Raw genomic sequence first — 71,624 nt, 5'->3', positions numbered from 1 at the left:
GTACATCCACTTGCCACTTGCCAGGCAGATTTCTGACTTTGAGGCCAGCCTGGTCTACAAACTGAGTTCCAAGACAGCCAGGGCTATACAGAGAAACCCTGTCTCAAAAAACAAAAACAAAAACAAAACAAAACAAAATTCCTGCCCAATGGTAATATCACCTCCCTACTTCAGTCTCTGTTCTTATGGATGGATTCCCACAAGAAGTCTTAATGCTGAAGCCTCCTGCTGAACCAGAAAGCCCTTCCTGTACTCTAGAGTTGGGAAGGGAAAGGTATGCTACTTAAGTGTTCTCCTCACTCTGACAGATGTGTGATCACTCTCTAGCCTGGTACATGACTTAGTTGACAGCTTAGGTCTTCCTGGAGGGAAAGAAAATGACTTAAAATTCCTGGGAATACAGAAAAGGTAAAACTGAATCCCAAAGTCCAAGAAAGTACAAACACACTTTCTTGAAATCACACAGGATGTTGACCATACTTGAGCACTAGTGCCCATATCTTCAGCATGGTGCAGAGAACACAGTTGGCACTAAAGGGAAAAGGTGGGCTGCAGAGTGAGAGCTACTAACTTTCAGGGCCTTGCACGGCTGAAATCCCAGGATACACATCACCACTGACTCTCTCAATTCCTGAGTACTGTTTTACATAGATGCATCCATTTATTCTCCACAAATGCAGCAAGGCCTGTCATTAAGAATGATCCATTTCTCTGTCCTCCCTCCCTCCCACCCAGTCTTCTTCCCTCTCCTTTCTTCTCTCCCTCTGTTCCTCCCTTCAATTATTTGTTCCTTTCAGTATATAGCCCTGTCTGTCCCAGAATTCTCTGTGTAAACCAGGGTGGTGTGGAACTCACAGGGATCTACCTGACTGAGTAAACATGCCTGCCTCAGATACCTTTCCTACTGAGAGGACAGCATTTCTGAAAGACTAATGGGTGAACTAAGGCTTATAAATGTGAAGCTCTTCCAAGCCTGGAAGCACATAAAAGACACACTCTCAAGGCCAGGTGGCTTGGTATGCTGTGTCAGGGCCACCACTCTCATGACCTTAATCAGTTTGATTTCTGCAACTGAATTCATTTGTGATGTAGAAATTTGCTCTAAAAGTGGCAATAAAATAGAAAGAGTCTCCTGTGCAGAAGTGGTGGCACAGGCCTCTAATCCTCATACAAGAGAGGCAAGGTAAAGTGAATATGAGTTCAGGGTTAGCCTATCCTAAACAGAAGGAAGAAGGTGTAAAATGGAAGTTGCAGGTGTCCCCTAGATTAATTTGGGGGGAAGCATCTGGGTAGATCAGTCATCATCCATGGTGATTCAGCAGAAGGGTTTCCCAAAGTGTTCAGGGTTGCTCTCTGTGTGCTGGTTATCTTATGGCCTAGCACGCAGGAGAACTAGGATTTCAAAGGTCCCCTGAGGACTTCCTTTAAAACTAACCACCAGTTAGTCCTGTAATGAACAGGAGGAAACAATAGATTATCACCATCTGTGTCCACTCCAACCTTTATCTTTTCCCTTGGGCCACTTTAAGAAGAACACAAATTTTCAGCTTTTTAACAATTTTATTAAGAAAGCTGTAAACAAACAAACAAACAAACAAACAAACACAAACCAGATGGCTGCGAAGACACAACTGCCTTTGTGTGCCTATGCTGTAACAGCAGGAGCTGACAGAAAATTCCCTAATTGTAAGTCTTAGCAGGCATCTGGGCTCCAAACAGTTCTGGGTGGCTTTCTCACTTCTTCTGGCGAAAAGCTCTTTGAAGCCATGCCCAGCAGCCTAGGTGCCTGGCACTGTAAGATGCAGGATCCTTGTCAGGGCAGTCTCCACCATCACAGGTCTCAACTTCCAGCCCTTTCTCCCTGAGCAAGCTTGGTGAGGGTTGGTCTGGCTCCTCTGTATCTTTGTCTTTGTTGTTTTCCACATCTCCTGGGGACACTTGTGACTCCCTCTGACACTCACTCTGGAAGACTTCTGTGCTCTTCTTCATGGTACAATTAAATTTGTGGTAGGAATCCAGGTAGTCCACACTCTCAAACACACAAATTTCCCATTCTAAAACCCAGCCATCCTCAGAGCAGTGGCTTTGCTCTTTGCTTAAACAAAATGTCTCAGACTTGGAGCACCTTGTACTCTGGGCTGCCAAGGCATGTGCACTGGGCAGTGCATGTTCTTCAGTATCTGATGTATCCTTGACAAAACCGGGGAAGGACAGCATCATCTTCTTGGCTTTTTCCATGGATCACTGAGGGTAAGTCCTCAACCTTCTGATTCAGAGAAGAATCCAGTTAATTAATTGTACTCTATACTCCTTGACCCCACCCAACCATGACACTGTAGGAAGCTACATTTTAAACCCACAATCCTAGCATCTATTTGCATTGCCTAAAGAGGCAAGATTCTGCCCAATCAGGTCCCAAAAATCCTGGAAGGGGATTTATTAGAATTACTTACAGAGTGTAGTTGAGCTTATTCCACAACAGCTGGATGGGAAGCAAAGTCCAAGAATTCAGAAGTTCTCAGTTCCTGAGGATGGATGTCTCTACTTGGTCTTCAGTAGAAGATGGAATTACACACAAGGAAGCTGTAGTGCCAGGGAAGTAATAGACTTGCTAGCTAGGAGAGAACAGGCAGGCAAAGTGAAAACTTTCTTCCTGTGTGTTCTTATATAGGCCTCCAGCTGAAGGTGTGGCCTGAATTAAAGGTGTGTGTTATCTGCAATGTCTGGATTAAAGCTCAGTGTCTCGTGCTAGGTGTGGTGGTTTACACCTTTAATCCAAGCACTATGGAATTGAATCAAGGAAGTGGATCCCTGTGAGTAGTCTGGTCTACAAAGTGAGTTCCAGGACAGCCAGGGGTACTACAGACAAACCCTATCTTATAACAACATTCACATTAAGAAAGATATGTGTCTTTCTTGCTACAGATCCTGATTATAGGCCTGTGTCTTTCAAGCTCAAAAAGATTTCCACATAAAGCAAGACTTCCTATCTCAAATATGTGGATTACTTTCTACAAATTTAGCAAAAGTTCCTTACAGATGAATTCTCCAATTTTGGATTTTGCTTAATTGGAGTTATCATCAATTTAATATTAACAAATAAAGCCACCACAGAGAGTGTTTCTCTATGTAACCCTGAGACATTTGAAAGTCTCTAAGTAGACCTAGCTGGCTACCAAGTCAAAGATCTCCCTGCCTCTGCCTCCCTTGTGCTGAGATTAAAGGCATAGGTCACCAGGTCCTGCTTGGAAATGCTGTTAATAGCCCTTTGGTCAGCTGGAGCCCTGAGCAGATGCTAATCCTGTATTTCCACCAGAGAATTGGTTAGGGGAAACAGCTAAGTGTAGAGATAAGCTTCAGGACAGGGAATCTCCTCTCCACCTGCCCACTCCCACAGCCCCCTTTTCTATGCATGCATGTGAAATGAAAGCAAGTAACATTTCCACCCTCTACTCTTTGTGTCTGGGCAGAAGGCAGGCAGGGATCTGCTGGCATAGCTGGGCTCCAGGCTGCCCTGAACTGGAATCATATTTTCAGGGAACCAGGCAGCAAGACTGGAAAGCATTTTCTTAAGGGATTTTCAAAATAATTTGGTATCAAAGTTGAATGGGGGTTATCTTGAAAGTCATAGTTCAGCATTCTCTCAAAACCTGCCTTAATTTGTTCCTGGGCATTGTAATATTTTGAAAAGTGTAAATTAAAAAAAGTAGAAGCCTCTTCAGTTCAGTTCCCCTGGACCTGGCCTAGATAATAAGCAAATATGGACTATTTTTCCTTGTGTTCACTCATCTCCCTATGTATTTTATATCTTGGACTACCTGAGATAGCCCTGCAGATTGAATCATAACATAAGAAAGGGGAATTAAATGAGAGACCTTCTAAGTTGTTGATATCAAGTGCAGAAAGCCATGGCTCAAGATCTGCTCCTGGCAGTGATGGAGGAGGCCAAGAGCCACTGGTGCAGAATCCCAAGACAGCTTCTTCACACACAAGACCAAAAAGCCAGCTCTACTCCTCTAGGCCCAGGCACCCAAGAACATCAGCAGTGTGTTTACTGAGATGGATCACATGAGCTTTCTGCAGTCACACTGTGGGTGGTATTTTCTCTGCTCTCAGCCTCCTTCTTTCCTCAAAGCTTCTTTAATCTCTGCTTGAATGGAGGACATTGCCATTAGAGTTCAAATTCTCCATGTGAGATCATTCATGAACCTTAGGATCTGTTATTGCATAGGTGGTCTTCACTCTCACTTGCTGACCCTCCCATACCTCTCTCTTCTTGAGTGAGGTCAGAACAACTTTGTCCCGACATTATTATACTCAGGAACACTTTAGATCTTGGGACATCCCAATGCTACAGGAAACTATCCAGCTTTGATTTGCTTTAAGACACATGTTCTCCTGCACAGCTCATGTGGGTGACAGGAGTCTTGGGGTTGACCCACTGAATAAATCAACACATTGAAAATTTCTTTTAAAAAATTAACAGAATAAATTAAATTAAACAATAAAGGAGATCCTAAGTATTTTTGACTTTGTAAAAATTTACAAATAGTTTTTGGGGACCCATGAAACAAGTTTCACAAAACCTAGACATATTGTAAGCACAACAAAAAGAAGTTAACCATCTCTCAAGAGAAGTAATGTAGGAAAATGTGAGATATTTGGATACTTCATGGAAAGTTGCCTTTCTTTATAAAAACTCTTGATTTATGATAGATTGTTACATGATGTTATAAATGTTATTTCCTTTTTCAATGTTATATCCTCAAAATCATTGTCCTTACAAAATATACCTTGAATATATTAAAGTCATTTCATTACATGATATACTATCCTAAATGTATACTATATTTTTTTTTAAATCAAGGATATTCTATGTTTCAAAGAGACCCTTTTGTTCTTATCATATATGTATGAGTGTTTTTACTGTGTGCATGTGGGTTCATAATGTGTGTGCATGGTGCCCACAGAGTCCACAAGAGTGCTTCAGATACCATGAAATGCAGTGAGTCACCACATATATGATGGGACCTAAACCTGGGTCCTCTGCAAAAGGTATTTGTACTCTTAACTACTGACAGCCTCTCTCTCTACCCCCAGCAAGAGTATTTTAATTTGACTTATTTGTTTATTTAATGCATACTGCTGTGTTCCATGCAGGTTAATCTGTTAATTAAATGAGTGTCTGGTACCTGCAGATCCCTAAAGAGAGTCTGATCCCCTGGAACTCATCAAAGAGTATTCTCAACACACAGTTAATATAAGAGTTTTAAAAATCAAGGCTATGCAATGCAGGATATAAAAAGGGATGTTTATCAAATATCTATATATTAATATTCCTTTCATTGTGCAAATGTCAAAATTCCAGCACATGATAACATTCAGATTCTAGAGGATGTTCAGTTTGTAATTTTAGAGTCCTTTGAAAGACTAACTTCGGACCTTCTTAGGTTGACTGTATGCAAGGAACACAATGCTACTATCTGCTTCTTTCAGAAGTATGCTGTCAATAATTTCTCTAAAGGGAAAAAACGAAGCAGACATTAGAATAATGAATAGGGAGATCCTTAATAAAAAGGAGAAATAAAGAAAGAAATAAGAAAAGAAAGTAGAAAAGGAAGCTCTCTCTCTCTCTCTCTCTCTCTCTCTCTCTCTCTGTTTATAAAAATGATTTTGGAGAAGAAGGATTAAAAGTACTTTAAGGCTTTTCAGCCAAGATGGCGCCGAAAGCGAAGAAGGAAGCTCCTGTCCCCCTCCCAAAGCCGAAGCCAAAGCGAAGGCCTTGAAAGCTAAGAAGGCGGTGCTGAAAGGCGTCCACAGCCACAAAAAGAAGAAGATCCGAACGTCACCCACCTTCCGGCAGCCCAAGACCCTGCGGCTCCGGAGGCAGCCAAAATATCCTCGGAAGAGTGCGCCCAGGAGAAACAAGCTTGACCACTATGCTATCATCAAATTCCCACTGACCACTGAGTCAGCCATGAAGAAAATAGAGGACAACAACACTCTTGTGTTCATTGTGGATGTCAAGGCCAATAAGCATCAGATCAAACAGGCTGTCAAGAAACTCTATGACATCGATGTGGCCAAAGTCAATACCCTGATAAGGCCGGACGGAGAGAAGAAGGCGTATGTTCGCTTGGCTCCTGATTATGATGCCCTAGATGTTGCCAACAAGATTGGGATCATCTAAACTGAGTCCAGATGGCTAATTCTAAATATATACTTTTTTCACCATAAAAAAAAAAAGGTACTTTAAGATGAAAATCAAATCCTTACAGTGGAAATTTCATCCTAAAGGGGAGGATTTTTCCAAAAGGCAAACAAAGTAAAGAACAGCACAGTGCTTGTAACTATGTTCAGAAATGTATACAGAACTTAGGACTTGAGAGTAGGCTGTGGGTAGGTTACAAAGAACATACCAGAGGCTATGATATCCAGAGAAGACTTTACAATCTCTAGTGCACTGCAGGCTCCATGATCTTCTCCAACCTAGTTTGTCATCTACAAATGTGACTTCAGGAAACCTCCATTGTTCAGGTGCACAGTTCCATTCTCAAGTGATTCTGGTCCTTGATCCAGGATGCAGTATCTTGCTTCAAGACACTTGCTTTCACCTTTTGATGGTGTCTCTTGGGACACTATGCTGATCTAGAAAATGGAGACAACCAAGGTCTGAAGAAAAATTGTGTCCTTTGGGTTTTTATGTGCTAGTGTGTAAAGTTAAACAGATAATCCAAGGGAAGCCAGTTTAACAATATATTGAATCAATAATGTAAATTCACCCCATACTTCTCTTGCCTTCATGATCTAAATGAGAAACTGGTTCTTCTCATAAAGGCTAAAATTTTCATAAAAATCGGCTTTTCAAATTTAAAGGCTGTAAATAAATGTTGATTCTGTAAGAACCAATCAGTCATGCTCATGATTCGTCAGTCTCATTAATGGAGTCTGAAATAGCTCAGATCTCACCCACCACCCTATTCTGACTCAATTTTGTTTGCCCAGACATTTCTCAGTCCTCTACCCCAACCTCCAATGTGCACACATTTGAGATTCCTTGGCCCTTATCACGGTCCAGATGTAGGCAGTCACCAAAAGAAATAACATAACTTAAATTAATAAGAAAGATAAAGGTAAAACAAACTGAGAAAATTATGCCAATGAATGTTTGAAGTTTTCCCTGATTATTATCTAAATTTGATGCTAATTTGTGGTTCTGCCTTTAAAAACTTTGTACCTCTGAGCTTGGTTTTCATCAACTTTTCAGAGTGACAAAACTGTTCTCTATTTTACCATCAATAAAAAGGACTTAAAACTTTTAGCTGGCTTCACTAACATGGTTGTCAATCACTAATTTCTGGAGTTATCTTTAAGTTCATTCTTAAATAAATGTTGAACTTGTACAAAAATATTCATCAATTGAATAAATGACTAATCTATCTAATGTAGAGTCAACCCTTCATGTAAAAAAAAAACCCGAAACTTTAAACAAAACCTGATTTGTTCAATAAAAAGTGAGTTTTTGAATGAAGAGTCAATCATTTATGAAACAAAAGAACAAAAAAATTCCACCACTTTATTAAAGTAGTTTTTTATAATATAAATTCACTTTTTTCTATACCACTGAAGTCTCAGCGATGTGACTGCCAACATGGAGACTGGAGAGGAGAACACCAATAGACACAAAGACTGGAAGTGAGGGAGCCAATGAGGCCTGAGCCTTAGACAAAACAAAACAAAACAAAAAACCCCAATCAACCAACCAACAACAACAACAACAACAAAATAGGCAAGACTGGAAGTCTGAGGGTAACTGTGCTGTGGTGGTACATAACTTCAATCCCAGCACTAGGGAGGCAGAGGTATACTTTCTCTTTTCCTCTCTCCCCCTCTTCCCCTGTCTTACCCCTTCTGTCTCTGTCTCCCAGACTTCCACACAGGATTTCTCTATGTATCCCTGACTATCCTAGAACTCACTTGGTAGAGCAGGGTAGCCTACTACTCAAAACTCAGCTGCCTCTGCCTCCTGAGTGCTGGGACCAAAGACTTGCACCACATTCCCAGGTGCAGGGTGATCTCTTGAGTTTGAGGTCAGCTTGGTTTACACAGTGAGTTCAGAACATGGAGGACTACACACAGAAACTGTGTCTTGAATGACATAAGCAACACCAACCACAAACACACAAACAAACCTATCAGATAATCAACTAACCAACAAACAAAAAAAGCACAAGTAATCTGAGAGCAAGAGAAACCCTCTTTCCCAGGGAAGAGCTCCCAAATTGGTTACCCAATAAGAAGTACTTAGCCTTGAAATCATGTACACACTAGGGACATTGTGCAGACTAATCAGATTGTATTTGTATGTGTGTAGGAATACACACATAAACACACATATACACACACATACACAGAAAATAACACATACATGCTGCAAATACAGAAAGAGAGGCTGTGACCACAGGGACACATAGAAGGGGATGCAGGAAGGGGGAAGTAAGACAGGATAATAGCTATTTAAATTTTAATTTCAAAAGTTCCAAACTTTTAAGGAAATCAAACTTTTGAGGCAGGCTTGGTGGTACACACTTTTAATTCAAGGGCCCCACAGGCAGCAGACGAAACTCATTGAGTGGAAGGCCAGCCTGGATACATAGCTGCTACCAGCACAGCCAGGGCTATGGAGAGAGAGCATATCTCAAATAAAAATAAAAACACATTCTTTTTAATTCAGACTCAGTCTTCTAACTAAAGCCAGTTTCATAAATCAATTCTTGGTTGTCTTCAAAGGCAGCGTTGTTTGTGGAGAGTCAATGCTTTGAATGAATGTTCATCCTCTGCATTAAACACTGTCCTCTTCCTAGTGAGTGTGTCTGCCTCTTAAGACAGACTCACTAGCCATGATCACAAAGCATATGTATTTTCTTTTATAAGGGAGCTTCAAAATCATGTTTAGATGAAAACTGACACTTTTTGTTGAAATTTGTACTAAGGTATGGTACTGTCACAAAGAAGAACAAACTTAAGGATTCAATTGAAAGTTTAACTATAGGACAAGGAAGTTCTTAAAGTTTAAAATTTAAACATGGGGTGAGTCTTCCAACACTTACCCAGGACCAGTGTTCAATGTCTACACCAAGAGAATTACTTAGTTCCTTCTGAGGTTCAGGATCCTGAATCAGAAGCTGGGTCTTGGCAGAGATGAGATTGATTCTGCGGCTGCACACACCCAGTCACTTTGCAGCTCCTGTTGGGAAATTCAGTCCCATTTTCTTGACTAGTTCAAGAGCCCTGCTGGGTGTTCAGTTGCCATACTTCGTGAACAAGGATTGTCCTTCATAACCTGGCCCTCGCCAGAGGGGTACCACATGCTTCTAGGTCCGGATACTTCCTGGAGTGTGATTACCCAGTCAGGAGAAATCCTGAGTAAAGCAAACAAATACAAGGTATTTACTGTGTGGATTGCTGTTGATCTTACTGACATCCCTTTCTGTATCCCCCATCCACCCATCCACCCATCCACCCATCCACCCATCCACCCATCCACCCATCCACCCATCCACCCATCCACCCACCACATATCCTCCCCGCCCCCAAGGATCTGGAATTAACATTCATCCAGGATGGAGATCAAATTCTCCCAGCTCCCAGGGTCTCAGATGGAAGCCAGTGGGTACTAGGTGGGGTAGATTTCGGTCAGTAAATGGCCACCAATTCCTCTTGGGCTGGGCCTCCAAGTTTCTGCAAGTTTTCTGAGCCTACCGAGTGCACTTCCACTTTGCTGGATGCAAGAGGTTTTCAGGAGCCAGGGTGACTCAGGTGAGCACAGCTAGAAAGGAGGCAGCTCAGTGGTGTCAAGACTTGGCTGTGTGTTTTCAGTCAATCCCTGACAGTGGTGGGCAGGCTGCAGAGGAACCCAGTCCCCCTAAATCCAGGTCAAACAGGGACCAGTCCAAAGTCGTCCTCAGGGAGCTGTGTCCCAGGTGCTCTGCATCCAGACCAGTACCTTCCTCAGTAATCCACCACAGCTCACTATGCTGTCCCTGCATTTTCTGGGTTCTTCTACATCTGCTCAGCCATGGTCTGCATTAGTTTCTTTTTCTTGGCTGCTGACAGGATCTCCATTTCCTCTTCTGCACCCAGGTTTGCTTTCAGTTTTTAGCAATGATACAACTTAAACTGTTCCCCACCCCACCCCCAGCATGCCTGCGGTTTTTTGTGTTGGGTGGAGGGTTGGCCACCAAGAATTGGCTGTGTTTAGCTAGCTGGTAGACTTTTAAAATGCAGAGCCAGCTGGCTGCAGGAGGCCTTGCCCTTGCACACCAAGCTGCTAAGCAAGCACAGCTGTCCTGAACTTTGTAATACAGAAAAACTTAACAGAAACTGCAGAAGATGGAGATACAGGAGATCTTAGCAATTTACCTCCTCCTGCTGAATATTGTGTCTGTGCTGTGGACCCCAGTTACCTGTCTGTGAGGTTGATAGAGCAGGGAGAGCCACAGAGGCTCAGCCTGTTTGTGTCCCACCTGGGAAAACCTTCAGCCATGGCCTGTGCCTTGCTACCCAGGTGTTAGGAGATTTATAATTGGATGACAGCTGCATTGTGGGCAACTGATTCTTGCACAGTCCACAGCAATCCTGGCAGCTTGGCTCCTCCTTTTTGTCCTGGAAGCAGGCAGTGGAGTTTTCTGTGATAGAGATACTGTCATATTCAAGTAATGACTTTAAAATGTTGTTACTGTAATGAACGAGGTCACAACACATGTGGAGATAAGCCACACAGAAGGGCATGGCAGAACCTCTTTACACAAGATACATTGAGCAGAAAAACCCCAGCTCTTTCTGTTACAAGAGTCAGTGTGTGTGAACAGAAACAGGATATGAGAGCTGCAGTGAGAAAAGTGGAAGCAGGACTAAAATAGACATAAGGACCTTAGGGCTGGAGGCATAGACTCAGGACCACCATTGCAGGGTTGGCTGTAGCCTGAGAGCTGAGTCAGGGAAGGGAGGAGAGGAGTTTATACTCTGCACAAAGGCCATGGCTGGAGAGACAGTGGGAGAGACCACAGCAACTCACACCAGCTACACACACACACACACACACACACACACACACACACACACACACACTTCGGTGGACCTTTGGATGATAAGTCACTTCCTATATCATTGGGAAAATGCTCTATTCTTTCAGAAACGCTGCATTCTATTACCATGCCAGGCATTAGTCAGGAGGCTGGCAGTGGTCCTTCTGCCCTGCACTCCACATTCTGGTCATGGAAGGAGATGTTGGCAAACTGCATCAGAAATGGAATGGGAGGTCTTCAGTGTCTCCACCTTGGGACAGAAACAAATACAGTCATCTCAAATACATTCTTCTCTCTTCAGCCTTCATAGTAATTCTCTTAAGTTGGCAGTTAATTGGAGGGGACGGGCATAGGTTAAAACTATCCTGGATATATATTTAAGTTTCACATATATAAGGCATTTTATATCAATATGCAAAAGAATACTACATTGGGGTTTCATTGCTGTGAAGGAAGAGACACCATGACCATGGCAACTCAGAATTTAAATTTGATTTTATTATTATTCTGTTTTATTTATACACTTTACATCCCACTCACTGATTCCCCCACCATGGTCACACCATCCCACAATTCTTCTCCCCTCCCCTTCTCCTCAGGCAGATGAGGGACCCTAGTTATTCCAACCCCCACCCCTACCCCCCGGCACTTCAAGTCTCTGAGAGGCTAGGTGCTCCCTCTCCCTCTCAGACCAGACAAGGCAGCCAAGCTAGTAGAACATATCCTAATTATAAGCAAAAATTTTTGGTTAAGCCCCCACTACTCAGATGTCCAGGACCAACACACATCTGCTGCACATCTGCTACCTATGAGCAGGGAGGCCTAGCTCCAACCAGTATATGTTCTTTGGTTGGTGGTTCAGACTCTGAAAGCCCTAAGGGTCCAGGTTAGGTGACTCTGTTGGTCTTCCTGTGGAGTTCCTATCTCCTTCAGGACCTACAATTCTTTCTATTCTTCCATAAAAATCCCCAAGCTCCATTCACTATTTCGCTCTGGCTGTCTGAGTCAGCTGCTGGGTGGAACCTCTCAGAGGACAACATGCTCCTGTCTGCAAGCATAACAGAGGATCAATAGTAGTGCTAAGGATTGGTGCTTGCCCCTAGGATGGGTCTCTAGTTGGGTTGGTTATTGGTTGGCCATTCCCTCAGTCCATGCCTGCATTACTTATAGACAAGATAAATTTTGGTTTGAAAGTTTGGTGTCTCTATTGCTCCCTTAGGTTTCTTGTCTGCATACAGGAAGTGTGCCAATGCATTCAAGGATATTTCCCACTTTCTCTCCTATGAGATTTAGTGCATAAGGTTTTATATTGAGGTCCTTGGTCCACTTGTACCTTAGTTTTGCACAGGGTGATAAGTATGGATCTATTTTCATTCTTCTACATTTAAACATCCAGTTAGTTCAGCAGAGAAGTTTTCATTTATCCATTTTATGGTTTGGGCTTCTTTATCAAATATCAAATGTTCATAGATGTACTGGTTTATTTCTGGGTCTTTGATTCAATTGCATTGATCAATGTGTGTTTCTGTACCAATACCATGCAGTTTTTTTTATCATTATTAATCTTTTTTTTATTGTTCAGGACTATTTTGGCTATCCTGGTTTTTTTGTTTTTCTATATTAAGTTGAGAATTGATCTTTCAAGGTCTGTAAAAAATTGTCTTTGAATTTCAATTGGGATTACATTGAATCTGTAGATTGCTTTTGGTAAGATGGACAGTTTCAGTATGTTAATCCTATCTATCTATGAGCAGGGGAAATCTTCCATTTTCTCATATCTTCTTCAACTTCTTACTTGAGGGACTTGAAGTTCTTGTCATACAGATCTTTTACTTGCTTAGTTAAGAGTTACAACAATATATTTCTTTCTAGGCTCATTTATTAGGAGGGCTACTGACATCTTTGAGTAAATTTTATATCCAGACACTTTGCTGAAGGCATTATCAGCTGTAGGAGTTCTCTGGTCAAACTTTTGGGATTGCTTCTGGATTCTATTAAATCCTCGACAAGTAGCAATACTTTGATTCCTTCCTACCCAATTTGTATCCTTTTGATCTTTTTTTCTTGTCTTATTGCTCTGGCAAGAACTTCAAGTACTACATTGACTAGATAGGGACTGAGTAGGCAGTCTTGTGTTATCGCTGATTTTAGTGGAAATGCTTACATTTCTCTCCAGTTAGTTTGCTCTGGGTTATTGGCTTGCTGTATATTGCATTGATTGTGCTATGCATGTGCCCTGTATCCCTGATTTCTCTAATATTTGATAAATGAAGTGATAGCACATATTATCAAAGGTTTTTACAGTGTCTACTGAGATAATCATGTTATTTTTAAATTTCAGTTTGTTTATATGGTAGATTACTTTGATGGATTTTCTTTTTTTTTTTTTCCATTTTTTATTAGGTATTTAGCTCATTTACATTTCCAATGCTATACCAAAAGTCCCCCTTACCCACCCACCCCCACTCCCCTACCCACCCACTCCCCCCCTTTGGCCCTGGCGTTCCCCTGTACCGGGGCACACAAAGTCTGCGTGTCCAATGGGCCTCTCTTTCCAGTGATGGCCGACTAGGCCATCTTTTGATACATATGCAGCTAGAGTCAAGAGCTCAGGGGTACTGGTTAGTTCATAATGTTGTTCCACCTATAGGGTTGAAGATCCCTTTAGCTCCTTGGGTACTTTCTCTAGCTCCTCCATTGGGAGCCCTGTGATCCATCCATTAGCTGACTGTGAGCATCCACTTCTGTGTTTGCTAGGCCCCGGCATAGTCTCACAAGAGACAGCTACATCTGGGTCCTTTCAGTAAAATCTTGCTAGTGTATGCAATGGTGTCAGCATTTGGAAGCTGAGTATGGGGTGGATCCCTGGATATGGCAGTCTCTACATGGTCCATCCTTTCATCTCAGCTCCATACTTTGTTTCTGTAACTCCTTCTATGGGTGTTTTGTTCCCACTTCTAAGGAGGGGCATAGTGTCCACACTTCAGTCTTCATTTTTCTTGAGTTTCATGTGTTTAGGAAATTGTATCTTATATCGTGGGTATCCTAGGTTTTGGGCTAGTATCCACTTATCAGTGAGTACATATTGTGTGAGTTCCTTTGTGATTGTGTTACCTCACTCAGGATGATGCTCTCCAGGTCCATCCATTTGGCTAGGAATTTCATAAATTCATTCTTTTTAATAGCTGAGTAGTACTCCATTGTGTAGATGTACCACATTTTCTGTATCCATTCCTCTGTTGAGGGGCATCTGGGTTCTTTCCAGTTTCTGGCTATTATAAATAAGGCTGCTATGAACATAGTGGAGCATGTGTCCTTCTTACCAGTTGGGGCTTCTTCTGGATATATGCCCAGGAGAGGTATTGCTGGATCCTCCGGTAGTACTATGTCCAATTTTCTGAGGAACCGCCAGACTGATTTCCAGAGTGGTTGTACAAGCCTGCAATCCCACCAACAATGGAGGAGTGTTCCTCTTTCTCCACATCCTCGCCAGCATCTGCTGTCACCTGAATTTTTGATCTTAGCCATTCTCACTGGTGTGAGGTGGAATCTCAGGGTTGTTTTGATTTGCATTTCCCTGATGATTAAGGATGTTGAACATTTTTTCAGGTGCTTCTCTGCCATTCGGTATTCCTCAGGTGAGAATTCTTTGTTCAGTTCTGAGCCCCATTTTTTAAGGGGGTTATTTGATTTTCTGAGGTCCACCTTCTTGAGTTCTTTATATATGTTGGATATTAGTCCCCTATCTGATTTAGGATAGGTAAAGATCCTTTCCCAGTCTGTTGGTGGTCTTTTTGTCTTATAGACAGTGTCTTTTGCCTTGCAGAAACTTTGGAGTTTCATTAGGTCCCATTTGTCAATTCTCGATCTTACAGCACAAGCCATTGCTGTTCTGTTCAGGAATTTTTCCCCTGTGCCCATATCTTCAAGGCTTTTCCCCACTTTCTCCTCTATAAGTTTCAGTGTCTCTGGTTTTATGTGAAGTTCCTTGATCCACTTAGATTTGACCTTAGTACAAGGAGATAAGTATGGATCGATTCGCATTCTTCTACATGATAACAACCAGTTGTGCCAGCACCAATTGTTGAAAATGCTGTCTTTCTTCCACTGGATGGTTTTGGCTCCCTTGTCGAAGATCAAGTGACCATAGGTGTGTGGGTTCATTTCTGGGTCTTCAATTCTATTCCATTGGTCCACTTGTCTGTCTCTATACCAGTACCATGCAGTTTTTATCACAATTGCTCTGTAGTAAAGCTTTAGGTCAGGCATGGTGATTCCACCAGAGGTTCTTTTATCCTTGAGAAGAGTTTTTGCTATCCTCGGTTTTTTGTTATTCCAGATGAATTTGCAAATTGCTCCTTCTAATTCGTTGAAGAATTGAGTTGGAATTTTAATGGGGATTGCATTGAATCTGTAGATTGCTTTTGGCAAGATAGCCATTTTTACAATGTTGGTCCTGCCAATCCATGAGCATGGGAGATCTTTCCATCTTCTGAGATCTTCTTTAATTTCTTTCTTCAGGGACTTGAAGTTTTTATCATACAGATCTTTCACTTCCTTCGTTAGAGTCACGCCGAGATATTTTATATTATTTGTGGCTATTGAGAAGGGTGTTGTTTCCCTAATTTCTTTCTCAGCCTGTTTATTCTTTGTGTAGAGAAAGGCCATTGACTTGTTTGAGTTAATTTTATATCCAGCTACTTCACCGAAGCTGTTTATCAGGTTTAGGAGTTCTCTGTTGGAATTTTTAGGGTCACTTATATATACTATCATATCATCTGCAAAAAGTGATATTTTGACTTCCTCTTTTCCAATTTGTATCCCCTTGATCTCCTTTTGTTGTCGAATTGCTCTGGCTAATACTTCAAGTACTATGTTGAAAAGGTAGGGAGAAAGTGGGCAGCCTTGTCTAGTCCCTGATTTTAGTGGGATTGCTTCCAGCTTCTCTCCATTTACTTTGATGTTGGCTACTGGTTTGCTGTAGATTGCTTTTATCATGTTTAGGTATTGGCCTTGAATTCCTGATCTTTCCAGAACTTTTATCATGAATGGGTGTTGGATCTTGTCAAATGCTTTTTCTGCATCTAACGAGATGATCATGTGGTTTTTGTCTTTGAGTTTGTTTATATAATGGATTACATTGATGGATTTTCGTATATTAAACCATCCCTGCATCCCTGGAATAAAACCTACTTGGTCAGGATGGATGATTGCTTTAATGTGTTCTTGGATTCGGTTAGCGAGAATTTTATTAAGAATTTTTGCATCGATGTTCATAAGAGAAATTGGTCTGAAGTTCTCTATCTTTGTTGGATCTTTCTGTGGTTTAGGTATCAGAGTAATAGTGGCTTCATAAAATGAGTTGGGTAGAATACCTTCTACTTCTATCTTGTGAAAAAGTTTGTGCAGAACTGGAGTTAGATCTTCTTTGAAGGTCTGATAGAACTCTGCACTAAACCCGTCTGGTCCTGGGCTTTTTTTGGCTGGGAGACTATTAATAACTGCTTCTATTTCTTTAGGGGATATGGGACTGTTTAGAAGGTCAACTTGATCCTGATTCAACTTTGGTACCTGGTATCTGTCCAGAAATTTGTCCATTTCGTCCAGGTTTTCCAGTTTTGTTGAGTATAGCCTTTTGTAGAAGGATCTGATGGTGTTTTGGATTTCTTCAGGATCTGTTGTTATGTCTCCCTTTTCATTTCTGATTTTGTTAATTAGGATTTTGTCCCTGTGCCCTTTAGTGAGTCTAGCTAAGGGTTTATCTATCTTGTTGATTTTCTCAAAGAACCAACTCCTCGTTTGGTTAATTCTTTGAATAGTTCTTCTTGTTTCCACTTGGTTGATTTCACCCCTGAGTTTGATTATTTCCTGCCGTCTACTCCTCTTGGGTGAATTTGCTTCCTTTTTTTCTAGAGCTTTTAGATGTGTTGTCAAGCTGCTAGTATGTGCTCTCTCCCGTTTTTTCTTGAAGGCACTCATAGCTATGAGTTTCCCTCTTAGAAATGCTTTCATTGTGTCCCAAAGGTTTGGGTACGTTGTGGCTTCATTTTCATTAAACTCTAAAAAGTCTTTAATTTCTTTCTTTATTCCTTCCTTGACCAAGGTATCATTGAGAAGAGTGTTGTTCAGTTTCCATGTGAATGTTGGCTTTCTGTTATTTATTTTGTTATTGAAGATCAGCCTTAGTGCATGGTGATCTGATAGGATACATGGGACAATTTCAATATTTTTGAATCTGTTGAGGCCTGATTTGTGACCTATTATGTGGTCAATTTTGGAGAAGGTACCATGAGGTGCTGAGAAGAAGGTATATCCTTTTGTTTTAGGATAAAATGTTCTGTAGATATCTGTCAGATCCATTTGTTTCATCACTTCTGTTAGTTTCAGTGTGTCCCTGTTTAGTTTCTGTTTCCATGATCTGTCCATTGGTGAAAGTGGTGTGTTGAAGTCTCCCACTATTATTGTGTGAGGTGCAATGTGTGCTTTGAGCTTTACTAAAGTTTCTTTAGTGAATGTGGCTGCTCTTGTATTTGGAGCATAGATATTCAGAATTGAGAGTTCCTCTTGGAGGATTTTACCTTTGATGAGAATGAAGTGTCCCTCCTTGTCTTTTTTGATGACTTTGGGTTGGAAGTCAATCTTATCAGATATTAGGATGGCTACTCCTGCTTGTTTCTTCATACCATTTGCTTGGAAAATTGTTTTCCAGCCTTTCATTCTGAGGTAGTGTCTATCTTTTTCTCTGAGATGAGTTTCCTGTAAGCAGCAAAATGTTGGGTCTTGTTTGTGTAGCCAGTTTGTTAGTCTATGTCTTTTTATTGGCGAGTTGAGACCATTGATGTTAAGAGATATTAAGGAAAAGTAATTGTTGCTTCCTGTTATTTTAGTTGTTAAAGGTGGCATTCTGTTCTTGTGGCTGTCTTCTTTTAGGTTTGTTGAGGGATTACCTTCTTGTTTTTTCTAGGGCGTTGTTCCCGTTCTTGTATTGGTTTTTTTCTGTTATTATCCTTTGAAGGGCTGAATTCGTGGAGAGATAATGCGTGAATTTGGTTTTGTCGTGGAATACTTTGGTTTCTCCCTCTATGATAATTGAGAGTTTGGCTGGGTATAGTAGCCTGGGCTGCAGTTTGTGTTCTCTTAGTGTCTGTATAACATCTGTCCAGGCTCTTCTGGCTTTCATAGTCTCTGGTGAAAAATCTGGTGTAATTCTGATAGGCTTGCCTTTATATGTTACTTGACCTTTTTCCCTTACTGCTTTTAGTATTCTATCTTTATTTAGTGCATTTGATGTTCTGATTATTATGTGTCGGGAGGAATTTCTTTTCTGGTCCAGTCTATTTGGAGTTCTGTAGGCTTCTTGTATGTTCATATGCATCTCATTCTTTAGATTTGGGAAGTTTTCTTCAATAATTTTGTTGAAGATGTTTGCTGGACCTTTGAGTTGAAAATCTTCATTCTCATCCACTCCTATTATCCGTACGTTTGGTCTTCTTATTGTGTCCTGGATTTCCTGGATATTTTGAGTTAGGATCTTTTTGCATTTTCCATTTTCTTTGATTGTTGTGCCAATGTTCTCTATGGAATCTTCTGCACCTGAGATTCTCTCTTCCATCTCTTGTATTCTGTTGCTGATGCTCAAATCTATGGTTCCAGATTTCTTTCCTAGGGTTTCTATCTCTAGTGTTGCCTCGCTTTGAGTTTTCTTTATTGTGTCTACTTCCCTTTTTAGGTCTAGTATGGTTTTGTTCATTTCCATCACCTGTTTGTATGTTTTTTCCTCTTTTTCTGTAAGGACTTCTACCTGTTTGATTGTGTTTTCCTGTTTTTCTTTAAGGACTTGTAACTCTTTAGCAGTGTTCTCCTGTATTTCTTTAAGTGATTTATTAAAGTCCTTCTTGATGTCCTCTACCATCATCATGAGATATGCTTTTAAATCTAGGTCTAGGTTCTCAGGTGTGTTGGGGTTCCCTGGACTGGGCGAAGTGGGTGTGCTGGGTTCTGGTGATGGTGAGTGGTCTTGGTTCCTGTTAGTAAGATTCCTCCGTTTACCTTTCGCCATCTGGTAATCTCTGGAGTTAGTAGTTATAGTTGACTCTGTTTAGAGATTGTTCTTCTGGTGATTCTGTTACCGTCTATCAGCAGACCTGGGAGACAGATTCTCTCCTCTGAGTTTCAGTGCTCAGAGCACTCTCTGCTGGCAAGCTCTCTTACAGGGAAGGTGCGCAGATATCTTGTATTTGGACCTCCTCCTGGCCGAAGAAGAAGGCCCAAAACAGGACCTTTCTCAGACACTGTGTTGCTTTGGCAGTTCCCAGGTGGTACAGACTCTCACCTAAGCAGACTAAATTCCTAAGTTCCTTGGAGTCCCGGGACCAAGATGGCGACCGCTGCTGCTGTGGCTTAGGCCGCCTCCCCAGCGGGGCGGGCACCTGTCCTCTGGTCCGGAAGGTGGCCGGCTGTCCCCGGCCCACAGAGGGTGCTGCCTCAGCGCCTCTGTGCTTCTGCCTGTTCCAGAAGCTGTCAGGTTCTCTGGCGCACTCTCTCACCTGTTCAGACTAATTTCCTAAGTTCGGCGGGTCTCGGACCAAGATGGCGACCGCTGCTGCTGTGGCTTAGGCCGCCTCCCCAGCCGGGCGGGCACCTGTCCTCCGGTCCGGACCGTGGCCGGCTGTCCCCGGCCCACAAAGGGTGCTGCCTCAGCGCCTCTGTGCTTCCGCCTGTTCCAGAAGCTGTCAGGTTCTCTGGCGCACCCTCTCACCTGTTCAGACTAATTTCCTAAGTTCGGCGGGTCCCGGACCAAGATGGCGACCGCTGCTGCTGTGGCTTAGGCCGCCTCCCCAGCCGGGCGGGCACCTGTCCTCCGGTCCGGATGGTGGCCGGCTGTCCCCGGCCCACAAAGGGTGCTGCCTCAGCGCCTCTGTGCTTCCGCCTGTTCCAGAAGCTGTCAGGTTCTCTGGCGCACCCTCTCACCTGTTCAGACTAATTTCCTAAGTTCGGCGGGTCGCCTCAGCCTTTCGATGGATTTTCTTATACTCAATCATCCCTACATCCCTGAAATAAAGCTTACTGGATCTTGATGGATGATTTCTTTGATGTGTTCCTCCATTCAGTTTGTAAGACTTTTATTGAGTATTTTTGAATCAATATTTATTAAAGATATTGGACATTTCTTACCTTTTTGAGACTTTGTGTTGTTTAGGTATCTAGGTTAATGTGACTTAATTATTGACATTTTCTTACCTTTTTGAGACTTGTGTTGTTTAGGTATCTAGTTTAATGTGACTTAATAGAATGCGTTTGGCAGTGTTCCTTCTGTTTTTATTTTTTGGAATAGTTTGAAGAGTACTGGAATTAGCTCTTCTTGGAAAGTCTGGAAGAATTCAGCATCAAAGCCATCTGGCCCTGGGTTTTTGTTTTTGTTTTTTTCTTTTTTGGCTTTTAATGAATGCTTCTATTTCTATCAGTCATCATCCATGTTGATTCAGCAGAAGGGTTTCCCAAAGTGCTCAAGGTTGCTCCCTGTGTGCTGGTTATCTTAGGGCACAGCACATAAGAGAACCAGGATGCCTAACATCCCCTGAGGACTTGCTTTGAAATGAACCACCAGTTAGTCCTGTAACCAACAGTAGGACACTAGAGTATCCTCATCTGTGTCCACTCCACCCTTTATCTTTTCCCTTGGGCCGCTTTAAAAAGAACACAAATTTTCAGCTTTTTAACAATTTTATTAAGAAAGCTAAGTAAACAAACACACACAAAAACCAGATGGCTGCAAAGATACAACTGCCTTTGTGTGCCTTTGCTGTAACAGCAGGAGCTGACAGAAGATTCCCTAATTGCAAGTCTTAGGAAGTATCAGGACTCCTGGGATCCAAGCAGAGTTCTGGGTGGGTCTTTCACTTGTTCTGGCCAAATGACCTTTGAAGCCATGCCCAGCAGCCTAAGTGCCTGGCACCATCAGAAGCAGGATCCTCATCAGGGCAGTCTTCACCATCACAGGTCTCAACTTCCAGCCCTTTCTCCCTGAGCAAGCTTCGTGAGGGTTGGTCTGGCTCCTCTGCATCTTTCTCTTTCTTATTGTCCACATCTCCTGGGGACACTTGTGGCTCTCTCTGACTCTCACTCTGGAAGATCTCTTCTTGGCAGAATTCAGTCTTCGGTAGGATCTCAGGTAGTCCACACTCTCAAATACACAAGAGGAGTATAGATCCCAGGTAGTCCACACTCTCAAATACACAAAAGGAGTATAGATCCCAATCGGCAATCCAGCCATCCTCAGAGTAGTGGCTTTGCTCTGTGCCTAAACAAAGTGTCTCAGACTTGGTGCACCTTGTACTCTGGGCTGGCATGACATGTGTACAGGACAGTGTATGTTCTTCAGTATCTGATGTATCCTTGACAAAACAGGAAAAGGATTGCATCATCTTCTTGGCTTTATCCATCGATCACTGAAGGTGAGTTCTCGACCTTCTGATTCAGAGGATAATCAAATTAATTAATTGTACTCTATACTTCTTGACCCCTCCCAACCATGACACTGTGGGAAGCTGCGTTTTAAACCCACAATCCCAGCATCTATTTGCATTGCCTAAGGAGGCAAGATTCTGCCCAGTCTGGTGGCAAAATCTTTTTATCCCAAATTTAAGGGCAAGAAGCAGATCAGATAAGAAGCAGAGACAGGTAGATCTCTGATCTCAAGGCCAGCCTGGTTGTCAGACCTAGTTTCAGATCAGCTAGTGCTACACAGGAAAACCTAGCCTCAAAAATCAAACAAGCAAACAAAAAAAGGAGTGAAGCTTCTAAAAGTAAGATGTTATCACTCTGGATGCAAATGTCTACAGTTAAACATCATAGGAGGCTAACTAGACAGGCAAAGGGGAAAGTGCTAATGGACCATCAAATCTGCTTGGGGAACCTGGTTTAGAGAGTAAAATATTAAATATAAGGATCCCTCACTTTCTCTTTCCTGGAAGAAAATGACTTACAGGCTGCAGTTGAACTTATTCCTCAACAGCTGGATAGGAAGCAAAGTCCAAGAATTCAGAAGTTCTCAGTTCCTGAGGATCGATGTCTCAGCTGGTCTTCAGTGGAAGATGGAATTACAGACAAGGAGGCTCTAGTGCCAGGGAAGTAATAGACTTGCTAGCTAGGAGAGAGCAAGCAGGCAAAGTGAAAACTTTCTTCCTTTGTGTTCTTATATAGGCCCCCAGCTGAAGGTGTGGCCGACTTAAAGGTGTGTATTCCAGCTTCAATGTGTGGATTAAATCTTAGTGTCTTCTACTGGGTGTGGTGGATCATGCCTTTAATCCAAGCAGCATGGAATTGAATCAAGTAAATGGATCTCTGTGAGTAGTTTGGTCTACAAAGTGAGTTCCAGGACATCCAGGGGAATTATAGACAAACCCTGGCTTATAACAACAATCACATTAACAAAGATATGTGTCTTTCTAGCTTCACATCCTGATTAGAGGCCTGTGTCTTTCAAGCTTAAAAAGATCTGCATTGAAAGCAAGACTTCCTATCTCAAAGATATGGATTACTTTCTACTAATTAAGCAAAAGTTACTTACACGTGTATCCTCCAATTTTCTATTTTGCTCAATTTGAGATATAATTAACTTAACAACAAAGACAGAGAATGTTTCTATGTGTAATTCTGGCTGTTGTGAAACTCACTTTGTACACCAAATTATATACCAAGTCAAAGATCTCCCTGCCTCTGCCTTCCTTGTGCTGAGATTAAAGGCATGAGTCGCTGCGTCCTGCTTAGAAATCCTATTAATAGTCCTTTGGTCAGCTGGCATCCTGAGCAGATGCTAATCCTCTATTCCCACCAGAGAAGTAGTTATGGGTAACAGCTAAGTGTAGAGATGAAGCTTCAGGACAGGGCATCTCCTCTGCATCTGCCCACCCCACCAGCCCCATTTTCTATGCATGTATTTGAGATGAATGAACATAACATTTGCATCCTCTATTCTCTGTGTCTGGACAAAAGGCAGGCAGGGTTCTGCTGGGATAGCTGGGATCTAGGCTGGCCTGGACTGGAGTCATATCTGGAGGGAAGCAGACAGCAAGACTGGAAAGCAGTTTCTTAAGGGAGTGTCCAAATAATTTGGTATCAAAGTTGAATGGGCCTTATCTTGAAACTCATAGTTCAGCACTCTCTCTAAACCAACCTTGATTGGTTTCTGGGCATATTAATATTTTGAAAAGTGTAAATTTAATCAAGTAGAAACCTCTTCAGTTCTGTTCTCCTGAAGGTGGACTAGATAATAAGCAAATATGGACTTTTTTTTCATTGTGTTCACTCCTGTCCCTATGTATTTGAGATCTTGGACTGCCTGAGATACCACCACAGAATGAATAGTTACATGAGAAATGAGAATTAAATGAGAGACATTCTAAGTCAGGGATGTCAAGTGCAGAAAACCATGGCTGAAGATCTGCTCATAGCAGTACTGGAGGAGGCCAGGAGCCACTGGTGCAGAATCCCAAGACAGCTTCTTCACACACAGGACCAAAAAGCCAGCTCTACTGCTCTAGGCCCAGGCACACAAGGTTATCAGCAGTGTGAATCCTGGGATGGGTCACATGAGCTTTTTGCAGTCACACTGTGGGTGGTATTCATAATCCTGAAGAGGTGGGGGAGGCAAGCAAAGGACCCTGAAACTTAGTTTTACAAATTCACAACATAGACAAAGAAGTGAAAAAGGCAAAAGTTGCTTTTGTTGGAGTTCTTCAAAAGACCCTCACTCACAAAGTCCACCGAGATTGCCATTGCTACAAACTGTAGGAAGATTTTTATTGATCCAACAAGTTGGGGACTCCCCTCTTTGCACACAGGCCAGAGGAGAGACCCAGAACAAAGAAAGAACACACATTTTATACCTTGTAAAGGGCAGATTTGAGCAACAGGGTTCTCATTGTTGTAGCAAGTAACCCTTTCAGGCATTGGTTGGTTTGCATAGTGACTACCTCTGGCCTAGTGTCTTACTTTGCTTGCCCCCATGGTGGGTTATTATGATTTGGTCAGCAAAGCAGTAGTACATTTTGAACTTATGGATCAGCTATTAATATCATACCTATTAAGTCATGACTATCAAAGTCAGGAGGATTCTAGCAACAAGGTCAGGGTGGTTTGTGGTCCTTCTCAGAATACAGTGTGGTGTGGGGTAGGGGGATTTCTCTGAGAGCTGCTATTTTTGTTATGGTAATCTCTCTGAAAACAGCTAATATTATTTTGACAGCCTCAGGCTTAATCATTTTGACAGCTAAAACTATGTTTTTACATTTCCTTAGTCAGCCAGCTTCCTTATCCGGCTCTGCACTTGGCCTGCTAGTACAGTTTGGAAAGTCCTTTTCGAAGGGAGAAGGTACTTGGTGGTCTTGAATTCATTTTTGATATTACAATTTAGACTATTATAAAACAGAAACAACACACCAAGGACGTGAGGGCAAGAAGAGAATTGTAGTGCCAGGGAAAAGTTAGTTATCTCCAAAAATAACAGACATGCACCAATATAATATAACTAATAGTAGGTTCTTTATTTCATTTGAGTTAGCTTGGTCCCCTCCAATGAACCGCTGTCATGCAGGATGGTTTTGTGGTTTCTGGGCAATGCAGGAGCCAGAGACAAGGAAGGAGTCCTGGTCAGAAGTCAAAAGTCTCCCTTGGCTGATCCACAGTACTCCTTCTGAGCTGCATCCCAGAGACTTCTTCACAACAGGGGGTGCTGCGGCACTGGCACTTGAGTTGGTGGTAACCTCAGTGCTCACACTCTGGACCCCCTTCTCTAGTAGCTATGTTTTGTCCCCCAAGCCAAGTTCAGCTGGGTTGTCAGAAGTTCAGAGCTGAAATCTGAAAGTGATTTCAAAAGTCGTAAGTGATTTTGCTCTCCGTACAGTCTCTGTGCTGACAGGATTGGCCTGTGCCAGGTGGAGGTGGCATTCTGTGATGACTCCAGTCAGGAAGGTGTGTGTCTAAACACTGACCAAAATGCCTGGTGACTGTGTGTGAGGATGTAGGAGATGCTATGCAGGATCCCTGGATTCAGTTTGTTTTCTGATCCTCTCGGCCTTCCAACATTTCAAAAATTAGATTTCATACCATTTACTGTCAGTATATAGCCTTCTTAGCCCTGCAAGTGTGCCAACACTTGCTACACCGCCCCTTCCCCCAATGAAGACAAATGGAGTGCAAACACAAATCTCCATCGCAGCTGCTTTTCTTTCTGTTCACCTGATGTTTTAGGGATGGTACAGACATCCTCAGCATGGTGCAGAGAACACAGTTGGCAGTGGAGGGAAAGAGTGAGCTTCAGAGTGAGAGCTACTAACTTCCCAGGCATTGTCTTAACAGATGAAATCCCAGGAGAAAGATCATAACAGACTCTCAGTTCCTGAGCCCTGATTTACATAGCTGCTTCCATTTATTCTCCACAACCGCAGTAAGGCCTGTCATTCAGACATGTCCATCACTCAGTCCTCCCTCCTTCCTCCCTCTCTCCCTCCTTCTCTCTCTCTTTCTCCTTCACACTCTCCCTCTATTACTTCCCTCCTCTCTGCCTTCCACCCTCCTTCCCTTCTTTCTTTTATTTGTGCCTCTCACTACATAAGGCTGTCTGTCCTAGAATTCCCTGTGTTAATCAGGCTGCCCTAAACTGTCAGGGATCCACCTGCCTGAGTGAACATGCCTACCTCAGATCCATTTACTACTGAAAGGCTAGACTTCTGGAAGACCAACAGCTGAACTAAGGTCTGATAAAATGTTAAGCTCTTCCAAGACTGGAAGCAAGACACCCTCTCAAGTTGGCTGAGTTTTCTCTTTCAGGACCAGCACTGCCCTGACCTTCTGACTTAGCGAGTCCTGTTTCTAGAGGTGAGTTCATATATGATGTAGAAATTTATTCTGGAAATTGCTGAAAATAGAAAGATTCTCCTGTGCAGACGTGCTGGCACAGGCCTCTAATCCCTATAATAGAGAAGCAAGGCAAAGTGAATCAGAGTTCAGGGCTAGCCTAGTCTACACATAAGGTAAAAGAGTAAAATGGAAATTGCAGGTGTCTCTGAGATCAATTTGGAAGAGAAGCATCTGTGTAGATCAGTTATCATCCATCACCCTTCAGCAAAATGGTTTCCCAAAGTGCTCAAGTTTGCTCCCTGTGTGCTTATCTTATGGCCCAGCACAAAGGAGAACAAGGAGGCCTAATGTCCCCTAAGGACTTCCTTTAAAACAAGCCACCAGTTATCCTGTAAGCAACAGTCGGAAAAATAGAATATCCCCATCTGTGTCCACTCCACCCTTTATGTTTTCCCTTAGGCCACTATAAGAAGAACACAAATTTTCAGCTTTTTAACAATTTTATTAAGAATGCTGTAAACAAATAAACAAACAAACACAAACTAGATGGCTGCAAAGACACAACTGCCTTTGTGTGCCTTTGCTGTAACAGCAGAAGCTGACAGAAGATCCCATAATTGCTAGTCTTAGCAGGCATCAGGGTTCATGGGCTCCAAACACAGTTCTTAGTGCCTTTCTCACTTCTTCTTCTGGCCAAAAGCCCTTTGAAGCCATGCCCAGCAGCCTAGGTGCCTGGGAATTTTCAAAACAGGATCCTGGTAAAGGCAGTCTCCACCTTCACAGGTCACAAGATCCAGGCCTTTCTCCCTCAGCAAGCTTGGGGAGGGTTGGTCTGGCTCCTCTGTATCTTTGTCTTTGTAGTTTTTCACATCTCCTGGGGACACTTGTGGATTCCTCTGACTCTCACTCTGGAAGACCTCTGTGCCCTTCTTCATGGCAGAATTCAATCTGCGGTAGGATCTCAGGTAGTCCACACTCTCAAATACACAAAGGAGTATAGATCCCATTCGGCAATCCAGCCATCCTCAGAGCAGTGACTTTGTTCTTTGCCTAAACAAAGTGTCTCAGACTTGGAACACCTTGTACTCTGGGCTGGCAAGACCTGTGCACTGGGCAGTGCATGTTCTTCAGTATCTGATGTATCCTTGACAAAACCGGAAAAGGACTGCATCATCTTCTTGGCTTTATCCATGGATCCCTGAGGGTAAGTCCTCCACCTTCTGATTCAGAGAAGAGTCCAGTTAATTAATTGTGCTCTATATTTCTTGATCATTCCCAACCATTACACTGTGGGAAGCTGTGTTTTAAACCTACAATCCTAGAATCTATTTGCATTGCCTAAGGAGACAAGATTCTGCCCAATCTGGTGGCAAAATCCTTTCATCCCAGAACCTTAGGGAAAGAGCAGATCCTACACAGAAGCAGGTAGATCTCTGATCTCAAGGCCAGCCTGGTTGTCAGACCTAGTTTCAGATCAGCTAGTGCTACACAGGAAAACCTAGGCTCAAAAATCAAAACCAGTAAACAAAAAGGAGTGAAACTTCTCAAAGTAAGATGTTATCACTCTGGATGCAAATGTTCACAGTTAAACATCATAGGAGGCTAACTAGACAGGCAAAGGGGAAAGTGCTAATGGACCATCAAATCTACTTGGGGTGCCTGGTGTAGAGATTAAAATATTAAATATAATGATACCTCACTCTCTCTTTCCTGGAAAGGGATTTATTAGAATGACTTACAGTCTGGAGTTGAACTTATTCCACAACAGCTGGAGAGGAAGTAAAGTCCAAGATTCCAGAAGTTCTCAGTTCCTGAGGATGGATGGTTCAGCTGGTCTTCAATAGAAGATGGAATCACATGCAAGGGGGCTCTAGTGCCAGCGAAGTAATAGACTTGTTAGCTATGAGAGAGCAAGCAGGCAAAGTGAAAACTTTCTTCCTCCGTGTTCTTATATAGGCCTCCAGCTGAAGGTGTGGCCAGAATTAAAGGTGTGTGTTCCAGCCTCAACGTCTGGATTAAAGCTCAGTGTCTTATGCTAAGTGTGGTAGCTCACGCCTTTAATCCAAGCACTATGGAATTGAATCAAGGAAGTAGATCTCTGTGAGTAGTCTCCTCTACAAAGTGAGTTACAAGACTACCAGGGGTATTAATGACAAACCCTAGCTTATCACAACAATCATATTAACAAAAAAGTGTGTCTTTCTTGCTTCAGATCCTAATTGGAGGCCTTGTCTTTCAAGCTCAAAAAGATCTGCATTAAAAGCAAGTCTTCCTACCTCACAGGTATGGATTACTTTCTATAAATTAAGCAAGCATTACTTACAGATGTATCCTCCCATTTTGGATTTTGCTTAATTGCAGAGATAACCAAGTTGATAACAAACAATAGCCACCACAGAGAGTGTTTCTCTTTGTAACACTGGGTCTTATGAAAATCACTTTGTAGACCAAGCTGGATACCAAGTCAAGTCTCCCTGCCTTGTCTCCTTTGTGCTGAGATTAAAGGCATGAGTCACCAGGTCCTGCTTGGAAATCCTGTTAATAGTCCTTAGGTCAGCTGGAGTCCTGAGCAGATGCTAATCCTGTATTCCCACCAGAGAACTGGTTAGGGGAAACAGCTAAGTGGAGAGATAAAGCTTCAGGACAGGGAATCTCCTCTCCACCCACCCACTCCCCCAGCCCTGTTTTTGATGCATGTGTTTGAGATGAATGCACATAACATTTCCATCCTCTAGTCTTTGTGTCTGGACAGAAGGCAGGCATGGATCTGCTGGAGTAGCTGGGCTCCAGGCTGCCCTGCACTGGATTCATATTTGCAGGGAACCAGGCAGCAAGATTGGAAATCTGTTTTTAAGGGACTGTCAAAATAATTTGGTATCTGTATTAGTCAGGGTTCTCTAGAGTCACAGAACTTATGGACAGTCTCTAGATAGTAAAGGAATTTATTGATGACTTACAGTCGGCAGCCCAATTCCCAACAATTCTTCAGTCACAGCTGTGAATGGAAGTCCAAGGATCTAGCAGTTACTCAGTCTCATGCAGCAAGCAGGCGAAGGAGCAAGAGCAAGAGCTAGACTCCCTTCTTCAAATGTCCTTATATTGTCTCCAGCAGAAGGTGGAGCCCAGATTAAAGGTGTGTTCCACCACACCTTTAATCCCAGATGAAAGGCGTAGCCCAGATTAAAGGTGTGTTCCTTAAACTGGGAGATTCAATCTTCTGGAATCCATAGCCACTATGGATCAAGATCTTCAAACCAAGATCCAGATAAGGATCTCCAAGCCTCCAGATAAGGGTCACTGGTGAGCCTTCCAATTCCGGATTGTAGTTCATTCCAAATATTGTCAAGTTGACAACCAGGAATAGCCACTACAGTATCAAAGTTGAATGGGGATTATTTTGAAACTCATAGCTCAGCACTTTCTCATATAAGCTTGATTGGATTCTGGGCATTGTAATATTTTGAAGTGTATATTTAAACAAGTAGAAGCCTCTTCAATTCAGTTCCCCTGGACCTGGACTAGATAATAAGCACATATGGAGGATTTTTCCCTGTGTTCACTCCTCTCCCTATGTATTTGAGATCGTGGACTTCCTGAGATACCCCCGCAGATTCATAACATGAGAAAAGAGAATTAAAGGAGAGACCTTCTAAGTCAGGGATGTTGTCTTACTCAGGGTTTCTATTCCTGCACAAACATCATGACTAAGAAGCAAGTTGGGGAGGAAAGGGTTTATTCAGCTTACACTTCCATACTGCCTTTCATCACCAAAGGAAGTCAGGACTGGAACTCAAGCAGGTCAGAAAGCAGGAGCTGATGCAGAAGCCATGGAGGGATGTTCTTTACTGGCTTGCTTGCTCTGGCTTGCTCAGCCTGCTCTTTTATAGAACCCAAGACTACCAGCCCAAAGATGGTCCCACCCACAAGGGGTCTTTCCCTCTTGATCATTAATTGAGAAAATGCCTTACAGTTGGATCTCATGGAGGCATTTCCTCAACTGAAGCTCCTTTCTTTGTGATAACTCCAGCTATGTTATGTTGACAGAAAACTAACCAGTACAGATGTCAAGGGCAGAAAGCCATGGCACAAAATCTGCTCATGTTAGTACTGGACGAGGCCAGGAGACACTGGTGCAGAATCCCAGGACAGCTTCTTCACACACAAGACCAAAAAGCCAGCACTACTGCTCTAGGCCCAGGTACACAAGGACATCAGCAGTGTGTATTCTGGGATGGCTCACATGAACTTTCTGCAGTCACACTGTGGGTGGAATTTGCAATCCAGAAAGAGGTGGGGGAAGCAAGCAAAGGACCCTGAAATCTGGTGTTTATAAATCCACAACATAGACAAAGAAGTGAAAACACACCAAGGAGGTGAGGGTTAAGAAGAGAATTGTAGTGCCAGGGAAATGTTAGTTATCTCCAAAAATAACAGACATGCACCAATATAATGTAACTAATAGTAGGTTTTTAATTTCATTTTAGTTAGCTTGGTCCCCTCCAATGAACCGCTGTCATACAGGATGGGTTTTGGTGGTTGCAGGGCAATGCAGGAGCCAGAGCCAAGGAAGGAGTCCTGGCAAGAAGCCAATAGTCTCCATTGGCAGATCCACAGTTCTTCAGAGGTGCAGCCCAGAGACTTCTTCACAACAGGGGTCGCTGTGGCGCTGGCACTCCAGCTGGTGGCAACCTTGGTGCTCACACTCTGGACACCCTTCTCTAGTAGCTATAACTTGTATCCCTTGTTCCACAGGGCTGCCAGCAGTCCAGAGCTGAAATCCGAAGGTGAGTTCAAAGGTCGTTCATGATTTTGTTTCTCTGTACATTCGCTGTGCTAACAGGATTTGACTCTGTCAAGCAGGGGCAGGTGGGATTCTATGCAGACTCCAGCTCCGGAAGGTGTGCACTTAAATGCTGACCAAAATGCCTGGAGCATGTGTGCGAGGATGTAGAAGATGCTATTGAGGTTCCACGGATTTGGTTTGTTTTCTGGTCCTCTCGGCCTCCCCGCGTTTCAAAACTTAGATTACATACCATCTTCTTAGCCCACCAAGTGTGCCAAGACTTGCAGCACCGCCCCCCTCCCCTGAAGAAGACAAACGGAGTGCAAGCACAACTCTCCATCGCAGCTGCTTTCCTTTTTGTTTGCCTAAAGCCTTTCAATCTCAGGTTGTCCTGTCCATCTCACTGTAGTTTCCCTGGATGCCTCGTGGCCATGGCCCAAGAGTACACTTGTCCAACAGGAAAAACACTGGACCACCCGGTTGACTCTCTCGCACACCCCGAGTTTAGGCGAGTCGTGCAATCCTGAGCAAGTTCATAGTTTGTTCCCCCCTGTCCACACTTGTAGAGCCCACAGCTAGATCAGGGACCAATGAAGGAGCCAGAGGCCCCAAAGCTTCCTAGATCCCCAGCTCTGCCTTGGACCTCTAGGCAAGTGCCACTTCTTCACAGCAGGGGTCACTGTGGGGCTGCACCCCCCCAACCCCCTTTAAAGTAATGCCACTCAATGGTAAATGCCAACCCTGTGGATCCTCAGGGAGCAAATACTGCGACTTTCCCACAGAGCCAAGTTCTTCTTGGCTGTCAGCATGCTCGGGCTGAAATCCAATGGTCATTTCAAACCGCGTATGTGATTTTGTTTCTTGGTGCTTTCCTTCTGTCCATCGGATCAGATTCTGCCAGGCAGGATGCAGTGGGATTTGATTGGAACCCAGGGTGCGCTCTTAAATGCTGACAGAAATGTTTGGTGCCAAGGTATGAGTCTGCAGGAGACAAGATGCAGACCCGCGGTTTTCAACTGTCTCGCGTCCTCTCTGCTCTTCCTCATTTCTAAAGGCTGAAAATCTGTCCAATTTCTTTCCATTATTGAATCTTGGCGAAGCTGTCGTTGGTAAACTCGCTTTCTGCCCTACAAGTGTAACAAGGCATCCACTCTATCCCACTGCAGCCCACCTCTGGAGGTCTACAAAATTGCTGTCTGCTGGAATCTCTGTTGAAGCTGCGTTGCTTTTGTTGTGAAGAGCTTTTTCCAGGACAGCATTGCCCAGGACGCTTAAGCTGTATTTCTCTGAGCTGTCTTTCTCCTGCATGCCTTCCTTTCTGCAGTCCCTCCATGGCTATGGCCCTGGAGTACATTTGCCCAGTGTGTAAGACGCCAGAAGAGGCTAACTGACGGCTTCTCACTCGCACACCGAAGGTTTGAAGCCAGCTTGTGATCCTTGACAAGTCCATAGTTAGAAACCTGTTTGCTTGTCTACTCTGGTGGATCCCACAAAGGCATCCTGGCTAATGAATGAGTCAGGCCAGAAGGTTAAAGAGTTCTCAATTCCAAGTTGCAAGCCTGTGACTTCTTCACAGTAGAGGGCGCTCAGGTGCCAGCAGTGTGCTTTGGGCCAGTTTCAGATGGCCAGAGTCCTTTCTGACTATCCCTATTTGCAAGTGCTTGCTACTTGCTGCTGCCAAGCCAAATTCCACTCTGATGTCAACAAGCTTGGGCTGAAATCTGACAATGATTTCTAACCGGGTATGTGATTTTGTTTCTTGGTGCTTTCATTTTGCAGACAGGATGAGACTCTGCCAGGCAGGCTGAAGTGGAATTCTGTCTGAACCCAGGATCCAGATGTTTATGCCTCAATGCTGACCTTCAAGGCATGGTCCCGGGTGCTAAAACCATGCCAGGATGGCTGACATCTCTCCACACACACTTTGTAATGAAGCCTCTGGGTTATTTTCCTGGAGGTCACTTGGTTTGGCAACAAGAAAGCTACGATGGTGGCCTAATGGCTTTTCACTAGGACTGTCAGTGTTTTACCTCAGCCTTGTGGTCCTGGATAAATCCATGGTTACTGTACCCTCAGACTTTTCCATATCAATAGGAGAGCGACTTCTGCAGCAGTGGGCACTGTGTCTCCAGAAATGCCCCTCTCCCACATTACTAATTTCCAGTGCCTGAACTTTGGGTTGTCTGATCCTGGATCAGTAGTGACTGCCACTTGTAAGCCAAGCCAAGTTCCCCTGTGCTATGAGCCAGCAGAGGCTGAATCCGACCTTGATTGATAACAGCATAGTTGATTTTGTTTCCAGGTGCTTTCATTTTCAGATGGAGCCAGACGTTGCCAGGGAGGCTGTAGTGGGATCCATTGCAAACCCAGGGACCAGAAGGGGAGGAGGATACCCTGGATGAAACCCATGACGCCTATGTGCCAGTGTGCAGGAAATGTGATCCAGACCCAATTTCATTTTCTTTTCATGTCTTCTATGCTCGCCATAGTTTCTAAATGCTGAAAAACAGTCTGAGTTCTAAGGATTATAGATTGCAAGCCCATCATCGCCTTAGACAAAAGCAGGTTTTCAGTCTGGCAAGTTACCCAAGGCATCTGAACCAGGCCCTCCTTGTAAAACTAATGTCAGTCACAGCTGTGTTCAATTCTTATATGAGAAAATTTTCTTTCTTTTTGAAAAGTCTGTCTTTCACCTAGAGTCTTCGCACTATGTTGCCAGTTTTTGCATGATCCAGAACTTTTCAACTGTATCAATTGCAAAGCTCTGTGTTAGATTTCATTTGTATGGAATTTTGATGTTGTATGGTTTCAATCCTGTACGTGGGTTGTGTAGTTAATATCTGGGAACTTTTATATGGTTTTATAGATTTTTGAGATTGTTTAGTAAGAACATATTTCTTCTCTTTCCTCTTTCCATTTCCTCCCAGGTACCTATTTCAGTGCTCCTTCAAATTCCTAAATTTGTGTCCTAATTGATATTCCATGCATATTTTTATTTATACATATATTAATAATTATGATCTCCATAATGTTTTTAAACTTTGTCTTGAGTTTTTTGAATTGTATATTTAAACCCAAATCCCACTCACCTTCCTACCCCTCCATATCCTGCCTCTAGCTTTGAAAACCCAACTGCAAAAGAAACCAAATATATGCACGCAAATAAAAATCTAATCTGTTCCATAAAAAGTCAGCTTTTGAATGAAGAAAACAGTAATTTACAAAACAACAACAAGCTCTACCCTATATTAAAGCACTGAAACACTGCACTTCAAACACATCCTGCAAAAGAAACCAAGTATAAAAATGAATAAAAACATCTCTCTGTGACAGCTGAGGTGTGTCATGGTGTGTCACACAATATACTGTTTGCCCAAACAGCTTTACCTGAAAATGTTTATTGCAATGGGTCATTGGTCTGGTTTGAGGCCTCTGGCTTCTCCTATAGTGGCAGTACAGGATCCTCTCTGGGACTCCCCTCAGAACACTGCAGTCCCTTTCTGTGTGCCTTTGTAGTTTTACTTATACGCCTGGCATGACACCTCAGTGGGTCTCTATGCACATTACAGTTTTTAGTGTTGTAACTCACGCAGTGCTGCATCTGGTTTCTCTGTATTGACCTGGTTTGGTTTGGTGCTATTGTTGCTTGTAGCTTCATTTTACCTCTCAAGGGGCTAAGCCTCTGTGAATGGCTGACTGCCATTTGTATGCCCAATGTTCTTGGAGACTAGAGAATCAACACACCCCAGAGATACATAAACATTGAAGTCACTTGCAGCCATGTTTCTAAAAGTTCACTGATATAACCAGAAAAGGAATCAAGTGGTAAAAGACCGAATGAAGAGGGTGTGGGGATCAGATGTGCAAGACTTATTGTTCTTCACAAGAAGAATGAATTTTCATTTCATTGCTGGATTCAGTTTGTGAGAATTTTAATCAGCATTTTTTGTATCAATGTTCATAAAACAAATATATCTGACATTTTCCTTCTTCGTAGAGACTTTCTGTAGTTTAGGTATCTAGTTGACTGTGCTTTTGTAGGATAAGTTTGTCAGTGTTCCTTCTGTTTTTATTTTGTGGAATAGTTTGAGGAGTACTGAAATTAGCTCTTCTTGGAAACTCTAGTAGATTTCTGCACCAAGGCCATCTGGCCCTGGGCTTTTGCTGTCCTTGTTGAAGGACTTTTAGTGGCTGCTTCTATTTCTTTAGGGTTGTGGTGCTGTTTAAAAGGGATCTGCAACCCTATAGGTGGAACAACATTATGAACTAACCAGTACCCCGGAGCTCTTGACTCTAGCTGCATATGTATCAAAAGATGGCCTAGTCGGCCATCACTGGAAAGAGAGGCCCATTGGACACGCAAACTTTATATGCCCCCGTACAGGGGAACGCCAGGGCCAAAAAGGGGGAGTGGGTGGGTAGGGGAGTAGGGGTGGGTGGGTAAGGGGGACTTTTGGTATAGCATTGGAAATGTAAATGAGCTAAATACCTAATAAAAAATGGAAAAGAAAAGAGTTTATCTGATCTTGATTTATCTTTGGTAAATGGTATCTGTCTAGGAGATTGTACATTTTGTTAAGATTTTCCAATTTTGTGTAGTATAGTTTTTGAAGTAAGACCTAATGATTCTTTGACCTTCCTCACTGTCAATTCTTAGGCCTCCCTTTTCATTACTGATTTTGTTAATTTGGATGTTGTCTCTCTATTTCTTGGTTATTTAGTTGGACTAAAGATTTGTCTATCTTGTTGATTTTGTCAAACCACCAGCTCTTGGTTTCCTTGATTCTTTGAATTGTTTTCTTTGTTTCTAACTGATTTGCTTTTAGCTCTGATTTTTATTATTTCCTGCCTTCTACTCTTCTTTGGCTGGCTGGCTGGCTTGCTGCTGCTGCTGCTGCTGCTGCTGCTTCTTCTTCTTCTTCTTCTTCTTCTTCTTCTTCTTCTTCTTCTTCTTCTTCTTCTTCTTCTTCTTCTTCTTCTTCTTCTTCTTCTTCTTCTTCTCTAGAGCTTTCAGGTGTACTTTTGGGATGGCTATTCCTGGTTGTCAACTTGACTACAGGTGGAATGAACTACAATCCCAAAATGGAGAGCACACCTGTGATCCAGTTCTTGAGGCTGGAAGACACAGGCTTCTGATTCTGATCTTAGCAAGGAGATCTTGAAGCAGGTTGGCCATATAAAACTTAGCCCCAAGCAAAGTAGTACACACCTCTAATCCTAGGAGACTGAGGCAATCAGCTCTCTGAGTTCAAGGTCAGCCTAGGACAAAGGAAGGTCCACATTCAGGCCTGGTGGAATCTAACTTTAACCTTTAATCTAACCCACACCTTCTGCTGGAGGCCTACCTCAGGACAGTGGAAGAAGGAAGACCCACTCTTTGCCTGCTTGCACTTACTTGCCAGCACATCTGTTGGAACTTACTTCTTCAGGATTCCAGCCTATACAGAAGATCAGCTGAAACTTCTAGACTTTTGGACATCCAATTCACAGTTACTCATTATTGGGTTGGTTGGACTGCAGATCGTAAGTCATTACAATTAATTCCCTTAGTGTATAGAGACATTCCATACGTTCTGTGACTAGAGAATTCTAATTAATGTGACTTACACATTCTTGATATGAGAATATTCTAATTTGATTGTTTGAGGCACTTTAGTATGAACTTTCCTCTTAGGACTGCTTTCATTGTGTCTCATAAATTTGGGTATGTTGTGCCTATATATTTATTAAATTCTAGAAAGTCTTTACTTTCATTCTTTTATGTCTCCCCTGACCCAGAGATCATTTAGAAGAGAGTTGTGTAAGTTTTCTGGTGTTTTTAAAAAAAGATTTATTTATTTATTATATGTAAGTACACTGTAGCTGTCTTCAGGCACCACAAAAAGAGGGAATCAGATCTCATTATGAATGGCTGTAAGATACCCTGTGGTTGCTATAATTTGAACTCAAGACCTTTGGAAGTGCAGTCAGGATTCTTAACCACTGAGCCATCTTTCTAGCCCCTCTGGTGTTTCTCTTGTTTTTCAAGTGTAGCTTTAACCCATGGTAGTCTACCAAGATACAAAATATTATTTTCATTTTTGTTTATGTGTTGAGGCTTGATTCAGGATGAAGTATGTGGTCAGTTTTGGAGAAGTAAATGTATTCTTTTGGGTTGCCATTTTGTTACATTCACAGTCACTAAAATGGCATTCTGTCTTTGAATAGAGGCAAAATACGGAAAGCAGCTATCATAAAATAGATACCATTTGAAAGTATTTAATGAATTTATCTGTATATATTTTGTAACTACACCTGATACTACAAGTAATAAATAAGCTAAATCTGCCACCAATCCTGAAGTAAATATATTAAATTCATATTACAAGTGCAAATGTACATGATATAACATATCAGATAAATATATTAATTATCTCTTCAGTTTTTTTCAGATTATAATATAATACGGAGAACATGAGTTGCTAAACTCTTGCAACTCTTGGAAGAGCTGCCTGGAATTAAGGACCACCCAGAGCACCACATGCCACCAGAGATGACCACAAACAGGCATGGGCCTGAACAATGGTTACCTTTGAGGTAACCAGAAGATGGCAGTGCCCATAGCGGTGGAGACATGCTTGCCCCAGGTGAATTCTGGAGCAAATGGGGGCTCCCAGAAAACTAAAAACAGAGTCTTCCATGAGAGAGGAATCTGAAAAGGAAAGATACCCAAGCATTGTGGAAGGCATACACCTTGAAGTCCTTCAATATATTCTCTGGGAGGAGCCAGAGATAAACTGAGTAATAGCCTCAAACTGCCTCTGTGGACTAAGGAGCTGGGGCTGTGCCCCACATGCCCAGGGGCCTTGAAGAAATCTCTTTATTTCCTCTTCATCACTGTTCAATTGATATGTTAAAGAGTTTTCCCTTAAATCTAGGTAGAATCATGACATTCTGATGGAAAGTGTGCATAATTAAAATCTTTCCTCTCCACCACCTGTGTAATTGTTTTTCAATGGCAAAGTCAGGATTTGAATCTGGGGTAGGAACTGATCACTAATCAAGTCAGAGGAATTTCCCTGTGAGTGGAGTTTTGATATGGGTGGGATATGGACACTGACAGGCTTAGTAGGGACTAAAAAGTGGCCCAGCTACTAATATTTCTTATATTGTTCTCCAGAAGAGAGCATAGTGGAAATTTGGGTAAAAGGAGGTGGGGGGCTGTAAGTGATCCGCAGGGTACAATTGCAAGAAAGGAACAATCTGATTTCAGATCTTCTGAATTGGCTATCAAGATATGACAGGATATCAGGTCCAGGAAAGAACAAAACACTTCCCTTTAAGTCATTCCTCTTTCAGATGTTAATTTGTAAGGTTGACTGCCATATCAACAAATGGGGTTTTTGGATGGGGTCTGCTGTACAACAAAAGGCCTCTAAAGTTTATAATTAAATAATGAGGATTTCTAGACCCAGGCATACTGTGCACTCTTTTAACCCTAGCATATTAGAGACAGACAGGTCTCTAAGTTCAAGGTCAGTCCAGTCCACTGAGTAAGTTTCATGACAGTAAGGACTGAATAGTGAGACCCTGTCTCAAAAGGTGAAGTATTATTTTCATGTTAGGTAGAGAGATTTGCTAAAAAGAACTTCAGACGTTCAGGTTCTTTAATGTTCTGAGCACTTGCAAGGGTATGGGGTGTTGTCTGTGTGCAAAGAGAAGGTGAAGATAAGTAGCAACTCTCAGAACAAGGAAAAGAATCCCTTATGCTAATAGACTTCTAGGAAAGATCTCTGATCTGGACAGATCAGTGAGGGGATTAGACACAATGTAAAGAAGCAACTGAGACAGCTAATTACAGTGCCCCATTCTAGGACATCTGTGAGTTCTACAACCCTAGGAGTGAAACAGCTTAGAAAACTTGTTATATAGCATGTAAGGCATGGCTAATCCCACTACAACCACAGCCTCTGGGATTTGACAGTTCAGAGATGCCTGAATTAGAAGGGCAGTGAAACTCCAAGGACTATGGTGGCTCAGATGAGATCTGCATATCTTTGTTGTGTTTGTTCAAAATTTATCTTTTTGTATTTGTTTATTTGATTTTTTTTTCTGTGTATCCTTGGTTGTCCTGGCTGGTTTTCTCTAGAACACTATTTCAGAACAAAATGAACTGTTATGGACTAGAACCATCATTTAAACAAGCAGTAGCTTGCTTCCCTGATAAGTACCAAAGCTTGCCCAAAGGTTTTATCCACTTGCCCAAAAAGTCCTGCCTACTGGGTAAAATCTTCTCCCTACTTCACTCTGTGTTCTTTTTTTTTTTTAATTAGATATTTTCTTTATTTACATTTCAAATGCTATCCCAAAAGTTCCCTATACCCTTCCCCCCAACACACACACCCACGCCGCCCTGATCCCCTACCCACCCACTCCCACTTCTTGGCCCTGGTGTTCCCCTGTACTGGGGCATATAAGGTTTGCAATACCAATGGGCCTCTCTTCCCAGTGATGGCGGACTAGGCCATCTTCTGCTACATATGTCACTAGAGACACGAGCTCTGGGGGTGCTTGATACTTCATATTGATTTAGCAGAAGGGATCCCAAAGTGCTCAAGTTTGCTCCCTGTGTGCTGTTTATCTTATGGCCCAGCACACATTAGAACCAGAATGCCTAAGGTCTGTCTCCTGAGGTCTTCCTTAAAAAACAAACAAACAAACAAACAAACAAACAGAAACCTACCAGTTAGTCCTGTAACCAACAGTAGGAAAGAATAGTGTATCCTCATCTGTGTCCACTCCACCCCTCATCTTTTCCTTTGGGACATTTAAAGAAGAACACTAATTTCTAGCTTTTTAGCACTTTTATTAAGAAAACTGCAACAAACCAAGCAAACACCAGCTGGTTGCAAAGACACAACAACCTTTGTGTGCCTTTGCTTTATGAGCAGGACTTGACAGAAGATCCCCTAATTTCAAGTCCTTAGCAGGAATCAGGACTCCTGGGCTCCAAACAGAGTTCTGGGTGGGTTTTCACTTCTTCTGCCCAAAAGCAGAAGCCATTTGAATCCATGGCCAGCAGCTTAGGTGCCTGGCATGTCAGAACCTGGATTCTCATTAGGGCAGTCTCCACCATCTCAAGGCTCATGTTCTAGAACTTTCCCTGAGCAGTCTTGGAGAGGGTTGGTCTGGCACCTCTGTATCTTTGTCTTTGTTTTCCACATCTCCAGGGGACATTTGTGACTCCCTCGGATTCTCGGGAGACTTCTGTGTGCTTCATGGCACAATTCTGCGGTGGTATCTCATGTAGTTCAAATATAGATCCCAATCGACAATCCAGCTGTCCTCAGAGCAGTGGCTTGGCTCTGCCAAAATGAAGTGGCACAGACTTGGAACATCGTGGACTTAGGGCTTGCAATACTTGTGCACTCAGCAGTGCATGCTCTGCAGAATTTGATGTATCCTTTAAAAAACTGAGACGGTACTGCTTCATTGTTGAAAGCTCTGTGGATTCTGATGTCTCCTTGATGAAACTGAGATGGTACTGCTTCATTGTGGAATGCTCTGTAGAATCTGATGTATCCTTCACAAAACTAAGACCATACTGCTTCATTGTCACATGATCTGTAGAATCTGATGTATCCTTGACAAAACTGAGACGGTACTCCTTCATTGTGGAATGCTCTGTAGAATCTGATGTAGGCTTCATAAAACTTTGACGGTATTCCTTCATTATCTTGGCTTTATCCATGTATTGTTGAGGGCAAATCCTTGGCCTTTTGATTCAGAGAAGACTCCAGTTAGTTATTTATACTCTATACTTCAAGGACCCTCCCAAACATTACATTGTGGAAAGCTGGGTGTTAAATCCATAATCCTAGCATCTATTTGCATTGTCTAAGGAGGCAAGATTTTGCCCAGTCTGGTGGCAAAATCAGAACCTGATGAAAAGAAGCAGATCAGGCAGAGAAGTAGAGGCAGGTGGAATTCTGATCTCAAGGTTAGCCTGGTTGTCAGACCTAGTTTGAGGACAGCTAGTTTGAGGAAAACCTAGGGTAAATAGTCAAAACAAGAAAACAAAAAAAGCTTCTTAAAGTAAGATCCTATCACTCAGGATGCAATTGTCTAGAGTTAAACTTTATAGGTAACTGACTAGACAGGCAATGGGGAAAGTACTAATGGACTGGCAAATCTACTTGGGGTGCCTGGTTTAGAGAGTAAGAGAGCATAAAACGATCTCTCACTTACTCTGTCTTTCCTGAAAGGAGATTTATAAGAATGACTTACATTCCACAGTTGAGATTATTCCACAGCAGCTGGATAGGAAGCAAAGTCCAAGATTCCAGAAGTTCTCAGTCCCAGAGGGTGGATGTCTCAGATGGCCTTCAATAGAAGTTGAATCACAGTCAGGTAGGCTCTTGAGCCAGTGAAGTAATTAATAGACTTGTTAGCTAAAAGAGAGCAAGAAGGCAAAGTGAAAATTTTCTTCCTCCGAGTTCTTATATAGGCCTCCAGCTGAAGGTGTGGCCGGAATTATAGGTGTTTGTTCCAGATTCAATGTCTGGATTAAAAGTGTGTGTCTTCTGCTGGGTGTTGTGACTCATGCCTTTAATCCAAACACCATGGAATTGAATCAATCAATTACATCTCTGTTGACAAGCTGGTCTACAAAATGAGTTCCAGGACCGCCAGTGGTATTATAGACAAATCCTTGCTCATAACAACATCATCAACTACAACAACAACAACCACAGTTACATAAAAAAAAGATGTGTCTTTCTTGGTTCAGATCCAGAAACTGTGTCTTTCAAACTCAAAAGTGATCTGCATTAAAGACAAGTCTCTTAGCTCAAAGACACTGATTACTTTCTACAAATTAAGTAAATATCCTTTTCAATTTTGGATTTTGCTGAATTCAAGATATTGTCAAGTTGACAATAAAGAATACCCTACAGAGACAGTGTTTTTCTGATGGGAGCAACCGTGTTTGAATGTTAACTGCACTCAGACCTATGAGTTTTCCTCTTAGGCCTGCTTTTATTGTGACACATATGTTTTGGTATATTGTAGCTTCATTTTCATTAAACTCTAAAATGTCTTTAATTTCTTTCTTTATTTCTTCCTTGACCAAGTTATCATTGAGTAGAGTGTTGTTCAGGTTCTTCGTGAATGTTGGCTTGCTATTATTTATGTTGTTATAGAAGATCAGCCTTAGTATGGGTTATCTGATATGATGCATGGGATAATTTCAAGATTTTGTATCTGTTATGGCCTGTTGTAGAAAGTAATCAGTGTCTTTGAGGTAGGAAAACTTGTCTTTAAAGAAGATCTCTTTCCATTGTGTCCTAATTAACAAAACAGAAATGAAAAGGGAGATATAACAATAGAAACTGAAGAAATAAAAAAAAAAAACTCATCAGATCCTACTACAAGAGCCTATACTCAACAAAACAGGAAAACCTGGATGAAATGGGCAATTTTCTAGACAGATACCAGGTACCAAAGTTAAATCAGGATCAGATTAACAATCTAAACATTCCCATATCCCCTATAGAAATAGAAACAGTCATTAATAGTCTCCCAACCAAAAAGAGTCCAGGACCAGATGGGTTTAGTGAAGAGTTCTATCAGACCTCAGAAAAGACCTTATTTTAATAGTCCTCAAAATTCCACAAAATAGGAACAGAAGGTACTCTATGCAATTCATTCTATGAAACCACAATTACTGATACCTAAACCACATAAAGACTCAACAAGAAAGAGAATGTCAGACCAACTTCCTTTATGAATATTGATGCAAAAATACTCAATAAAATCCTCGCAAACCAAATCCAAGAACACATCAAAACGATCATCCATCATGACCAAGTAGGCTTCCTCGTAGGGATGCAGGGATGGTTTAATATATGGCAATGTAAGGAATCCAATCTATAAACAAACTCAAAGACAAAAACTACATGATAATCTCCTTAAATGCTGAGAAAGCATTTGACAAAATCCAACACCCATTCATGATAAAAGTCTTGGAAAGATTAGGAATTCAAGGCCCATACTGAAACATAAAAGCAATATACAGTAAACCAGTAGCCAACATCAAATTAAGTGGAGAGAAACTTTAAGCAATACCACTAAGATCAGGTACTAGACAAGGCTGCACACTTTCCCTCTACCTATTCAATATAGTACTTGAAGCTCTAGCCAGAGCAATTAGACAACAAAAGGAGATCAAGAGAATATAAATTGGAAATGAAGAAGTCAAAATATCACTAATTGCAGATGATATGATAGTATATATAAGTGACCCTAACAATTCCATCAGAGAACTCCTAAGTCTGATAAACAGCTTCAGTGTAGTAGCTGGATATAAACTTAACTCCAATAAATCAGTGGTCTTTTTAACACAAAGGATAAACAGGCTGACAAAGAAATTAGGAAAACAACATTGTTCACAATAGTCACAAATAATATCAAATAGCTTTATGTGACTCTAATTGAGGAAGTGAAAGATCTGTATGATAAGAACTTCCAGTCTCTGAAGAAAGAAATTAAAGAAGATCTCAGAAGCTGGAAAGATCTCATGCTCATGGATTGGCAGGATTAATATATTAAAAATGGCAATCTTGCTAAAAGAAATCAACAGATTCAATGCAATCCCCATCAAAATCCCAACTCAATTCTTCACTGAGTTAGAAAGGGCAATTTACAAATTCATCTGGAATAATAAAAAATCTAGGAAAGCAAAAACTACTCTTAACAATAAAAGAAACTGGTGGAATCAGCATGCCTGACCTCAAGCTGTACTACAGAGCAATTGTAATAAAAAAATGCATGGTAGTATTACAGCGACAGACAGGTAGATCAATGGAATAGAATTGAAGACCCAGAAATGAACCCACACACCTATGGTCACTTGATCTTTGACAAGGGAGCTAAAACCATCCAGTGGAAAAAAGACAGCATTTTCAACAAATGGTGCTGGCCCAACAGGCAGTTATCACGTAGAAGATTGCAAATCGATTCATTCTTATCTCCTTGTACAAAGATCAAGTCTAAGTGAATCAAGGAACTCCACATAAAACCAGAGACACTGAAACTTATAGAGGAGAAAGTGGGGAAAAGCCTCAAAGATATGGGCAGAGGGGAAAAATTCCTGAATAGAACAGCAATGGCTTGTGCTGTAAAATCAAGAATTGACAAATGGGACCTTATAAAATTGTAAAGCTTCTGTAAGGCAAAAGACAATGTTAATAAGACCAAAAATCAACCAACAGATTGGGAAAATATCTTTACCACTCCTAAATCAGATAGGGGACTAGTATCCAATGTATACAAAGAACTCAAGAAGCCCAACACAAGAAAATCAAATACCCCCATTTAAAAATGGGGCACAGAGCTAAACAAAGAATTCTCAACTGAGGAATACCGAATGGCTGAGAAGCACCTGAAAAAATGTTCAACATCTTTAATCATCATGGAAATACAAAGCAAAATAACCCTGAGATTCTACCTCACACCAGTCAGAATGGCTAAGATAAAAATTCAGGTGACAGCCAATGCTGGCAAGAATGTGGAGAAAGAGCAACACTCCTCCATTGCTGGTGGGATTGCAAGCTTGTACAATGACTCTGGAATTAGTCTGGCAGTTCCTCAGAAAATTGGATATAGTATTACCTCAAGATCCAGCAATACCTCTCCTGGGCATATATCCTGAAGAAGTCCCCACTTGTAATAAGGACACCTGCTCCACTATATTCACAGCAGCCTTATTTATAATAGCCAGAAACTTGAAAGAAGCCAGATGTCCCTCAACAGAGGAATGGATACAGAAAATGTGGTACATTTACACAATAGAATACTACTCAGCTGTTAAAAACAATGAATTTATGAAATTTTTAGGCAAATGGATGGATCTGGATGATATCATCCTGAGTGAGGTAACTCACTCACAGAAGAACAACTTGATATGCACTCACTGATAAGTGGATATTAGCCCAGAAATTTAGAATACCCAAGATACAATTTGCAAAACACATGAAACTCAAGATGAAGGAAGACCAAACTGTGGACACTTTGTTCCTTCTTAGAATGGAGAACAAAATACCCATGGAAGGAGTTACAGAGACAAAGTTCAGAGGTGAAACAGAAGGAAGGACCATCCAGAGATTGCCCCACCCAAGGATCCACCCTATAAACAACCACGAAGCCCAGACACTATTGCATATGCCAGCAAGATTTTGCTCACAGGATCCTGATATAGCTGTCTCTTGTGAGGCTATGCCAGTGCCTGGCAAATACAGAAGTGGATGTTTACCGTCATCTATTGGATGAAATACAGGGTTCCCAAAGAAGGACCTAGAGAAAGTAGCCAAGGAGCTAAAGGGGTCTGCAACCCTATAGGAGGAACATCAATATGAACTAACCAGTAAGTACCCTCAGAGCTCCTTGCAACTATACCACCAGTCCAAGAACCACACGCCTGAGTGAACATACCTACCTCAGATCAATTTCTTACTGAGAAGCTGAACTTTTTGGAAGACCAACAGCTAAACTAAGGCTTATAAAATGTGAAGCTCTTCCAAGACTGGAAGCACATAAAAGCCACCTCTCAAGGCCAGGTTGCTGGGTTTCCTGTGTTCGGGCCAGTACTGTCCTGACTTTTCACTTTAGGCAATCCTGTTTATGCAGGTGAGTTCACTTATGATGCAGAAATTTGCTCTGGAAATTTATAAACATTGAAAGTTTCTCCTGTGCAGAAGTGGTGGCACAGGCCTCTACTCCTCACAATAGAGAAGCAAGGCAAAGTGAATCTGAGTTCAGGGGTAGCCTAGTCTACACATTAGGAAGAAGGAGTAAAATGGAAGTTGCAGGTGTCCCCTAAATTAATTTGAGTGGGAAGCATCTGGGTGGATCAGTCATCATCCAGTGTGATTCAGCAGAAGGGTTTCCCAAAGAGCTCAAGGTTGCTCCCTGTGTGCTGGTTGTCTTATGGCAGAGCACACAGGAGAACTAGAATGCCTAAGGTTCCCTGAGGAATTCCTTTAAAAAGAACCAGGAGTTAGTCCTGTAAACAACAGGAGGAAAAAATAGAGATTTTTCATCTGTGTCAACTCCACCCTTTGTATTTTCCCTTAGGCCACTTTAAGAAGAACACAATATTCAGCTTTTTAACACTTTTATTAAGAGAGCTGTAAACAAACAAAAAATAAACAAACACAATCAAAACCCAGATGGCTGCAAAGACACAACTGCCTTTGTGTGCCTTTCCTGTAACAGCAGGAGCTGACAGAAGATTCCCTAATTGCAAGTCTTAGCAGGCATCAGGGTTCATGGGCTCCAAACACAGTTCTTAGTGCCTTTCTCACTTCTTCTTCTGGCCAAAAGCCCTTTGAAGCCATGCCCAGCAGCCTAGGTGCCTGGAACTGTCAGAAACAGGATCCTGGTCAGGGCAGTCTCCACCATCACAGGTTGCAAGATCCAGTCCTTTCTCCCTGAGCAAGCTTGGGGAGGGTTGGTCTGGCTCCTCTGTATCTTTGTCTTTGTAGCTTTCCACATCTCCTGGGGACACTTGTGGCTTCCTCTGACTCTCACTCTGGAAGACCTCTGTGCCCTTCTTCATGGCAGAATTCAATCTGCGGTAGGATCTCAGGTAGTCCACACTCTCAAATACACAAAAGGAGTATAGATCCCAATTGGCAATCCAGCCATCCTCAGAGCAATGGCTTTGCTCTTTGCTGAAACAAAGTGTCTCAGACTTGGAACACCTTGTACTCTGGGCTGGCAAGACCTGTGCACTGGGCACTGCATGTTCTTCAATATCTGATGTATCCTTGACAAAACTAGGAATGGACTGCATCATTTTCTTGGCTTTATCCATGGATCCCTGAGGGTAAGTCCTCCACCTTCTGATTAAGAGAAGAGTCCAGTTAATTAATTGTGCTCTATATTTCTTGACCCTTCCCAACCATTATACTGTGGGAAGCTGGGTTATAAACCCACAATCCTAGAATCTATTTGCAGTGCCTAAGGAGACAAGATTCGGCCCAATCTGGTGGCAAAATCCTTTCATCCCAGAACCTTAGGGAAAGAGCAGATCCTACACATAAGCAGAGGCAGGTGGATCTCTGATCTCAAGGCCGGCCTGGATGTCAAGCCTAGTTTTAGTTCAGCTAGTGCTACACAGGAAAACCTAGGCTCAAAAATCAAAACAAGAAAACAAAAAGGAGTGGAGCTTCTCAAAGTAAGATCCTGTCACTCTTGATGCAATTGTCTACACTTAAACACTATAGGTGACGACTAGACAGGCAATGGGAAAAGTTCTAATGGACCATCAAATCTACTTGGGTGCCTAGTTTAGAGATTAAAATATTAAGAATAATGATCCCTTACTCTCTCTTTCTTGGCAGGGCATTTATTAAGATAACTTACAGGCTGCAGTTGAACTTACTCCTCAAGAGCTGTATAGGAAGCAAAGTCCAAGAATCCAGAAGTTCTCAGTTCCTGAGGCTGGATGTCTCAGCTGGTCTTCTGTAGAAGATGGAATCACACAAGGAGACTCTAGTGCCAACAAAGTAATAGACTTGCTAGCTGTGAGAGAGCATGCAAGCAAAGTGAAAACTCTCTTCCTCCCTGTTCTTATATAGGCCTCCAGCTGAAGGTGTGGCCTGAATTAAAGGTGTGTGTTCCAGCCTCAATGTCTGGATTAAATCTTAGTGTCTTCTGCTCGCTCATGCCTTTAATCCAAGGACTACGGAATTGAATCAAGGAAGTGGATCACTGTGAGTATTCTGGTCTACAAAGTGAGTTCCACCACATCCAGGTGGATTATAGACAAACCCTGGCTTATAACAATAATCACATTAACAAAGATACGTGTATTTCTTGCTTCAATCCTGATTAGAGGCCTGTGTCTTTCAAGCTCAATAAGATCTGCATTAAAAGCAAGTCTTCCTATCTCAAAAATATGAATTACATTCTACAAATTAAGCAAAAGTTACTTACAGGTCTACCCTTCATTTTTGGATTTTGCTTAATTGTAGATATAATCAAGTTGACAACAGTGAATAGCCACTACAGAGAGTGATTCTCTGTGCAACGCTGTCCGTTATGAAACTAACTCTAGACCAAACTATGTACCAATTCAAAATCTCCCTGCCTCTGCCTCTCATGTGCTTAGATTAAGGGCATGTGTTACCAGGTCCTGCTTTGAAATGCTGTTAATAGTCCTTTGGTCAGTTGGAGCCCTGAGCAGGTGCTAATCCTGTATTCCCACCAGAGGAGTGGTTATGGGAAACAGCCGAGTGTAGAGATGAAACTTCAGGACAGGGAATCTTCTCTCTACCTGCCCATTCCCCCAGCGCCATTTTCTATGTATGTTTTTGAGTTGATGTGCATTACATTTCCATCCTCTAGTATCTATTAGTGGACAGAAGGCAGGCAGGGATCTGCTGGGATAGCTGCGCTACCGGCTGCCCTGAACTGGATTCATATTTGCCAGGAACCACGTAGCAAGACTGGAAAGCAGTTTCTTAAAAGACTATCAAAATAATTCGGTATCAAAGTTGAATGATAAGTATCTTGAAACTCACAGTTCAGTGCTCTCTCTAAAACAACGTTGTTTGGTTTCTGGGCATTGAAATATTTTGAAAAGTGTAAGTTTAAACAAGTAAAAGCCCAATTTAGTTCTTCTGGGGCTGGACTATATAATAAGCAAATATGGAGGATTTTTCCTTGTGTTCACTTCTCTCCATATGTATTTTAAATCTTGGACTGTGTGAGATACCACTGCAGATTGCATAATGACATGAGAAAAGAGAATTAAATGCGAGACCTCTTCTTGAACATCAGTAAGACTAACCCCTCAGTATGCCTTTCTTAGGAAATGAATGGACATGGATTTCTCAGATGGAAAACATTGTAACACAGCTATTTTGCTTCCATAGAAATTGCACTGTGGAAATTAACTTCTCCTGCAGAGACACCTCCAGACTGTACCATGAGCATTTCCTTTGTTCTCCTCTTCTCCATCACATTGAAAACCCCATTCAGTTCCACTTCATCTTTTTCTGGATGAACCTGAGACCCACCAGAGAAGGGAAGAGAAGGAGCTATCAAGACAGGAGATCCATCTAGGGATCCCTCAATGATCTCCAATTCCTTTCCTCCTCTCCTATTGCTGTGTGGAACAATTCATTGGGGAATAAACTTCTTCACCCCAGATAGGGAATTAACAATAGGTCAAAGTAAGGATGTCATCAAAGTCGAACTTGTTTTACAGGAATTATAGAAATGTTGGTGTGAAGAGGTTGCTGACAGGAGTAAGGGACACAGGACTTACATACAGGGACATAAATTGCCCAAAGGCCCCTATCATAGGTGATGGCTTACAAAAGATGGAAACGTGGTGCTCTCTGCACAGCCTGCAAGGAGCCAGGCATCTTGACAGGTTGGAGAGTGTCTCTGTTAGCTCAAGTGGTCTGAGTCATCATCCATATTGATACATGTAGGCTAGCAGGTCTGAAAATGTCTCTCAGCTGCACTTACTGCTAAGAACAGGGTTGTTACAAAAGCAGTTTTCACCACATGCCTCTTCTTTGCCATCCATTTTCACTCTGCCTCTGTCTATGATCAGCATTTTTAGGGAGACTTAGCACCTCAGTAGGAGTGGATCAGTCACTCCTACTAAACTGCTCCCCTGAATAAGTGAACATATTTTAGTTTTGCCTAATTTCAGGCTAGTCTGGAATTGAGAGTCCTCAGAGATCAGTCAAGGGAACCAGTTACTTCTTGGAATAGAACACAGGAGGAAATTTGCAAGACAAATTAGTGAGTGAACGAACTCACCACCAGTCCAGTTAACCTGAGTTGATTCCTGACATCTATATGGTGGAAGGAAAGATCCAACTCCTTCAGATTGTATTTTTGTTCAATGACCAAAACTCATTTACATACACACATGCATACAAACACACAAACAAACACATACACACACACATACTCACACACTTTAAAAAAATATATTGAAAATCAAGGTCAGAGTATGGTATAAAAACCTTTATGTTTCAGGACCCAAGACAAAAATTAATAAAAATCCCTCTTGAAATGTCAAGACAAGACAAACTAGCACGATGGAAAAAAATGGGTTCTTCTTGGAGTACAAAACTTGAATTTAGATTAAAAATGTGTTGTATAAAACTGTGAGAGGAAGAGTATACTATTTGGCTTGTAGTAGAACAGTGGGGGGAAAAGGAATTGTTAGCACACCCAAGTTGTTTTCATTTGAAAAAAATCCAACAGAATAAAGAGAACCCTATGATGCAGACTCTCCTGCCTTCTCCACTTTCATGCTCTCTGCTGACAGTCTCTGAAGTTTTTGACATCTTTAGCTAAGAGACCTCTAGGATCTACGGGGCAGGGCCTGTGAGTGGTTGTTACTGAGAAAGTGCATTTCTTATTGCCTGGACAAAGCAATTATACAACCTCACCCAGGCTCTGACCAGACTCTTCCCAAGAACTCCCTTCCCTCTAAAGCACCTGGAGCTTATTGTGACACAGATACTGTCACATTCAAGTAATGACTTTAACCTGTTGCTACTGTAACGAACGAGGTCACAACACATGTAGTGATAAGCCATACAGAAGGGCATGGCAGAACCTCTTTACACAAGATACATTGGCTACACTGAGCAGGAAAACCCCAGCTCTTTCTGTTACAAGAGTCAGTGTGTGTGAACAGAAACAGGATGTGAGAGCTGCAGTGAGAAAAGTGGAAGCAGGACTAAAATACACATAAGGACCTTAGGGTTGGAGGCATAGACTCAGGACCACCACTTCAGGGTTGGCTGTAGCCTGAGAGCTGCGTCAGGGAAGGAAGGAGAGGAGTTTATACTCTGCACAAAGGCCATGGCTGGAGAGACAATGGGAGAGACCACAGCAACTCACATCCAACTCACACACACACACACACACACACACACACACACACACACTTCAGTGAACTTTGGATGATGAGTCTCTTCCTTTGTCATTGTGACAACTGCTCTGTTCTTTCACAACTACTGCATTCTTTTAGCCTACTTGGTATTTGTCAGGAAGCTGGCAATGGTCCCTCTGCCCCAGAGTCCACTATGTTTGAGTAGAAAGCAAGTTCTAGATCCCAGCCTGGTGGTTGACATCTTTAATCTGAGCTATGCCTTCTGCTGGAGGGCTATATAAGGACAGTGGAAGAAGGAGGACTCAGTCTTTGCCTGGTTGTACTTACTTGAAAGCACATCTGTTTGAACCTACTTCCTTTTTTTTTTTTTTTTTTTTTTAAAGGGGGAAGGTAGCCAACTTTATTAGCATAACTGAAACCTCTAATTTACAAGGAAAATAAAATGAGCCCAGTTCCACCTGCAAATTGTCAAGTCACATTACTGTTCAGGTCATACCTAGCCACAGTGAGGGTCACAGGACAAACCCATCATAGGTGCTGCAAGACCACACTTCTGCCGCGACAGTTTCATCACCAAGGACACACACCAACTTGTTTTGAGGCTTTTGAGTTGAAAGGATCAATGTGGAGAACAGAGCCTTGCTTTTCCAACTCAAAAAAAAAAAAAAAAAAAAAAAAAGGAACTAGGGACTAAGCAAGCAATGTCTCCTCCAGTCTGCCAGATGCTCCATGTGCACTTGCTAGTGGCAGGGGCCCAGACACTAGCACTAGCAGGCTGCTCTGGTGACACTCAGCTCCATTCCCTTTAGGCTGGTGGTAGTAGGTGTCTATTCTGGCAGCTGCAGCAGTTTGATGGGGGAGGAAGGAGCCACCCAACCATCACCTCTTCTTGAAGCCCTATTTTTCGCATCCATTAAACAGGTCTGTCTTAGAGCTCCCAAAATTGACAATCTTTGGACAACCACATCTATCCTTCTCCTGAATGGTGCACTCTTTACAGTAGTAGGCATGGGAGACTCTGGGGCCGGCACAGATCACCCACCGGCCCTGGTAAGATCCATAGTTACACTCATCACATATGTGGACCAGGGTGCAGGGACGCACGTAAGAATCACAGATCACACACTTGCTGTCCGTTTTTTCACACAGTCTTCTGATAGCCACACCAGTCTGCTTGCGGCAGAAAATCAAATCTGGATGATGTTTAGCCATAACTCCTTTTCCAAGCCGGCGGCCGGAAGCTTAGGGAACTCTTGAACCTACTTCTTCAGGGTTCCAGTTTATACAGAAGACCACATGAAATAACTAGACTTTTATACTTCCAATTCACAGTTGCCCAACTGCTGCTAAACTGCTGCTTCTTTGGGAAACAGAAGCAATGGCTTTAGTTGCATCAGCCTTGGAAGAGCTGCCTGGAAGGAAGGACCACCCAGAGCCCCACATGCCACCAGACATGACCTGAGAATAGGCATGGGCCTGGGCAATGGATATCTTTGAGGCACTGAACCATCACTTCTGCCAGCACCCCTAGTGCTGTGACCCTGGGAAGCCCAACATAGCCACACTGCTGGATGGAGCTGCATTTGGAGATGAGAGGGGGCAGAAAGTGTATAGAGAACCACATTTTGATGAGCCAATGCCTGAAACTGAAGAGAGACTTTGGGGCATTCAAAAAGTAGGAACCACTTCCAGGAGAAGGGTTCAATGGGCTCTGAACCAGCCAGAAGATGACAGCACCCATCAAGTGGTGGAAACATGCTTACCCCAGGTGATTTCTGGAGCCAAGGGGGGGAGGGCTCCAAGAAATGAATCAAAACAGAGTCTTACATGAGAGAGGTACCTGAAAAGGAAAGACAAGCAAGCCTTGAGGAGAACATACACCTTGATGTCCTTCAATAGACTTGCTGGGAGGAGCCAGAGAAAAACTGAGCAAAAGCCTTATGCTGCTTCTGTGGACTTATGAGTTGGGATTGTGCCCTACATGCTCAGGAGCCTGGAAGTCTCTTTCTTTGTCCTCCTGACTGTTCAATTGATATGAATTTTTCCTTAAATCTATGTAGAATCATTGCATTCTGATTGAAAGTGTACATAATTAAAATTTTTCCTAATAGCTGTGTATTTTTTTTTCAGTAGAAAAGTGAGGGTTCAAATCTAGGGTAGGAAATAATCACTAATCAAGTCAGAGGATTTTTCCTGTAGGTGGAGTTTCACTGGGGTGGATTTTCACTGGGGTGGAGGGATATGTACACTAACAGTCTTTATAGGGACAAAAGTGTGGCCCACCCACTAGGATTTCTTAAGATGGTTTTCTAGAATAGGGCAGAGTGGAAGTGTAGGTACTTGGGGCTGTAAGTGATCTGCAGGTTACAGTCAAAGAAAGGAACAATCTGACTTCAGATCTTCTGTATTGGCCACCGAGAGATAGCAAGATATTAAGTCCAGGCAAGTTAGATCCCGGACTCCACAGAGACTTCTCTGCACAGGTGTCAGCCCTCCTGGCCCGGGAGGACTTAGCCTGAGCATCTGTGGGAGACATCTTGGATCTGAGACTCCACTGAGACTACTCTGCACAGGTGAGAGTGTAGACTACAGAACCTAACAGCTCTTGGGACAGGTCCTGTTTCGGGCCTTCATCTTCTTCCAGGAGGCAAGTTTGAACACCAGATCTCTGTGCACCTACCCTGAAAGAGGAGAGCCTGCCTGCAGAGAGTGCTCTGACCACTGAAACTCAGGAGAGAGCTAGTCTCCCCGGGCTGCTGGTAGAGAATAACAGAATCACGAGAGGAACATGCATTAACCAGAGACAACTATAACAACTGACTCCAGAGTTTACCAGATGGCAAAAGGCAGACGTAAGAATCTTACTAACAAAAACCAAGATCACTCACCATCATCAGTACCCAGTACTCCCACCTCAGCCAGTCCAGGCCACCCCAACACACCCGAAAACCTAGACCCAGATTTAAAGGCATATCTCATGATGATGGTAGAAGACATCAAGAAGGTCTTTAATAACTCACTTAAAGAAATACCGGAGAACACTGCTAAAGAGTTGCAAGTCCTTATAGAAAAACAGGAAAACACCTCAAAACAGATGATGGAAATGAACAAAACCATACTAGACCTAAAAAGGGAAGTAGACACAATAAAGAAAACCCAAAGTGAGGCAACGCTGGAGATTGAAACCCTAGGAAAGAAATCTGGAACCATAGATGCAAGCATCAGCAACAGAATACAAGAGATGGAAGAGAGAATCTCAGGTGCAGAAGATTCCATAGAGAACATCGGCACAACAATCAATGAAAATACAAAATGCAAAAAGATACTAACTCAAAACATCCAGGAAATCCAGGACACAATGAGAAGACCAAACTTATAGATAATAGGAGTAGATGAGAATGAAGATTTTCAACTTAAAGGGCCAGCAAATATCTTCAACAAAATTATAGAAGAAAACATCCCAAACCTAAAGAAAAAGATGCCCATGAACATACAAGAAGCCTACAGAACTCCAAAGAGACTTGACCTGAAAAGAAATTCCTCCTGACACATAATAATCAGAACAACAAATGCACTAAATAAAGATAGAATACTAAAAGCAGTAAGGGAAAAAGGTCAAGTAACATATAAAGGCAAGCCTATCAGAATTACACCAGATTTTTCACCAGAGACTATGAAAGCCAGAAGATCCTGGACAGATGTTATACAGACACTAAGAGAACACAAATGCCAGCCCAGGCTACTATACCCAGCCAAACTTTCAATTACTGTAGCTGGAGAAACCAAAGTGTTCCATGAACGAACCAAATTCACACATTATCTTTCCATAAATCCAGCCCTTCAAAAGATAATAATAGAAAAAAATAATGGGAGGACTGAATCCAGGTCCTAGAAAAAACAAGAAAGTAATTATTCAACTAACCTAAAAGAAGACAGCCACAAAAACAGAATGCCAATATTAACAACAAAAATATTGAAATTGTCTCATGCATCCTATCAGATAACCATGGACTAAGGCTGATCTTCAATAACAAAATAAATAATAGAAAGCCAACATTCACATGGAAACTGAACAACACTCTTTTCAATGATACCTTGGTCAAGAAAGGAATAAAGGAAGAAATTAAAGACTTTTTAGAGTTTAATGAGAATGAATCCACAACATGCCCAAATTATGGGACATAATGAAACCATTTCTAAGAGGAAAACTCATAGCTCTGAGTGCCTCCATGAAGAAACGGGAGAGAGCACACACTAGCAGCTTGACAACACACCTAAAAGCTCTAGATCAAAAGGAAGCAAATTCACCCAAAAGGAGTAGACGGCAGGAAATAATCAAACTCAGGGGCAAAATCAACCAAATGGAAACAAGAAGAACTATTCAAAGAATCAACAAAACTAGGAGCTTGTTCTTTGAGAAACTCAACAAGATAGATAAACCCTTAGCCAGACACACTAGAGGGCACAGGGAAAGCATCCTAATTAACAAAATCAAAAATGAAAATGGAGACATAACAACAGATCCTGAAGAAATCCAAAACAACATCAGATCCTTCTACAAAACGCTATACTCAACAAAACTGGAGAACCTAGATGAAATGGACAAGTTTCTAGACAGATACGAGGTACCAAAGTTAAATCAAGATCAGGTTAATGATCTAAACAATCCTATATCCCCTAAAGAAATAGAAGCAGTCTTTAATAGTATCCCAACCAAAAAAAAAAAAAAAAAAGCCCAGGACCAGATGGGTTTAGTGCAGAGTTCTATCAGACCTTCAAAGAAGATCTAATCCCAGTTCTTCACAAACTATTCCACTAAATAGAAGCAGAAGGTACTCTACCCAACTCATTCTATGAAGCCACAATTACTCTGATACCTAAATCACAAAAAGACCCAACAAAGATAGAGAAATTCAGACCAATTTCCCTTAATAATATCGATGCAAAAATCCTCAATAAAGTTCTTGGTAACTGAATCCAAGAGCACATCAAAACAATATTCCATCCTGACCAAGTAGGATTCATCCCAGGGATACAGGGATGGTTCAATATACGGAAATCCATCAACGTAATCCAGTATATAAACAAACTCAAAGGCAAAAACCACATGATCATCTCGTTAGATGCAGAGAAAGGATTTGACAATATCCAACATACATTCACGATAAAAGTAATCTACAGCAAACCAGTAGTCAACATATAAGTAAAAGATGAGAAGTTGGAAATAATCCCACTGAAATCAGGGACTAGACAAGGCTGCCCACTTTCTCCCTACGTATTCAACATTGTACTTTAAGTCCTAGCCAGAGCAATTCGACAACAAAAGGAGATCAAGGGGACACAAATTGGAAAGGAAGAAGTCAAAATATCACTTTTTGCAGATGATATGATAGTATCTATAAGTGACCCTAAAAATTCCACCAGAGAACTACTAAGCCTGATAAACAGCTTCAGTGAAGTAGCTGGATGTAAAATTAACTCAAACAAGTCAAAGGCCTTTCTGTACACAAAGGATAAACAGGCTGAGAAAAAAATTAGGGAAACAACACTCTTCTCAATAGTCACAAATAATATAAAATACCTTGGCGTGACTCTAACTAAGGAAGTGAAAGATCTGTATGATAAGAACTTCAAGATTCTGAAGAAAGAAATTAAAGAAGATCTCAGAAGATGGAAAGATCTCCCATGCTCATAGATTGGCAGGATCAGTATAGTAAAAAGGGCTATCTTGCCAAAAGCAATCTACAGATTCAATGCAATCCCCATCAAAATTCCAACTCAATTCTTCAACGAATTAGAAAGGGCAATCAGCAGATTCATCTGGAATAACAAAAAACCTAGGATAGCAAAAAATGTTCTCTAGGATAAAAGCACCTCTGGTGGAATCACCATGCCTGACCTAAAGCTGTACTACAGAGCAATTGTGATAAAAACTGCATGGTACTGGTATAGTGACAGACAAGTAGACCAATGGAACAGAATTGAAGACCCAGAAATGAACCCACACACCTATGGTCACTTGATCTTCGACAAGGGAGCTAAAACCATCCAGTGGAAGAAAGACAGCATTTTCAACAATTGGTGCTGGCACAACTGGTGGTTATCATGTAGAAGAATGCGAATTGATCCATTCCTATCTCCTTGTACTAAGGTCAAATCTAACTGGATTAAGGAACTCCACATAAAACCAGAGACACTGAAACTTATAGAGGAGAAATAGGGAAAAGCTTTGAAGATATGGGCATAGGGGGAAAATTCCTGAATAGAACAGCAATGGCTTGTGCTGTAAGATCGAGAATCGACAAATGGGACCTCATAAAATGCAGAGCATCTGCAAGGCAAAAGACACCATCAATAAGACAAAAAAGGCCACCAACAGATTGGGAAAGGATCTTTACCTATCCTAAATCAGATAGGGGACTAATATCCAATATATATAAAGAACTCAAGAAGGTGGACTCCAGAAAATCAAATAACCCCATTAAAAATGGGGCTCAGAGCTAAACAAAGAATTCCTACCTGAGGAGTACGGAATGGCTGAGAAGCACCTGAAAAAATGTTCAACATCCTTAATCATCAGGGAAATGCAAATCAAAAACAACCCTGATATTCCATCTCACACCAGTCAGAATGCCTAAGATAAAAAAAATTCAGGTGACAGCAGATGCTGGCGAAGATGTGGAGAAAGAGGAACACTCCTCCATTGTTGGTGGGATTGCAAGCTTGTACAACCACTCTGGAAATTAGTCTGGTGGTTTCTCAGAAAATTGGACATAGTACTACCGGAGGATCCCGAAATACCTCTCCTGGGGATATTTCCAAAAGATTTTCCAACCGGTAAGAAGGACACATGCTCCACTATGTTCATGGCAGCCTTATTTATAATAGCCAGAAGCTGGAAAGAACCCAGATGCCCCTCAACAGAGGAATGGATAAAGTAATGTGGTATATTTACACAATGGAGTACTACTCAGCTATTAAAATGAATGAATTCATGAAAATCCTAGGCAAATGGATGGACCTGGAGGGCATCATCCTGAGTGAGGTAACCCAATCACAAAAGAACTCTCACAATATGTACTCACTGATAAGTGGATATTAGCCCACAAACTTAGAATACCCAAGATATAAGATACAATTTGCTAAACACATGAAACTCTTGAAGAATGAAGATCAAAGTGTGGACACTTTGCCCCTTCTTAGAATTGGGAACAAAACACCCATGGAAGGAGTTACAGAGACACAGTTTGGAGCTGAGACTAAAGGATGGACCATCTAGAGACTGCTATATCTGGGGATCCATCCCATAATCAGCCTCCAAATGCTGACACCATCGCATACACTAGCAAGATTTTGCTGAAAGGACCCAGATATAACTTTCTCTTGTGAGACTATGCTGGGGCCTAGCAAACACAGAAGTGGATGCTCACGGTCAGCTATTTGATGGATCACAGCGCCCGCAATGGAGGAGCTAGAGAAAGTACCCAAGGAGCTAAAGGGATCTACAACCCTATAGGTGGAACAACAATATGCACTAACCAGTACCCCCGAGGAGCTCGTGTCTCTAGCTGCATATGTATCAGAGGATGGCCTAGTCGGCCATCAGTGGAAAGAGAGGCCCATTTGTTGTGCAAACTTTATCTGCTTCAGTACAGGGGAACGCCAGGGCCAAGAAGTGGGAGTGGGTGGGTACGGGAGTGGTGGGGGAGCAGGTGTTGGACTTTTGGGATAGCATTGGAAATGTAAATGAAATAAATATCTAATTTAAAAAATACAAACAAACAAACAAACCAAAAAAAAAGAATAGGAAAAAAAAAAGTTCAGGCAAGAACAAAACACGTCCCTTTAAGCCATGCCTGTTTCAGAAATTACTGTGTAAGTTTGACTGCCAGAGCCAACAGATGGGGTTCATGGATGGAGTCTGAGGAACAGCAAAGGGCCGCTAAGGTTTATAATTAAATAATGAGGATTTGCAGAACCAGGCATGCTGTGAACTCTTTTAATTTTAACACTTTAGAAACAGGAAGTTCTCTGAGTTCAAGGTTTTTCTGGTCTACAGAGCTATTAAATGGACAGCAAGGATTGCATAGTTAGGCCGTGTGTCAAAACATAATGGATTCTTTTCATGTTGAGTATAGATATTTGATGAAAAGAATTTCAGATGGTCAGGTTCTTTAATAATCTGAGCACTTGTAAGGCTATGGGGTGGTGTCTGTGTACAGAGAGTAGGTGAAGATCAGTAGCAATTCTCAAAATGAGGAAATGAATCCCCTAGGCTAAAAGACTTATAGGAAAGGTCTGGACTTGGCAGATCAATGAAGGAAATGAACACAATGTAAATCAACAACTGAGACAGCTAATCATAAGGTCCCATTCAGTGATTTCCACATCCATTGGAGTGAATGAGCTTAGGGAAGTTGTTAGGTAGGATGTAAGGCATGGCTACATCCCCTCTACAACAGCAGCCTGTGGGGTTGGACAGTTTAGAGCTGCCTGAATTAGAAGATCAGTGAAACTCCAAGGACTATGGTGGCTCACAAGAGATCTGGATACCTGTGATCTATAGTTAGGTAAATATTCTTTTCTTTTTGTATTCATTTGTTTGTATGGTTTTTTTCCATGTATCCTTGGTTGTAATGGATGATATTCTCTAAACACTATTTCAGAACAAAATCAACTGGCAGGAATCAGAACCATCATTTAAACTGGCAGAGCTTGCCTCCTTGAAAGTACATCCACTTGCCCATAAAAGTCCTGCCCAGTGTGTAAAACCTTCTCTCTACTTCATTCTGTGCTCTTGATGTATGGATTTCCACAAGAAGTCTTAATGCTGAAGTCTCCTGCTGATCAAGAAAGCCCATCCTGTATTCCTGAGTTTGGAAGGAAATGGGATGCAACTTACGTGTTCTCCTCACAGTGACAGATGTGTGATCACTGTCTAGCCTGGTATATGACTTAGTTGACAGCTTAGGTCTTCTTGGGGGGAAAGAAAATGACTTAAAATTCCTGGGAATACTGAAAAGGTAAAACTGCAACCAAAGTCCAAGAAAGTACAAAAACACTATCATCATACTGAATGTTGATCATGCTTGAACACCCACATCTTCAGCATGGTGCAAAGAAAACAGTCGGTTCTTGAGGGGAAGGGTGGGCTGCAGAGAGAGAGCTAATAACTTCCCAGGCATTGTCTGGTGCAGGTGAAATCCTTGGAGAAACATCATTGCTGACTCTCCCAATTCCCGAGCACTGTTTTATGTAGATGCTTCCATTTATTCTCCACAACTGAGGCAAGGCCTGCCATTTAGACCTATCCATCTCTACGTCCCCCCTCCCTCTCTACCTCCTTCCATCCATCCCTCCATTCATTGATTTGTTCTTTTCACTACTTAGTCCTCTGTGTCCTAGAATTCTCTGTGTTAATCAGGCTAGTCTGCAACTCACAGGGATCCACCTGCTTGAGTGAACAACCCTACCTCAGATCTATTTTCTACTGGGAGACTAGACTTTCTGAAGGACCAATTGATGAACTAAGAGTTATAAAATGTGAAGTTCTTCCAATCATAGAAGCACATAAAAGACACACTCTCAAGTCCAAGTGGCAGCACTGACATGACCTCCTGACTTAGCCAGTCCTGTTTCTGCAAATTAGTTCACTTGTGATTCAGAAATTTGCCCTGGACATTGGGACAAATAGATTCTCCCCTAATTCCCATAATAGAGAGGCAAGGTAAAGTGATTATGAGTTTAGGGCGAGCCTATTTTCCATAGAAGTAAGAAGTGGTAAAACGGACGTTGCAGGTGTCCCCTAGATTAATTTGGAGGGGAAGCATCTGGGTAGATCAGTCATCATCCATATTGATTGAGCAGAAGGGTTTCCCAAAGTGTTCAAGGTCCCTGTGTGCTGGTTATCTTATGGCCCAGCACACATGAGAACCAGAATGCCTAAGGTCCCCTAAGGACTTCCTTCAAAACAAAGCACTTGTTAGTCCTGTAATCAACAGTAGGAAAATATAGAGAATCCTCATCTATGTCCACCCCACCCTTCCTCTATTCCCTTAGATGATTTTAAGAAGAACACAAATTTATAGCTTTTTAACACCTTTATTTTAAAAGTTGTAAACAAACAAACAAACACCACATGGCTTTAAAACACAAAATCCTTTGTGTGCCTTCGCTGTAACAGCAGGAGGTTACAGAAGATCCCCTAATTGCAAGTCTTAGGAGGCATTTTGGCTCCTGAGCTCCAAGCAGAATTCTGGGTGGGTTTTTCACTTTTGCTTCTGGCCAAATGCCAACTTGTACTCAAAAAGTAGCTTTTGTATATTTATTGTATGCCTTCCAGTTATCCCTGCTTCCAGTTTAGAACTCTGATCCTGTGTCATGGCAGTTCCACAACAGCAATGAGTCGGTGTTCTGGTTTGAGGCCTCTGGCTTCTCCTACTGTAGCACTACAGGATCCTCTCTGCAACTCCCTTAGAACACTGCAGCCTCCTTCTATGTACCTATAGAGTTTTATCTATATGCCTGGCATAACACTGTAGCAGGTCTCTATGCACATTTACATTTTTTAATGCTATAACTCAAATACTGCTGCATCTAGTTTCTATGCATTTACCTCTTTTGGTTTGGTGCTATTGTGAGTTGTAGTTTTATTTTTACCTCTCTGGGTGGAAAGCCTCCAAGGATAACTAAGTACCATTTGCACGCCCAATGTTCTTGGAGCCCAGAGAATCAACACACCCCAGATATGTAAGCAATGATGTCACTTGTAGTCCTGTTTCTAACCACTAAGTGACATAACCAATGAAAGTATCCTTTTCCAGTGGTGGAAGTGTGAATGGACAGGGTGTGGGGATCCAATGGGCAGGAATTGTTGTCCTTCACAAGAAGAATTAAGTTGTATGGTCTGCAGAAACATGCTTGTGCCTGAAGACAGTCACACCCAATGGATGACCAAGTCTCCAGATGACAGAAATCCACTGTCCTTCAGTTTGGGCACTTGGCTTGCAAGATACATGACATAATGTTTTTCTTTTGTTACATGTGAGTAGTTGAGTGAAATGTGTGGAGAAAAGTTGGCTAATGATATCAAGGATGATTGAGTGGTAAAATGGAAATAGCCTAAAAGAGAACACATATTTCCATGAAATTAACAACACACAACCCCACATCATTGGAAACAGAAATTTTGTGTGTATGTCTATTAATTTTCCATGACTTGTATTAAACAACAGAATGAAATCAAAGCAACTTATGAAAGAAGTGGTTAGTTTGGATTATCGTTTCAGAGGGTTAGAGTCCATGATGGCAGAGAGAAGGAATGGCTGAGATTCCTCACTACAAGAGTGAAGGGAGAGAGAGAAAGACACACACACACACACACACACACACACACACACACACACAGACACACACACAGAAAGAGAGAGAGCGACAGAGACACAGAGAGACAGACTGTGAGACAAACAAACAGAGACAGGAAACAGAGGCAGAGGGAGGCATTGAGGGACAGTGAGAGACAGAGAAAGAGAGAAATAGAGAGAACACTTTCTACCAGGATGATCACACATCCTCATCATTCCAAAAGAGTTCAACCAACTTGGAAACAAACATTCAAATATGAGCCTCTGACATCCGCCTTCCTGTAAACCATCACAGAATGAATGAATGAAAGTGGATACATGAATTAATGGATGAACTGATACATATATAAAGAATGAAAAAGCTTCTATGCTGATACCCTATTAATTAATATCAGGTGCATGTATTGTGGGGTACAGAAGGTAGACCACCACATCTGGGTACAGGGATCTTTCCTATAGCTATTGGAAGACTGAAACACCAGCAAGGTTTCAGGTTATCTCTAGTTCTGTGCATAGAAAAAACAGTAAATGTCAAGCTCTTTTGGTCATTTTGGCTTTAAGCACTAAAGTAGATGATTATTTCTTTTTTGCCCCTGAAGGCAACAAAGGTTTATTTAGGGTGTGATGGTCCTAGTGGGATACAGTCTATCACAGCAGGGTAGGCACAGCAGCAGGAAGAAGAGGCCATTTGCTCTCACTGCATGAGCACTTGGACTCCATAGAGAGAAATGTACCACACACACACACACACACACACACACACACACACACACACACACACACACAAAAACAAAACTGGTGATATGCTGTGGTTTCTTGCTCCTTCCTTGGAACTGGACCGATTGGCAGAGTGATGTCCGCTGATACAGACTCATATACTGAGGTAAGACTCATGCTGAGGCAAGACTCATGGAAGACATGTGATGCTTGGATGGAGCATAAATAGGACTCACTCCTCAGACAGTGATGGAGGCTGAACTAGGCTTGCTTGCTTCTAGAGTTAGCTATGCATGCTTGTTGGTCCTGGATTTTCACGGCTTCACTGAGAGAGGCACAGCTGAGAACTTTTCCTAGCATTCTCATTGGCCCTGGTCTCTTCTGCTGACTCGTATGGAAGCAGAGGCCTGGCTGTTCCCTCTAGGTCATGCCACTGCTGCTGCTATCCTGACATTACCAAACTAGACTGCTGGTGTATCCGTGAAGTGTTTGCGAGTGAATCGAGCTGCAGCTGCTGACCTGTGAACTGAACTGCTGACAACGAAGATGCAATCTGCTCCAAAGAACCATTTCTAAACAGGTCCATTTCACCCATATCTTTTCTTTTCTACTACCTCTGGTTGGTGGTGGGCTAGAAGGGAGGTTAACGTATTTAAGAACCATCATTAAAAGTAGGCATGGGAGCTGGAGAGATGGCTCAGTAGTTAAGAGCACTGACTGCTCTTCCAAAGGTCATGAGTTCAAATTTCAGCAACTACATGGTGGCTCATAACCATCTGTAATGAGATCTGATGCCTTCTTCTGATGTGTCTGAAGACAGCTACAGTGTACTTACATATAATAATAAATAAGTGATTAAAAAAAAGAAATACAAGAAGTGGGCCCAGGTTTTCACACCTCTAAGGCAGTTTGAATCTCAGGAGACAGACTCCAGCATCAAAGACAAGAAGGCATGGCATCATGAGACAGAAGCATAATAGTCACATTGCTCAAAGTTTTTCTTCTGTTATGTGGTCAGAAACAGAACATTGATTTTGCAGCCCAGAGATGTTTATGTGAGAGGATTTCATATGAGGCTCACTGACTGTCCACTCAGTTCAACTTACTTCCTCTAGAGCCAGGAGTTCTCTTCAAGATGCCCCTTCTGAACGGCCTGCTGCAGCTTGGCTCTCAGCCTCCTTCTTTTCTCAAAGCTTCTTTAATCTCTGCTTGAATGGAGGGACATTGCCATGACAGTTCAAATTCTCCATGTGAGGTCATTCATGTCCCTTAGGATCTGCTATTGCACAGATGGTCTTCACTCTCACTTTTTGACCGTCCCATATCTCTCTATTCCTGTGTGAGTTCAGAGCACCTTTCTACCTAAGTTATCATACTTTGGAACACTATAGATATGGGACATCTCAGTGCTACAGGAAAGTATATAGCTTTGATTTGCTTTAAGACACTTCTGCACAGCTATTGTGGGAGACAGGAGACTTGGGAATGGCCCCTGAATATATCAACACATTGAAAAATACAAATTGAACAGAAAAAAATTAAATTAGACAACAAAAATGGTCCTAGTTAGTTTTGATGTTATGAAAACCTGTAGATAGTCTTTGGGGACACATGAAACAATTTTCACAAAACTATGCTGATCAAAATTTGGAGACAACCAGGGTCTGAAAAAAACGTAGTGGTCTTTGGAATTTAATGTGCTACTGTGTGAAGTTAAACTGGGAATTCAAGGGAAACAACTTGAAACAAAGTGTAAATTCAGCCTGTACGTCCTTTGCCTTAATGGTCAAAATACGATGTTAACGCTTCTTGGAAAAGCTAAATTTTTCATAAAATCAGCCTTTGAAGTTAAAAGGCTCTTCTGTAAAGAAGTGTTAACTGTGTAAGAACCAATCGGTCATGGTCAAGAAAGATGCGGGAGTAGGTAGATGGAAAAACACCATCATAGAAGCAGGGGGAGAGGGTATGGGATAGGGAGTATCTAGGGGAGAGAAGGGAACCAAGAAAAGGTACAACATTTGAATTAATTAAGAAAATATCCCATTAAAATAAAGATTAAACAAGTGAAAAAATGAAAATTCAATCATCCCTACATTCCTAAATGGAGCCTACTTGATATTGCTGTATGATTTCTTTTATGTGTTTTCTGAATTCATATTGAGAACATTTTATTGAGTGTTTTTTTATTTAATATTTATAAGAGAAAGAGGTGTGACATGCTCCTTGTTGAGACTTTGTGTAGCTTAAGTGTCTGGCTGACTGTGCCTTCATAGAATGAGTGTGGCACTGTCCCTTCTGCTTTTATTTTGTGGACTAGTTTGAGGAGTATTGGAATTAGCTCTTCTTGGGAAGTTTGTAGAATTCTGCACCAAAATCATCTGGCACTGGGCTTTTCTTGGTTGGGAGACTTTAATGATTGCTTCTATTTCTTTAGGAGTTGTGGAGCTGTTTCCCTAATCTTGATTTAACTTTGGTAAGTGATACCTGTCTAGAATACCATCCATTTGGTTCAGATTTTCCAATTTTATGGAGTACAGGTTTCTGAAGTAAGACTTCATGACTCTTTGACCTTCCTCACTGTCAGTTGTTAGGCCTCCCTTTTCATTACTGACTGTGTTAATTTGGATAGTGTTTATCTCTTTGGTAGCTTGGGTAAGGGTTTGCCTGTCTTGTTAATTTTCAATGAGAACCAGCTCTTGGAGGATTCTTTGTATTGTTTTTGTTTCTAACTGATTGCTTTCAGCCCTGATTTTGATTATTTCCTGCCTTCTACTCCTCTTTAGTGTGCTTCCTTCTTATACTTTTTTCCCCTAGGATTTACAGGTGTACTTTTGTGATGGCTATTTCTGGTTGTCAACTTGACTACATGTGGACTGAAGTACAATACAGAAATCGAGGGCACAACTGTGATGCAGATCTTGAGGGTAGAAGACACAGGCTTCTGAAAACGAACTTGGAATGGAGATCTGGAAGCAGAGTGACCATGAAAAGCTTAGCCCCAGGCAAAGTAGTTCCTTCCTTTAATCCTTTGCCTGCTTGCCATTATTTGCCAGCACATCTGTTTGAATCTACCTCTTCAGGGTTCCAGCTTATACAGAAAACCAGCTGAAACTACTAGACTTTTGGATTTTTCCAATCAATTGCCCCTGAGCTGCTAACCTCTGCTGCTTGATTGGGAAGCAGAAGTCATGACTTCAGGAGCATCACCCTTGGAAGAGCTGCCTGGAAGGATGAACCAATCAGACCCAGTTGTGCCACCAGACATGACCCGAGAACAGGCATGGGCATGGGCCATGGATAATTTTGAGGCCCTGAGCCATCACTCATGTCAGCACCCCTGGTTCTGTGGACCTGGGAACCCCAGCATAGCCACATTGATGGATGGAGTTGCATTTGAAGATGCGAGGGGACAGCAATGCTGTAGAGAGCCATATGTTGGAGATCCAATGGCTGAAACATCAGTGAAACTTTGGGGTCTTCAAGAAGTAGGATCCACTTCCAGGACAAGGGTCCAATGGGCTCTGAACCATCCAGAAGATGGCAGTGCCTACAGCAGTGTAGACATGCTTGACCCAGGTGAATTCTGGAGCCAAGGGGGCTTCCAGAAATGACTAAAAACAGAGTTTTCCATGAGAAAAGAATCTGGAAATGAAAAACACCCAAGCATTGTGGAGAGGATACACCTTGAAATCCGTCAACATATTTGCTGTGAGGAGCCAGAGAAAAACTGAGCAATAGCCTCATGGTACCTCTTGGACTTAAGAGCTGGGAATGTGCCGTACATGTTCAGGAGCCTTGAAGTCTCTTTATTTTGTCCTCCTGACTGTTCAATGGATATGTTAAAGAGTTTTTCCTTAAATCTATGTAGAATCATTGCATTCTGATGACAAGTGTACATAATTAATATCTTTCTGCCTCACCACCTGTATAATTGTTTTGCAGGGGCAACATCTACGCCATGCCTGTTTCAGATGTTACTGAGGGAGTTTTACTGCCAGATCCAACAAAGGGGGATCTTGGATGGGGTCAGAGGAACAACAAATGTCCCCTAAGATTTATAATTAAGTAATAAGGGTTTCCCGAGCCAGGCATGCCTGGGAACACCTTTAATGCTATCACCTTAGAGGCAGGCAGGTCTTTGAGTCTTTGGTCTACAGAGTGTCTTCCAGGACGGCAAGGATGCATACTGAGAGCCTGTCTCAAAAGGAGAAAGATTTTGTTCTTGTTGGGTAGTGAGATTCACTGATAAACATTGCAGATGGTTAGGTTCTTTGATAATCCACTCACTTGCAAGGATGTGGAGTGGTGCCTGTGTGCAGAGAGAAGGTGAACATAAGTAGCAACTCTCAGAACAAGGAAATGAATCCCTTATGTAATAGACTTATAGTAAAGGTCTCTGAGCTGGCCAGAGCAGTGAAGGAATTGGCCACAATGTAAAGCATCAACTGAGACAGCTAATCATAGTGTACCACTCTGGACATCTGTGAGTTCCACATCCATACGTGTGCAACAGTTTGGGGAAGTTGTTAGATAGGATGTAAGGCATAGCTAATCACTGTACAACAGCAGTCTCTGGGGTTCGAAAGTTCAGAGATGTGTGAATTACAAGGATGAGTGGAACTCCAAGGACTATGGTAGCTCAGGTATGATTTTAGTACCTGGGTTCTATGTGTAGGTAATTTTTCTCTTCTTTGGTCTTTCTGGCTGTTTGGTTTTCTTTCTTTCTTTTTTTTTTTTTTCTGTGTATTTTTGTTTTCCTGGCTGATTTTCTCTATACACTTTTTCAAAACAAAAGCAACTAACTGGCAGGCACCAGAACCATCATTTATAGGAGCAACAGTTTGTTTCCCTGAAAGTACATCCACTTGCCTAAAAAAGTCCTGCCCAATGGTAATACCACCTCCCTACTTCAGTGTCTGTTCTTGATGGAGGAATTCCCACAAGAAGTCTTAATGATGAATCCTCCTGCTGAGCCAGAAACCCCTTCCTGTACTCTAGAGTTGGGAAGGGAAAGGGATGCTACTTAAGTGTTCTCACTCTGACAGATGTGTGATCACTGTCTAGCCTAGGACATGACTTAGTTGACAGCTTAGGTCTTCCTGGAGGGAAAGGAAATGACTTAAAATTTCTGGGAATGCAGAAAATGTAAAACTGCAACCCAAAGTCCAAGAAAGTACAAAACTCCTATCTTACCATCACACAGGATGTTGACCACTTGAGCACTAGTACCCACATTCTCAGCATGGTGTAGACCCATCCATGACTCCTTTCCCCCTTATCTCCCTCCATCCCTGCCTTCCTTCATTTATATATTCCTCCCTTACTTCTTCTCACTGGTTAGCCCTGTCTATCCTAGAATTCTCTGTGTAAATCAGGTTACTCTAAACTCACAGGGAACCACCTGCCTGAGTGAACATGCCTACCTCAGATCCATTTCCAACTGAGAGGCTAGACTTTCTAGAAGACCAACAGCTGAGGTAAGGCTTATAAATTGTGAAGCTCTTCCACGACTGGAAGCACATAAAAGTCACCCTCTCAAGGCCACGTGGCTGGGTCTTCTGTGTCAGGGCTAGCACTGCTGTGACCTTCCAGCTTAGCCAGTCCTGTTTCTGCAGGTGAGTTCACTTGTGATGCAGAAATTTGCTCTGGAAATTGCTAAAAGTAGTAAGATTCTCCTGTGCAGATGTGCTGGCACAGGCCTCTAATTCCCATAACAGAGAGGCAAGGCAAAGTGAATCGGAGTTCAGGGCTAGCCTAGTGTACACAGAGAGTGCAGAACAGCTAAGCTACTGAGAACCAGTGTCTCAAAGGAAAAAAAAGCTACAAACAAACAAACACCCCTGGGATGTTGTATGCACCTGAAGGACCCAAGACATCCGAGTTTCCCCTGAGACAAAGGGAGATGTGTCTGGAGAGCTGCACACTTAATATGGTTTTAATAATCTTCCCTGGCACTCCTGACACCTGGAGAATCATAGGGGTAAGTGGAAGTGGCAGGTGTCCCCTAGATTAATTTGGAGAGGAAACATCTGGGTAGACCTGTCATCATCCATGGTGATTCAGCATAAGGTTTTCCCAAAGAGCTCAGGCTTGCTCCCTGTTGGTTATCTTATGGCACAGCACATATGAGATCCAGGATGGCTAAGGTCCCCTAAGGACTTCCCTTACAACAAACCAACGGTAACCAACGGTAATCAACGGTAACCAACGGTAGGAAACAGTAGAGCATCCTCATCTGTGTCAATTCCACCCTTCATTTTTTCCCTGGGGCCATATCAAGAAGAACACAAATTTATTTAGCTTTTTAACACTTTTATTAAGAAAGCTGTAACAAACAAACAAACAAACAACATCCAGATGGCTGAAGACACAACTGCCTTTGTATGTGAGAGAGGCAGGGGTGTGTCTCTCTGTAATAGCAGGAGCTGACCGAGGATCCCCTCATTGTAAGTCTTAGCAGGCATCAGGGCTCCTGGGCTCCACACAGAGTTCTGGGTGGCTTTTCCACTTCTTCTGGCCAAAAGCCCTTTGAAGCCATAAGCAGCAGCCTAGGTGCTTGGGACTGTCAGAAGCGGGATCCTGGTCAGGGCAGTCTCCACCATCACAGGTCTCAAGTTCCAGCCCTTTCTCCCTGAGCAAGCTTGGCAAGGGTTGGTCTGGCTCCTCTGTATCTTTGTCATTGTCCATATCTCCTGGGAACACTTGTGGCCCCCTCTGACTCTCAATCTGGAAGACCTCTGTGCCCTTCTTCATGGCACAATTCAATCCGGAGTGGTATCTCAAGCAGTCCCAGCTTTCAAGTACGCAGGGAAGGTAGTATGGTTCCCAATCAACAATCCAGTCATCCTCATGGCAGTGGTTTGGCTCTCCACAGAAACACTGTGGCTCAGACCTGGAATATCGTGGTCTCAGGGCTGGCAATTCTTGTGAAGTCTGCAGTGCATGCTCTTCGGAATGTGATGTATCTTGGACAAGACAGGGACAGAACCGCTTCATTGCCTTGGCTTCACCAAAGTCCTTGACTTTCTGATTCAGAGAAGACTCCAGTTAGTTAATTATACTTCTTGGCACTGCCCAACCCTTACACTGTGGGAAGCTCAGTTTTAAACCCACAACCCTAGCAGCTCCTTTCATTGCCTAAGGAGGCAAGATTCTGCCCAGTCTGGTGGTGTAAGCCTTTAGTCCAAGCACCTAAGGGAAAGAAACACATCTCGGAACAGAGACGCAGTCAGGCGCATCTCTGAGTTTAAACCACTGTGGTCTCAGACCTAGTTTCAGGACAGCTAGGGCTACACAGGAAAGCCTAGTCTCAAGAAACAAATCAAGCAAACAAAAAAGGAGTGAAGCTTCTTGTGGGACCGTGAGAGCAGCCTGTTTTCTGGTTGAGCTAGGTTTAAACCCCAGAGACGCAGCAGAATAACTCTGCAAGGGATGGAAGACCTGTTTGCCATGTTCCCAGACACTAGGCTCCTGAAAGGAGGCCTCAGCTCCATAATTCTGTGGCCTTCAGTCAAGTAGGGCAATGCTCCAAACTCCTGGTATTCTGTCTGGACTCCCCCCCCCTCCCCCCCCCCGGTTACCTGGCAACAGCCATGCAGGCCTGGCTCACTATAAAAGGGGCTGTTTGCCCCCTCTTCGTCTCTTGCTCTTACTCTCTTACTCTTGCTTCCTTGCTCCCCCTCTCTCCTTGTGGCCATGGCTGGCCTTTGCTTCTTTAATCTCTCCCTCTCTCTGCCTTTCTACAATATAGGCCTTAAAACCATGGACTGTCTCTTCTCACCCAGATCTGCTCTGCTGGAACAATGTAGCAGATCTTCCTCTAAGGAACTGCTCATCTAATCTCTCCCAGGAAGCCTCTCATCTCCCAGATCACCTCCACCAACAAAGCAAGACAAGGACGCTCTTCCTTTCTGGACCCAGTCTGAGCTCTCTTCTCCTGTCCTTTTCCCATCCGCCCCAGGCCAGAGCCTGCCCGTGGGCCCCCACTACATTCTCAGCTCTTTTGAGATATCTAGCGGCATCTGCAGTGTCTAAGAGCCTGAGAATCTGTTGGTCTCAGACCCCCAAGCCAGCTCCAGGAAGTTCCCCAGGGACCCCAGACTGCACTCTTCCATCCCCAGAGCAGGGTCTAGTAGCTCCTCACAGCCCGACGCTCACCCAGAGGGTTAGTATGGGCCGGACACCATACTAACCGACAGCTTCTCAAAGTAAGATACTATCACTCCGGATTCAGTTGTCTAGAGTTAAGCATTATAGATGATCAATTAGACAGGCAATGGAGAAAGTACTAAGGGGACAGAAAATCTATTTGGGGTGCTTGGTTTAGAGAGAAAAGGATTAAATAGAATGACCTCTCACTCTCTCTTTCTTAGAAGGTGGTTTATTAACATGACTTACAGGTTGCAGTCGAGCTTATTCCACACCAGCTGAATTTGAAGAAAAGTCCAAGAATCCAGAAGTTCTCACTCACTGAGGCTGGATGTCTCAATTGGTTATCAGTAGAAGATGGAATCACAGACTAGCTTGCTCTAGTACCCTCAAACTAATAGACTTGCTAGCTAGGAGAGAGCAAACAGGCAAAGTGAAAACTTTCCTCCTCTGTGTTCTTATATAGGCCTCCAGCTGAAGGTGTGGTCAGAATTAAAGGTGTGTGTTCCAGATTCAATGTCTGGATTAAAGCTCAGAGTTTTATGCTGGGTGTGGTGGCTCACACCTTTAATTCCAGCACTACAGAATTAAGAAAGTTGATCTCTGTTAGTAGCCTGGTCTACAAAGTGAGTTCTAGGACAGCCAGGGGTACTATAGACAAACCCTCTCTTATAACAACAATCACAATCACAAAGATATGTTGCTTTCTTGCTCCAGATCCAAATTAAAGGGCTGTGTCTTTCAAACCCAAAAAGATC

The 71,624-nt window shown here is 42.4% G+C and overlaps 2 protein-coding genes, 1 long non-coding RNA gene and 3 pseudogenes across 8 annotated transcripts; 2 read left to right on the top strand and 4 right to left on the bottom strand.

Annotated features, from left to right (window-relative positions):
* Positions 1-1,540: 1,540 nt before the first annotated feature.
* On the bottom strand, positions 1,541-10,151 carry BC147527 (cDNA sequence BC147527). 5 transcript variants are annotated; one of them, XM_006517732.3, is made up of 5 exons: positions 10,007-10,151; positions 9,111-9,422; positions 6,420-6,648; positions 2,454-2,615; positions 1,541-2,266 (listed from the first exon to the last, which is right to left on the bottom strand). In XM_006517732.3, exon 5 carries the CDS (start codon positions 2,236-2,238, stop codon positions 1,735-1,737), a length of 504 nt encoding a protein of 167 aa, XP_006517795.1. In that variant the 5' UTR covers positions 2,239-2,266; positions 2,454-2,615; positions 6,420-6,648; positions 9,111-9,422; positions 10,007-10,151; the 3' UTR covers positions 1,541-1,734. The 5 variants fall into 5 exon arrangements, with proteins under 5 accessions (XP_006517795.1, XP_011242990.1, XP_011242989.1 ...); XM_011244688.2 differs by having other exon boundaries at positions 1,541-2,263; positions 9,763-10,144; XM_011244687.2 differs by having other exon boundaries at positions 2,454-2,611; positions 9,763-10,144.
* On the top strand, positions 5,718-6,246 carry Gm20900 (annotated as a pseudogene).
* Positions 10,152-28,183: 18,032 nt separating the features above from the next.
* Positions 28,184-33,106, top strand: Gm39470. The gene is made up of 3 exons (XR_874010.1): positions 28,184-28,229; positions 30,699-30,730; positions 32,509-33,106. It is a non-coding gene; the product is annotated as a predicted gene, 39470 (long non-coding RNA).
* A 6,635-nt stretch (positions 33,107-39,741) lies between these two features.
* Positions 39,742-40,459, bottom strand: Gm52032 (annotated as a pseudogene).
* A 5,407-nt stretch (positions 40,460-45,866) lies between these two features.
* Positions 45,867-47,289, bottom strand: AF067061 (cDNA sequence AF067061). Of its 2 annotated transcripts, none has more exons than NM_199060.2 (2): positions 47,134-47,289; positions 45,867-46,610 (listed from the first exon to the last, which is right to left on the bottom strand). In NM_199060.2, exon 2 carries the CDS (start codon positions 46,580-46,582, stop codon positions 46,067-46,069), a length of 516 nt encoding a protein of 171 aa, NP_951015.1. In that variant the 5' UTR covers positions 46,583-46,610; positions 47,134-47,289; the 3' UTR covers positions 45,867-46,066. The 2 variants fall into 2 exon arrangements, with proteins under 2 accessions (NP_951015.1, NP_001297556.1); NM_001310627.1 differs by having other exon boundaries at positions 47,153-47,289.
* Positions 47,290-51,535: 4,246 nt separating this feature from the next.
* Positions 51,536-51,885, bottom strand: Gm46399 (annotated as a pseudogene).
* Positions 51,886-71,624: the final 19,739 nt, after the last annotated feature.

Source organism: Mus musculus, chromosome 13, assembly GCF_000001635.26.
Source record: "Mus musculus strain C57BL/6J chromosome 13, GRCm38.p6 C57BL/6J".
NCBI lineage: Eukaryota > Metazoa > Chordata > Mammalia > Rodentia > Muridae > Mus > Mus musculus.
The sequence above is the reverse complement of the archived record's forward strand: the minus strand, read 5'-3'. Positions and strand labels throughout refer to the sequence as shown.

Excerpts from the sequence above, each read along its gene's own strand:
- BC147527 (XM_006517732.3), bottom strand. The coding sequence starts at position 2,238 with ATGGAAAAAGCCAAGAAGATGATGCTGTCCTTCCCCGGTTTTGTCAAG.
- AF067061 (NM_199060.2), bottom strand. The coding sequence starts at position 46,582 with ATGGATAAAGCCAAGAAAATGATGCAGTCCATTCCTAGTTTTGTCAAG.